The sequence below is a fragment of the Pezoporus wallicus genome, unplaced genomic scaffold, assembly GCF_028554395.1.
Source record: "Pezoporus wallicus isolate ANWC-B61680 ecotype Strahan unplaced genomic scaffold, APGP_CSIRO_Pwel_v1 contig_2871, whole genome shotgun sequence".
NCBI classification, from domain to species: domain Eukaryota; kingdom Metazoa; phylum Chordata; class Aves; order Psittaciformes; family Psittacidae; genus Pezoporus; species Pezoporus wallicus.
This window is the reverse complement of record NW_026640775.1, coordinates 3,435,018-3,506,568: the sequence shown is the minus strand read 5'-3', so window position 1 is coordinate 3,506,568 and position 71,551 is coordinate 3,435,018. Positions and strand designations below refer to the sequence as shown.

The window sequence follows — 71,551 nt, the reverse complement described above, 5'->3', positions numbered from 1 at the left end:
TGTCTCTGCTTCCTCCCAACTTCCTCTCCTCCCTGACAGAGCATGAGACTGAAAAGTCCGTGATCAGGATAAACATTACTTAGCAACAACTAAAAACATTGGTGTTATCAGCATTGTTCTCAGACTAAAGCCAAATCACAGCACTGTAGCAGCTACTAGGAAGGAGAAAAATAATCTGAACCCAGGAGACTGTATATAAAATTCTGAAGCATGCCCACTGCCATGTACCGTGTACCTTGATGGTTGTGGAATCATGATGGCTTTTACTAAGTTCTTGATCTTTAATTTTTATTTATTTTTACTGTTTATATCAATGAAAATAATTCACTGTCTTGATTCCTTGGGCTTTGTTTACTGCTGTGTAAAAGCAAACAACCCCCAGCTGACCCAAGAGAGCTTTTCTGGGTGGTAGACTGAGGCTTGACTACTGAATTTTTCAAGCAGAATCATCCTTGCAGGTTTACTGGGAAATTTGGGGTGTAAGTCTCTGACCTCTGGTGGTTAACCATGCAGCACCATGCTATTTGAACAAGTCAGTGAAAGCTACTAGCTCAGGTTGCTAGCTATAAAACAACAGTGCTGTAGCAAGAGTGTAAAACTGTCTAGGGAGAAACATAATACATGGTAGCCTGAAAACACAGGAACTCAACAAGGGATTTGTAGTGCAAATCTTAAAGTGGGAAAGTCTGGTGTAAACTGAATTCCTGTTGTAAACTTGACTAGGAAAAAGTTAATCTTAGGATGCTAAGTACTGATGAAGAACTGATAGCTTTCTCAGGACACTTGTGATTTTGAGAACATCCATGTCTAAAAGACGTTCTTCAAAAGAAAACACCCAGAAGATGGTCATTAGCACTACATGTTTTCTATACTTGCATGAGCTGAGATACAAGCTTTTAGAAGTAAGTCTTTTGTAAGTAAGAGTCACGAGTGAATAAAGTTTCTATATGGTTGCTTAGATAAAAAAGAATTTGGGAAAGTATACATTCCTGTACAAATCAGGGCTGTTCTCTAATACCCATAAGTAACTATAGGATTTAAAAATCCTTCTCCATAGACCTGCATATCAACTTGACAAGCAGATTGTTTGGATTTCAAACACTCAGAGTGGCAAAAATGTCCAAAAAGAGAAAAGCACTGGAATTTCAGATTTGGGTAATCCTGTTAGCCAACCTATTTTCCTAACTGAGTAAATTTTAGGTTGATTTAGGGCAAAAATAGCAAAGTCCCTTCTCACTACACGTGAAATAGTTGTAGAAGCTCACATCCATGCATCTCCCAATCTTCCTCAGAGGAGATGGAGTACGCAGGGTGCATGATGGCAGACACTGAGAGTTTACTGATGCAGGGAACACTGCTCCGCTCCTTTAATGTAAAGTGTTCATTTAATTAACTCGCTTATGGAACTGTACTTTGCAAATGGTTATTTTCAGTAATAAAGTGAAATGATCACAGGTAAAGCTGAAACTGAAGTTTGTCTTCTTATTTGAAACAGAAAGCACCTAAAATACACCTGCCAAGAGAGAAAGTTCAGAAGGAGCTGCCTCATTATGAGCTGGTATATAGAGGAATATATATAGAAAGGTATACAGAGGAATATATCACATTCTTTTTGTCTTAAGTCCCCTGGAACTGCTACTAGCTTCAGCTTTGGTTGGGTGCTCAGAGGGCTGGAGAGACCTGGGCTTGTTCAGCCTGGAGAAGAGAAGGCTCTGGGGAGATCTGAGATCTGAGAACAGCATTCTAGTACCTAAAGGGGACCTTACAGGAAAGCTGGAGAGGGTCTTTTTACAAGGGCATGTAGTGACAGGACAAGGGGAAATGGTTTCAAACTGAAAGAGGGTAGATTTAGATTAGATATTAGGAAGGAATTGTTGCCTGGTAGACTGGCACAGGTTGCCCAGAGATGTGGATGCCCCATCAATGGAAGTGTTCAAGGAGAGATTGGGTGGGTCTTTGAGCAGCCTGGTCTAGTGGAACGTGTCACTGCCCATGGCAGGGAGGTTGAACTAGATTGTCTTTAAGGTCCCTTCCAACCCAAACCATTCTATGATTCAATGCAGCTCTTAGTTTATACACGTAGGGTGCTCGGCTTTTGTACAATGCAGTGAACTTTTAAGAGGAGTGCAAGTGTTTAGAAGGAAGCTACAGCATCTTTCTGACACCCTTAATAGTACTGCAGGTTTCTGAACCAGTCTCGTATCTTCTCCTTGTGGCCAGGGCAATGGCTCGGTGTGAGGCATCCCCAGGGGATATTTTTGCTTCCCCAGCTGCCTCTTCTAATATGTGAAGAGATGGCTCGGTTTCTATGCTCACCACAACTGCTTCCTCCCAGGTAAATTATATATTAAAACCATGTTCATAGATTATTCCGCAGTGTGCCAAGTCTATGGTTAGCATGTGTTGCTGGGATATTTTGTTTGGTTTTGTATTAGAAAACCATATGGGATCTTAAGCAGCAGCGTGTCCTTCAGCCCTGCTCTCAGAGCACCCTTTTAACCTTCTTAACTCTGCCATGAACTTTTCCCTTTGGGCTGATGCTTCGCACTTAAAAGCTCAGCCTGAGGATATATTTTTCTATATGCGATTTTCAGAAAATTGGCCATCAGAAAGATGTTTTTTCTGAAGCAAAACGCACACAATGATGCCACCTGTCTGCTTGGGGGCTGCTGGTGGTGAAGGAGTTATGGGGCCATGCCGATGTGCCCATTAGCCCTGCCTAATTGTTAAAATTGTGAACTGATTGTTCAGGTTCAGGCAGTTTGTCAGGGAGGTGTAGGCAAAGACCTGTTGACTTCCTACAAATGTCATGGCCAGGCAGAGGAGGGAGATCCTACAGATGCCCACCCTTTTCTAAGGTGTGCTCAGTGCTAGCTGGACATCAGTGGGCTCATGCAGGTGTGCCTCCCCAGGGCAAAGATCCATAGAGGACTGGACGTTATTGACTCTGCCATTTATGGAGTTGTTTGTTTTTAATATGTGTGCTTGGGGAAGTCTGTAAAAGGACTGAGGTATCTTTGTTTCTCTTCTCTGAATAGACTGAACAGTCAGGCAGCAGCATTTTTTATCTGGCCTCTTTGCCATAAAGACAGTTATCAGTCATATGTATATGTGATGCTTGTACTGGTGTTTATGTGACGCCCCAAAAACATCTTTCTGAGGCCTTAAACAGATTTGTTGTAGCAGCAAAGTAGAATCATATAATAGTTTGGGCTAGAAGGGACCTCCAGAGGTCATCTAGTCCACCCCACCCCCCCCCCCCCGCCCCCGCACTGAGCAGGGACATATCTATCGATCTACTCTAATGTATTTGTGTTTCCATCTGGCTGTATCTTTGGGGTTTCCACTCTATGGTCATTTGAGAGGCCTGAGCAAGAGTCAGTCATCAAAGTTTGGAAGTATTTTACTTCTCTGTGTGGAAGAAAGGTTTGCATTAGCAAAAAATAAGTAAAATTCAGTTTGGTAAATGATACAAATTTTGAATTAGAAAAAAAAATCACTTTGTAAACTCATCTTGTACATTTCTTAGTGCTGTTGATATTAATTTGGAATAGTGAATCTGTAGCTCTTACCAACCCAGTGGGTCGGCAGTTTCACCTGTCATTATTCTATAAGAAGAGAAATACTGAAAGTGACCAATAAATATTTGCTTAAGATGGTGAACTGGATGTTACTGACAGCAGCAGCCGTAGACTTGCAGCCTGGATCTGGGGTTCCACCAGTTTCCCCCGCGGTGAACGACGGGTGTCCCGAAGCAGCCGTGAGAGGCAAGGAGCCCCTCCACTGGGAGTGGACTCTCCGAGCATCCCTGTGGGGATCCTTCGGGGTCCGGCAGCGTTATCCCTGTGTCGAGCCTCATCGCCGGTTTAGCAGCTCCATCCTCGGGAAAGCGGAGGAGGCGGGGGGGCGAGTTTCCTCGGGGATGAACACGGGGTGCAGTGCGGGGCCGGGCGGCGGCGCTCGGGGCCGCCGGTTTCTCCGGCGATGGGTGGGGAGAAGACGAGGAGGAGGAGAAGGAGGAAGAGGAGGAGGGGTCCCCGCGGCTTTATCTCCCACCCGGCTCCGCCCGCCGCCGGCTGCCTCCCGTCGCCGCTCCGTGCCGTACCGCTCCGCACAGCCGGACGCAGCGCCGGGCAGGGCAGCGCCCATGGGCTGCGGCAACTCCACGGCCGGCGGCGCGGGCGGGCGAGGTAGGGCGGCGGCGGTATGGTGCGGTGTGGGCAGTGCGGGGCCGGCTGGGCTGGGCTGGGTGAGCGGCGGCGTGAGGAACCCCCGGCACCCCTACACCCACGATCCCTGGTGGGGCTGCATCCCCCTCCGCCGGTCTGGGGAATGCCCGTCCGAGCCGCGGGGGTCGTTGCCCGCGACTCTTTCTTTTCTTCCCCGAGCATCTTTCTTTCCCGAGGCTGATGCACTTGCCCAAGGGATAGAGGGTGATGTGGCCCGCCGGGCGGTACTGAGGCTTCCTGGCACTAAGGTGCCCGGGTTGTCTTTAGGATCACTGTTATGATCCCTGCCTCCAACAATAGCTGTCCTGGACACAGCCAGCCCAGGCCAGGAACTGGACATAAGGATCCTGCCGGGGATGTACGTTCCATCCTCTTTGCTTCCGTATAAGGCCACGAATGCCACTTCTGAAACGAATTTGTTCCACTTCTTCTCCTCTGCTTACTGGAGAAGTTGGAGGATATTCCATGGTTGAGGCTTCCTGCATGCTGATGTGTACCGCTGGCTGGTGTGTCCATCTGGCTCCTTTATTTGTTCATTGTTATTTTCCAAAGAGATAAGACCTGAGAAGATGGTGCTGTTGTGCTCTCCTCCTCCCTAGCCCTTGCAAAAATGGAAAATATGTGGAAATAGATAAGTGGACCTTCACCATGTGCTTGTAAATATGAGCATTTCTCAATCATTTTTCATCCTAACTGCACTTGGCAAACACTGCCACCTGTTTCAGTACCTGTATTTAGTCTTTCAGATGCACTTCTTAGCTTCAGTACCTCTTAGAAATTGCCAGCAAAATAGTGGCTGGACCAGTTAGAGTTACTAGATGGAGACATGGTCTCCATCTCTTACTGTTTTGACTTACTTTATCCAGAGCTTCAGCGGTGCCTTGGCTGGTGCTAGTCCTGCTTTGAAGAACTGGGCATATCTTTGAGTGTGAATAATCATGTGTGTGAATAATCAGAGGCCTCTCTCATCCATAAAGAATGCACTGTATGAATTTGCTTGTACTTCCAGCACTCTTATTAGAGTTGTCCTATTTGCACACTGTAATTCTCGCCTGTTGGTTGATTCCTGTCTTGCTGTGACTGGAAGTTGTTTCAGTATATGACCAATGTTTATGGCCAGCTCCAAACTGCTGTGATGCTGCTTGTTCTCATCCTATTTCTATTTGCTGGGTAAAAGCACCAGAGCTAGCATCAGAGAACTTCAGAGGAAAATTCTGAGTTCATTATTGATCCCTTTGTGGTAGCTTCTTGGTTAATGTATGTCTGGCCACCCTGTGGAACTTGTAACAGGCCACAAATGTGTAAATGTCAGGTAGACTTAACTCTGACAGCAGTTATTATTTAGTGAATTATTTTGAACTAAAGGTGTTTGTTTAAATGTGTCAATGGTTGCATTAAAAACAGTTATCTTCAACAGGTTTTGCCTTGCAGGTTCCTAAAATGTTTTCACTGAAGGTATGACCCCTTTGGTAGTTCAGCTTTCATGTACTGTTTCTCATAAAATATTTCAGTGTGCGTTTTGTGGCAACCTTTTGCATACTCTTTAGAAATAGCCCATGGATCTCCAATGGCTTAGTGCAGGTGAAAAACAACTTCATGAAAAACATGTAATTAGTATTATTGTACTGATAGACCTTTCCAAAGCAAATACAGCTTTGAAAGGTCCGGTTTTCTTCTCACTTTCACTGCTGTCAGACAGGAATAACTCTATGCAGTCTGTCATCTTAAAATAACAAACAACTGGTAATAAAAGTAAGAAGTCAGATATCTACTATTTATTTTTTCCATTTAGCATTCCTTAAAAAGTGTGTCTGATAAAAATAAAGTTGTTTTATGCAGGGGAAGAAGAGGTACCATTTTTAATCAGAATCCTAGAGCTTTTAAGGAAAGTGCAACTCACTATTTACCAAAATACATGAATACTGTGTAAATACAAATTAAGTGTGTGGTTTGCACAGTGTGACTAGATCTTTAGCGCTAAAGTTATGACTATTCTACAGTCAGTAATGTCAAAGCTAAAGGTACATAAGATATAATTAACCTGTAACGCTCTGTCATATTATATGACTAAGGGTAATATTGTACCATACTTCACAGAAGACATTAAACGTGTTACTCTAGTCCCCATTTTCTTACTCTGGTGAAATTTCTATTGTAGCCTAACTTGCTTTTTGCTAAGCAGATGTATATGTAATGATAGTTCAACTAATGATATTATCTTCTGTTGCATGGCTAGAATGACATCAGAGGAGCTAACAGCCCTATGGTCTGCAAGATCTAAACTAATAGGCATAATCTAGAATAACATTTCTGTCTGTGGCGTGGTACTCCAGAACACCAATATAAATCATAGTGTTTCAATCTTCCTTCCAGAACATCCGACACTGGCAAAAGCCTCCTCAGTTGAGAAATGGCAACTTCTGTTATCCAAGTAAACTTGCTGCCCCATCCGTTGAAGCGTTCAAAGCTAGGTTGGATGGGGCTTGGAGCAACCTGATCTAGTGTGAGGAGTCCTTGCCCATGGCAGGGGGATTGGAACTACATGCTCTCAAGCTCCTTCCCAACCCAAACCATTCCATGGTTCCATGTATATGCATCCTTCTTAAATCACCTATTTTATGTGTTAGATGTAGATTATACTTTAAAAATTTCCCATTACTGATAGAGAGTTTCATCAAGAAATTGCTATTTTCCTATTTTTTTTTAGCCTTGCTTTACATATCCCTCTTTAATTTTATTTCCTGGTGTTTTAGAATCTCCAAAATAGCTCTTCTTTTTTTTGTCTTTTAAAAATATGCCCTTAAAAATTAATATACTTTTTTTTTTTCTGAGTTAAGGTATTGCCCTCCATTCGAGTGCTGCTTTGCTATCAATTTTTAACTGCCTTGTCCTTTCTATATGAATTGTAGTAGCAATGACAGCACCTTAAGTTATGGTACTCAGTGAAGGCTAGCAGTGTAGTTGAATATACAGAGGAGCTGTTAGTCTGTGGAAAGCTTCAAATACAGCCAAATTATGATAAAGGAGAACTTTCACACAAAGCTTAAACAGCTTCATTAAGTTTGGTGGAATGGCCAGGAAATCATCCTGCCATTCTATTTAAAATCCAACCAATTTTTAATATTAATGGTTGGTCAGGTCAAATATATGTACAGAACTGTCACCTCATGAGTTGAAGAAGTAATCAATTTGAAGTAAATCAATAGTAAATCAATATCATTCTGTCCTTCATTGATGGTAGTACTTGGTTCCGTATTGTTTTTTTCGGAGCAAATCAGAAAGGAGCCCACAATAGAAAACTGACTCTTTATCATAACTGTTGCATGCACGTATGTGTAATTTTGAGCGGTTTATTTGCTTTTTGTAATTTGAAGTGTTTGCAAGAAAATATTGTAGGAAATTGTCCATAAAAATGAATGGGAAAGTATTTCCTAGTCTGCTGTAAGGTCAGATACTGGCATTTTTTGTATCCATGTTATTATGCATGTAGATGATTGCCTCTCATCCTTTTATGTTTTTCTGAAGTTTTTGTCTTCCATGTTGACTTACGTTGTGTTTCTCAACACAGAGGAATATCATCTGTGGTCAACAATTTCTTTCAACCATCTTTTGTATTTGTCCTGCATTTACTGAAATCCTGCAGGGTCACCAGTAACAAGCTGCTGTTGTTTTGAAAATGAAAATCCCCCTCTCACCGAGTGGAAGATGCTTTGGGATACGTTCTCATCCTTCTTCATTTGTAACTGTTTAAATGTTATGGGGATTTTTGAGGGATCACAGCTCCACTCCTTTAGACAGAATGTTTTTCTGTATTTACTTGAGCTCAGAGCAATGTATGGCTAAATGGGCCTTGTTTATTCTGCAGGCTGTACTATTCCTTCTCCTCCTGCAGCTCTAAAATGCTCATGTTCCTACTACATAGATGGTGTGAGCAGAGAGGTTATTGAGGACAATTCACCACTGCCCATTTTTTGTGGATGTGGCTTCTTGGCTACCCTTCAGTCTGTTGCTGAGGTTAGACAGGTTTTGGAAAAACAAATTGTGAGCCTATCAAGACAAGGTTTGTAGGGTCAAGTGTGGCTTTTTTTTTTAGGCCAAGCTGATATAGTGGGAAAAAATGGACAAGCTTTCAAATACGTGAGGCTTTTCACAAGTCATCTATCTAAAACATCATGGCTATGAAAGCACTAAGCCTTGCTGCTGTGGAACAGCTATGTACTGCTTGTGAGTCAGTAGTAAATAAGATTCTTTGGCTGAACTTCTGGCAGGACGAACTTGGGTGGCTGTAAAATAATGTGTTGATCACTAAACATGGAAGAGTTAGAGAAATATGTCAGTGAAGTAACGGGTGAGAGTGAATGTCTTGGACTTTAAAAACAAACATGTCTGTACAAACTGAGATGTTGCTGACTTTCTTGTGAAATAAAATCTATGTATAAGGAGTGTTCAGGCTCCCTAATATTAAGAAAACCTTATGAGCTTTTACACAGAGGTACTTATGGGCCACCTAACTGAAGTGGTGTTCATTTGCAAGCTCGGAACTCTTCCAGGAAGAGAACTGCTTTGTGAACTGAAAATACTTTCAGGTACATATTCAGGTACTGTTGTGGTACCAAGTGAATTTGGACCAAACTGTTGTTTCACTTTTGCTAGTGAAAATCAGAAATAACGTCACTGAAATCAATGGAATCCCACTGCTGGAAGTGAGGACAACCTGGTTCTTTTTGCTTATAAAAACAATAAATAACAAACTATTTGTTTATTCTATATTTTTAACTGTTATTAATAGTAAAAATTATCTCTTAAAAGGTGAATTTGTTTTCCTCATACTTAGTTCTCAATTTTTTTTTGTTTGAGGAGCATTTCAAAATGCTGCAGTGATTTTTCAGCAGTGGTACCCTCTTTATTATTCAAAGGAAACAAGTGCTGCCAGGTCTGAATGCTAGTGGCACATCTCTGTTCTCAAATGCAAGTTCATAGCTCTACACAAAGCCCAAGTTGATGGGTCTGAGCAACGGCTGCTGTCCGCAGAGTGCAAATGTATATGTACCATAATGCATTGGATGCAGGTATGGTATTGCACATGGGCACAGCATTGATTAGAGCTTGAGCATCACCACTGGGAAATATAGCAGTACTGTAGGCGCACAGTTCTCGCTCAGCTGAAGTTTCATTTTGTGTGTTAACACTCCTTACTTTTGGTATACTTCCTGCAGGAAAAGTATTAGTTTTGCAAATGAGGATCCAAAGTGCTGAGACCTCAGCTCAGACTTGGAAAAGGCTTGGTAAAGGCCTCACAAAGGACCATGAATCTTTTTGAAGAAACTGAGCTTGTTTGCAGTGAGCTTAGGTTGAGAAAAATGAGAAAGTTGTTGTTCTGTTATTCAGCACAGGAATAGTTTCTTCTGGGGAAAAAGTAAGAAATTCTGCTAGCTACAGCCATCGATCTAGGCTTATCTGAGGTGTTGCTGATGCCTAGGCTCTGTCTAGATGCTCAGGGTGAAGCCCTGGAGGTATATAGCTGAGCTGACTCTGGATGAATTAGCCCTGCTAGCAGAAAACATCTCCCTACACCATCCGAGATTGAGCTTGCATGCAGTACTGCAATGCCAACCTTCCACCTGCACAAAATTAATTTGGAGGGTTTATATGTAGTACTATGTAGATGTGCCTGTAAAGCAAAAATGTCTTTGAAAGCTGCCCGACAGAATAAAGTTTTAAAGCACGAACCTGAGCTTGTTGTGCATAGAGGTACTCCCTCCAGCTTAATTGAGGGTTTCTGCTCATACCTATAGCTGTACTGAGATTTTGCTGACTCTTGAAGCAATACTAACAAAAGAAATGTCTTCTACAAGTCTACTCTGCACTGTTGCTGGGAAAAGGAGGGATGGTCAAGTCATAGGAATTGAGAGTGATACTATGTTCAAGAGTTAGCTGTAAAAGGAGAAGTTTTCTGCCAACCAAGCCATCCATTCAGTGCTTGAAGGCCTTGCAGGGCTGTTTCTTCCTCTCTGCATTAAAATAATGATGCAGAAGGCATATTCTTGCACATCAGAGAGAGACAAAAGATACTTGATATTTATGGATATTTCTCAACAGCAAAAATAAAGTTTTTCAGGAAATGAAGTTCCATAGCTGAAAAAGCCCAACATTCTTCCAAACCCCTAAAATCTTTTGGAATGACAACTGTAGTTTCTTCAGAGTGAGCTTGGATAACTTCTTCCACCTAAGTACTGAGAAGGTGAGGCAAAGGAGAAGTGAATGGTTCTCTAATGTCTACCTTGTGTAATTAATATCAGGGGTAATTTGCTGGTTACTCAGCTGAATGATATGCTAGCAATAGTAATATGGCTCTACTAACTTGGGAGGAACAGGAAAGAGTTTGTATTTGAGTGAATGTTCCTCTCCCAGCAAGAAGCATCTGAGTCACCAAAACCCCAAAATCAGTCGCAGATCAGGCAGCCCAGTGGTAGCTGTTGTCTTTTTGCTTTTTGGTCAGATTGCAAGGTGAATTAAGGGTTAGTTGATCCCTTTAGAGGTCTGGGGCTTTGGATGGATAGTGTCCCAGTGTTTATATTAGTTCTGCCTAGTTGTTTTATGAAACTTTGTTTATCTGGCAGGAAGAATGGAGCAGCAGTTTACGCAGGTAGTGCCGAGTCTACAGCCGAATCAACCAGCAAAATAAGCAGGCATTCAGGAATAACTGCTTGGTTAGTTGTGGTGCCTTTGTAGCAGACAAAACCATCAGAAGACTGAGCAATGTGAAGTATATAAAATTCAGAAATACGAATTTTATGTTATGTTGCTCTCATCCTGAGTGACTGAGCACTGGTCCACAGCAGCATCCTTTTCACCCACTGAGAATCTGGCTCAGACCTAAGCGTGATACACTTAAGGGATGATATACATAGTCATTAAGAATAAACTAGACAATCATGAGAAACCTGTTTTCTGACAACAGAAAATTCCTGTTGTTATTTCTGCATCGTTTAGGACAGAAAGGCAGAAAAATGCTTACTGCACTATTGGTTGGTTTAGAGGGTTTTTGTCTATTGTCTTGTAAACATGCACTTTTTTCTTTTCATTCTAGGTGCCACGGGGACCACTAAAGATGTGTAAGTACTTACTCTACTTTTTCAAATATGTAACCCTGGACTTAGCTTCAGTCCTACAAGCCTTATACTAGATTTAGTCATACATGATTCATCTGGCTCCTAACATATAATCAGCACCACCAGATGTTTATTGTCTTTAGTGACAGCTTCCATCTCCACAAAACAACTTCATGTCTTGTTTATTTTTCTACAGATTCCTTCCCTTATTATTTCTCCAGCAGAAATGTCTTTTTCTGCTTCTGTTGAGAGAATTGTCTCCCAGAGGGGGTTGTGTTGCTTCAGACTACTCTTCCCTGTCACATACCAGTATACCTTTTACCAAAGGCTGTGTCATCTTATGAAGAGACCACGTAAATTTCCAATGCCTGTGAGAGATTTAAAGAGTCATTGAGGCAAATTTCCCCTCTTTGCAGGAGACCCATTAACTCATCCAGACTTCCTTTTCAAAGCACTCATCTTCTCTAGATATTCTCTGCACTGAAGATAGTAACTATTGGCTCCTCTTTCTCTCCCTTATCTTTGACACTGGGTAGCAGAGGGCAGCCCTACCCATCCTGTTTTTGTCTAAATGTGGAAGATCTTAACCTCTGCTGTCCTGCTGCCTCTTGCCAGCTTTTGGTTTTCAGAAGAGCAGCAGCAAAAGATCAGCCTTTCTCAGCCCATTTTTTCATTTGCTGATGCAGAAATATACAGGACCAGCTTTATTCAGCCATAAATTTGTTTTCCTATCAAAGGAAACATTAAAGAGGTCCTCTTGAGGTCTTGCTTCTTCTATTTCGTGTAATTGGTATTTGCCACCAGAGTTTAAGACTGGGGGATCTGGGAGAGATTTTCATGTTATGTAATAGGAACATTCTTCTGTTTACTTCATTTAGTAAACTGCTCTAATTAGACAGAGGAATCCTGGTGTAGAAATGAGGGCTGTCAAGTCAGATAAACAAGTGGGGAGGAGAGCTCAACAACAAGCTTGCACTGGCTATTACAGAGCACAGCTGAGAACTAACGACAGGTCTCACTTGGCAGATAAACGCTGTTGTCACAGATACTCTTGAGGTCTGCGTTACCGGTGTAGTCTGTTTTCTGGGTTTGTGGTGTCAGTCAATAAATAAATGACAGAAGGCAAGCTTACAGGGAACCTCGCCTTCATACAGCCTGCAGCATCCATGCCCTCAGTGCTTCTGTGTATACAAACCCACTGTTTTTAATTTATATTAGGGCTTTCTTTTGTTGCTCAATTTAGACAATCTAAGTGACTGGCTTAGAACAACGTGTCTGTCTTTGATCTTCAGTAGTTACTGCAAGAACTGTTAAACTCTGAATTTAGTAGGCGTGTTTCTGAGCTTAAAGGCATGAGCATGTGTAGGACTACTTATGTGTATGTAAGCAATTGTAGAGCCAGGGTTTAGGAGTTGAGAACTTCCTACTTATTAGTGTTAGATCATCTGTCATGTTTCGAAAAAGTATTGGGATAACTTAGAAGAAACTAATTACTAAAGCAGACTTACACAAAGTGAAAGGGTCAATCCTGGAACCCTTACTCATTCAGATAGGTATAATGGAGCCAGTCAAACAACCTGTGTGAGTAATAGCATGGTTGAGCCTTCTTGTCAGACATTAGAAGCATAGATCTGTTAATGAGGAATGGCACTGATGACCTGAAAAGTCCTAAATCAATCATCCTAGTATTTAACAGCAGATTTTTATCACAGAGGTAAAATAACAGAAAAAACTGTTTTTGTTTCATGGAAATGAGCATAGCAAACTTATAATAACTAACAGTATGGATCCATACAAGCTTTTATTTCACACCACTTCACTTTTACCAGCTAAAGGTTAAAAAATTCTCTTCAGAAAACCGCCATCAGATTTCAGTCATATCAGTTCTGGTCCAGGAAAGCATTTAGGTGTGTCCTTACGTACAGCATACTGTTTGATACAGAATCTGGTTATTCTAGCTGGAGATTTCTCATTTCTTGACTGTGACTCATTGCTAAGGCACCATTGTCTCCTGGAGTGAGCAGTTCTGTAGAGTGAGGGAGTGCTGGATCCTGCTCTGAGGCCTCCCAGGTGACTGCAGGGAAGCTGCTTTGCCCTCTGGGCCTTGAGTGTTTTCAGGCATCAGTTAGATAGGGATGGTGATATGATCTTCCTACGCAAAGTGCTCTGAGACGGAGGGCCATGTGGTCATAAGGCTCTATGGTCTGGAAAAGTGATGTCGCCCTTTGTACTCCAATACTCAAATCAGTGGTGAATCTATTGGCCACCTTCTGCCCCACTAATATAGAGAAGTACATCACTACTAACTGGAAAAACTTATATATAAGAGGACTAAAGCGTATGCTAGAAAAGAAATGCAATGTCTGTGATATTCAGAATGTGGCTAAGTTCAGAGGAAGACTAGTAACAGTAGGAAGGAAAGGACAAAGCAGTTCAAGCCTCTTTCAAAATATTGTGAAGAAATCCATCAAATACAAATGACAAGCCCTTGTTCCTAAGAAATGCTGAGAAATTGAGGCAAAGTAGTCTGTCACTTGTGCAAAGGTTAGTGAATCATTTCTGATGGGACTACTGAGCACAGCTAGAAAGAGTCTCTATAATGCTTGGCACGAACAGGGTCATAAAAGTCGAGGTAAGAAAAATGTGGATGGAATGAATTAATGTGAATGCCTATCATTTGATATTTAAAATATTATGTGAAAAATGGCAGCTTCTTTTACCATACTTCTTTTACCAAATGGACATAGGACTGATGGATGTAAGAACTGACAGCTGAACCAAATACATTTTTCAGACTTAAGAGGATGACAGGAAGCCTGTAGGGATGGACAAATCCTTACCAAAGAAACATTTATTCTACCTGAAAACAGAATACTGCTACGTGGATTTGCTGTTAAATCTGGCTACAGGACTCCACCTATGCTACCTGCTGAAAATGGGCTCTCAGTTCCTCTGCAGTAGATGTCAGCAACATCTGAGGGAAGATGCAGCAACATAGCAGCAGATTAGTACAAAACACATCGAAGTGCTAAGTACCTTTTGCTGTTTATTCTTGGTGCAGAAAAGCTTATCCTAGCTTCTTCTTCCTGGAGGACTGTGTAAATGGAGGTATTCAAAGATATTTTTTATGCTAGATTCTTCCTTTATCCCTGACATGAGAAGAAGGTAAAGACATGTTGGAAGATGTGGCAATGGGAGTACTGCCGAAACCAAAGGAACTTCTTTCCATTCTTGTTTCCATGCAGTTGAGTGTTGCTGTTGTAGCTCTGCTCCCTGGAGTCACCCGTGTTCACCCAGCACCTGTACACTTCAACATGTGAAATTAGTAGCACCTTCCAAAATGGGGCCTTAAGCTGCTGTGTGTAAAGGGAGGAGGTGTGTGAATATGCAAAGTGCATAAATATATCCCATGCTGCATAGAAAGGAGTCCCCAGAAAGGGGTGGGATGTGTGTAGCAGCCACCACCTGCTTCGATGTTCCTCCTGTCTCTGCTTACCTCCTCTTTTCTAGCCGGAGTACAACAGATTGCACGCAATCATCACCCAGCCCAAAAGCTGTGGCCTGTACAATCCCAGGTTATATATGCTGTTGCACATTTAAGGGAAAAGGCAGTGCAAAACTGGACTTTGATTTGTAGCGATTCAGTGGAAAAGAAGAAAGCAGAATGTTTAAAAAAACCCTCTAGTCTGCTTAATCATAGACTTAGATAACTTGTTTTGGTGAGAGAATAACAGTAATAGTCCAGTGATGCCCCATTACAAAACATTTCTAGAACAGGAGAAAATAGCCCTGTTGCTTAGTAGAGTCTTTTTTTAATAAAACATTGACATTAATTTCTTGCTGGACAATATTGATTATTATTCTTACAACTCCTTTTTAGAAGCTTTGCTCTGTGTATGCAGTTGCCAGTGCTTTTAAAGGATTCTTTTATCTGAATAATGGTTAATCTGGGTTATAGAAAATGTTTCCAGTTGTATGAGAAAATCAATCCTGTGAGACATTCAGTTGGTTCAGCAGAAATGATTGTTTGTGATCTTTTGGCACCTAAAATCCTATTCTTAAAGTGTGGTCATTTTTTTTCTGCTAAAAATGCAGGCTTTTTTCTACCCACTGATACACACAGGTTTTCCACTTTCTTCAGCTGGAATTGGCCCACATTAGGACAGAGCAGCTTCACAGTCCTCAAGGAAAACTGCTTCTGCATTTTTCTGGCTGCACGCATGAGGATTGAAAGGAGGCTTAGGCTACGTGGGGTCAGAAGAGGTGGGAAATGACTTCTGAAATGGCACCAGCTCCTCCAGGGAGGACCAGAAAATAAGGAGTTTATACTCAGTCTCTCTTGAGTGGCAACACTTAGGCAAAGGCAGCAGACCAGGAGGCTTGCCCCACTCAGTGCTATGCCCTGCTTGAATACCATTTAGCAGAACTGCAGCATACTCAAGTTTACCCTAATCCTCCACTTTCACAAGGACCTGCGTACCCCTGTTCACTGTGGTGACACAGAAAGGATAGTTGGTAATGCTCTGTTGCTTAGAAAGTTGGCAAGTGTAAGAAAGATAATTTCTAGCATGTAGCAGTATTTTAAGGCATTTGCTACCCTCCCAGGAGAGTGCTGACTGCTGCTTAAAGGGTGTTTTCTTGCATTTGAGGCTGCATCTTGCTATGAGGTCTCTGCACTTCAGGCCAAAATCCCATTGACTTTGGGCATCAGTAATAACATACAGCCTTTATGATTAAACATGAGGCACATCTACCTTTTAGAATAAATTAATTATGGTAAGAAATGTCATATATTATTGTTTAAGATCATAGTTCAGAAATGCCTTTCAAGGCTACAGTATGGATTTAGCCCTAATACTGTGTGAAGTCTATTCCTGGGTTTTATTGCCTGGGGAGCAGATCAGAAATTCATGAATCAGCTCATGATGGGGAACATCTTTGCATTGCCCCCATAGTTCAAGCAGTTGGTTCTTCAGTGGGAACATTCAGGTGAGGATGAACAGCCTGTGCATTAACATTTCCACAGCAGAGCTCTCCTCTGTCATGGTGCCTCCTTTGCTGTTTGCAGCCATCCCCGGGCACCTGTCTCTCATGGCTCCCTGTGCAGTTGCAGTGTGGGACCCTTGCTCGGGCAGTTGTAGGGAAGGAATAAAGGATGTCTGTGGATTTAACAGCAATGAAGTTATCTTGCCTCTGTTAATATGGCTAGGTTCGTAGGTTGCAGACCAAGCTAAAGTTCAGTTGCTGCCTCAATCCATACCCAGCCAAAGCGGAGCTCAAAGTCCAAATGTTTAATCAAAGGTGGGTGAGTGATTTATGTGAAGGCTGATGCTGGGAAACAGAGACTGCACCACAGGCACTATACGTTCTGGGAGTAAGAATAATTTTTCTGTCTTTTCCATACTACATTTGCCTTCACATTGACACTGATTATTTTACCCCCTACTCTGGTTCAGCCACACTGGACAGTAGCAGGGGGGAGTCAAACCTCAGTGATTGCCCATTTGTAAAGGATTAGTAACAGTTATTTGGTTTGCAAATGTCTCTGGCTTCAGGAATTGCAGTACCTCAGTCTATGGAAAGGTTCTGTAATATCTGCTGTGAAAGTTTATCTCTCTTCATTGTTAATCCCATGCCAGCACAGATGCCCAGTCCCTTCCAGTCCTCTTTTGGTGGAAGAGCAGCTCATACTCATGTGCAGAACCTTTGTGTTCCTGTCATGTGTGAGGCAGTGTGGGGACTCACTTAGGAAAAGCATCAATTCAGCTGTTTCAGCTCCCAAATCTACTTTCAGGCATCACTGGCAGGGGCCATGAAAAGTAAGCTGCATCTGGTTTCAGTCCTTTTCTTTCTTCTTCACATTAGATTGGAAAATTGTCACTTTTTTTTTGCGCCTGTTGGGAGTACTTTATTGAATGGTAGATGACCTGAACTGAACTGGGATCAGTGATAATAATCCCCTTGTTCCCTTTTTCCTGAATGTAGCCAGATGGTCATGAAGTACCTGAAAGAAAAAATCTCCTAATGTGCTTTGTATCTTTTGATATTACAGAGCAGAAGAATCTGTATCAGATGATGACAAAAGGAGGTAGGTGCTGTATCGAGGCTGGCTTTATTTACAATTGGCTGCAATGAGTTCTTTCTCCTTCTTTCCCTCCTCCTAATTCTCACCAACACCAGCAAAGCAGAGAAAAAGAAGAGAGAGGAGGTGATCTCACACAGAGCCCAGTATTGATGAGTGCCACCACTCTGTTAGTGAGTTGGGGAGAGTGGAACTTTCCAGCAAGAAGAGCACGTTATCTCACAGTTGTAGGTGATGTGCTCAGTAAGGCCAGGGATCCCTGCCTTCACGCCAGCCCTGCCACAAAGAATGGCATTAGCACTTGTGGGAGATCTCCACTGGGCTGGAAATTGAAGGAAGTATGGAAGTATATCATCAGACAAAACAGAAACAAACAAACAAACAACTCTGAGCTGCAGGGGCTGGAGGAGGTGTAAATAATGTGGCACCTAACAGGGCAGAGCAGTGTAATGGAAGTCTCTGCAAGTAGCTTCAGGCATGGCAGAGGCTTTTAAGGACCCAGTTTTTCACCTCCCTGCTTTTCATACAGGCCTCGGAGCCAGAAAGCATGTTCTGTAAGGCCCTGAAGGGCCTTAAACATGGGGATGCAAGTCCTATTTATTAATGAGGAGAGGTCAAAGCTGCTTAACTGGTGTGCTTTGTTTGAAGTGACGTGCTTCAGTGGTTGCGGTGTCAAAACATTGCTATCAGATTGGCTCTCATCAGTTGGACGTATTCGGCGCCCAGAAGAAGCTGGGCAGGTGGGGTTTATTGTCACAAGATAGTTTTAATGGGATTTAATGAAAAATTTAAGAAATTGAGTGAAAAATATCTCCTTTCACAGACTTTGGTCCTCCCTTAAGAGTAACATCTAGCCTCAAGGTTGTTTAGCCTGGCACCGTATTAGCAAGCACATGGACCTTGGTGGCACTTTCCCCATCGTGATAGGAGAGGGTTCCTCTGTGGATACTCGTGCAGAGGTGCCCTCTCTGACCGTCCATGGTCTTTGTGATGCTGCTGTGGGATGTTGACATTGTACAGTTAAGCTCTGATGTCTCTATGTTTCCTTAAATCAGGAACTATGGTGGCGTGTATGTTGGCCTGCCATCGGATGCGGCTGCCATGGTTTCCAGTCAGACGAAAGCTGCATCGAAAGGTATTGGAAGGATGTATATTGCATTTCTCCTACTTTTTCAGTTTAATTTTAATCGAGTAGGATGCATTTTCTTTAAAAATCAATTATTATTTCAGACAGACTGGCTAGCCTTGGAGCCTCTTTAGGCAGTGGGGCTATTTATAACCATTAAAGTGATTGTGCCCGTTTATTTAAAATCTAACACACTTTTGCAGAAGGACCCTAGAACAGATGCTGACAATGTGGTACATTGTCTTCTGAACAGCTTCTCCATGCTCTGAGTGCTTTGTGAATTCAAAGAAAACAAAATCCTGTTAGGACTAAGAGGCTGTGCTAGATGCACTTGCAGAGCCATCATGCTATTTTTTGTTTTGAAGGTGTTTACTTGCATTGTGGTGAATTCCAGTAATAACAGTTAGTAAGTGCTTGCTTTCAGATTTATTTCTGTTTGTATAAGAAACCCAGTGGAAGCTGTTTCGTTTCCATGTAAAACAGTGCAAAAAATCATTAGGATTATAGGTACTTAATACACAACTCATAAACGTGTAAGTATGAAGTCGTGTAATATTGTTTAGATTTAATACAGCAAAATGATGTTGTCAGATGCATACAGCACAGAGATGAGTTACTGCGTGGTGCTTCCAAAAATTGCTGCAAAACAAAAAAATGAAGAGCAATAATAGTATACACCAAAATATATTTTGGTGCTTTTGGAGCAGTAGTACCTTTGTTGCATGGGTTTCTTTGAAATGGTGCTCTAAATTAGTGATATGTTACAATGTTTTAACCACCTTTATCTTTTGTATTTTAATTAAGATTAAAAGGAAATAAACACATCAAGATGCTGACAGCCAGAGGTACAGTATATCTTCATTAATGTTATATGCTTGGCATGCATTTGTTGAATAGAAATAAGGTGGCAGTGCTCACTGTGCTGCTCTTAGATGGTTTGGAATCATCCAGTTACATCTCCAGCTGCAGCGTAGCTCTTCTAAAGGCTGGACCAGGGGCCAGTTCTCAGTTGTACAGACATAAACTGGAAAGCAGGTAAAGTCGCCTTGTTGTTGAGAAGTAAGAAGCAAGGGTACTCTGTATTACTCTGTTTGGGAATGATTAAAAATCAAATGTCCTTGTATTCACCTTCAACCACGCCACAGCTAATCCTGCAGCAGCACTATGACCTCCCATGAAAGGTGAGTTGCATCAGCAGTGCATAGACCAGCATCTGTAGACACAAAGCTTTTCCCAAGAATGCATCTGTAGACACAAAGCTTTTCCCAAGAACGAGTAGCTTACAGTTAGAGAACATCTCCGTTTTGTGGAGGACCTCAAGGACCAGAGGGAGGCATCCACTAACTAACGTACTGGAGCTTTCCTCTTGCTATGGGAGAATCTGTGGGGTTTTGTTCTCCTGGCTTTCACTGGTCAGAATAAGGCAGTGAAAATTTATAGACTCTATTCCTGACTTAAGAGTGTCAACTAATTGACTAAAAAGTCCTTTAAAAGTTTGTGTCTGAAGAAAAATGAAACAAGTTTCCATTCAGAATTTGAACTAAATAAACACTGACAAATTTCAAAAGGGAACTGTTCTGATGCCCAGCCAGTGGGGAGAGGGAAATTATAAAACTGCCAGCAATTTCCATAGAAAGCAGAACGCTTTCCTAATTTGTTGGTGGCATGGACAGTGGGATTGAGTGTGCCCACAGCGAGTTTGCCGATGACACCAGGCTGTGTGGTTCAGTCGATATGCTGGAGGGAAGGAATGCCATCCAGAGGGACCTCGACACACTTGTGAGGTGGGCTGATGCCAACGTCATGAAGTTTAACCAGGCAAGTGCAAGGTCCTACACCTGGGTTGGAGCAATCCCAGGCACAGCTACAGGTTGGGCAGAGAAGAGATTCAGAGCAGCCCTGCAGAGAAGGACTTGGGGGTGCTGGTGGATGAGAAAATGAGCATGAGCCGGCTTCAGTGTGTGCTCGCAGCCCAGAAAGGCAACCATATCCTGGGCTGCATCAAAAGGAGCGTGACCAGCAGGTCTAAGGAGGTGATCCTGCCCCTCTACTCTGCTCTCGTGAGACCTCACCTGGAGTATTGTGTGCAGTTCTGGTGTCCTCAACATAAAAAGGACATGGAACTGTTGGAACAAGTCCAGAGAAGGGCCACAAGGATGATCAGGGGACTGTAGCTCCTCCCATAGGAAGACAGGCTGAGGAAGTTGGGCCTGTTCAGCCTGGAGAAGAGAAGGCTGCGTGGAGACCTCATAGCAGCCTTCCAGTATCTGAAGGGGGCTATAGGGATGCTGGAGAGGGACTCTTCATTAGGGACTGTAGTGACAGGACAAGGGGTAACAGGTTCAAACTTAAACAGGGGAAGTTTAGATTGGGTATAAGGAAGAAATTCTTTACTGTAAAGGTGGTGAGACACTGGAATGGGTTGCCCAGGGAAGTTGTGAATGCTCCATCCCTGATGGTGTTCAAGGCCAGGTTGGACAGAGCCTTGGGTGACATGGTTTAGTGTGAGGTGTCCCTGCCCATGGCAGGGGGGTTGGAACTAGATGATCTTAAGGTCCTTTCCAACCCTAACTATTCTATGATTCTAATTTAGGTGAATAGCCACAAACAGTTCTGGCCAGTCCCAGTGCTGGAAACAGGCCTACTAGAGCAGAGCACACATATATTGGTTATCTTTAATAATGTAAGTGGTTAAAGCTCTGTGGACTTTGCTAGGAGGACTCTTCTACAGGGAGACCGTCAGCTGGTTGTCAGCGCTAATTTCAGTAACCTGGCTAAGATATCTGAGCTAGGAACACCATCACCCTTTACCTGGGCAACAGTGAAGCACCTTCTTGAAGCTGCAGCTTTCCATCTGTGGTTGATGTACAGAGCCTAGGTTAATTAGGTCCTTGTCTAGGTGCTTTACCTAAATGCCTGAGGCTGGGTAGAATCACTCATTTGATATTTTTTGCTATTCAGCGTAGTTGAAAGTGCACTTTGCCTTCACTGGTGCAAGACCTTAGCTACTGGCTTAAGCTTAAAAAGACTTGCACAGATGTACACCTTTAGATCTGCAAAGGGTCCTCTGAGCTCCACAAGTTTACATGCATGTGTGTCTGCAAGTCATAGGCTACAAATATCTCAGCTTCTAACGACAACCTGGTTCTCTGTTTTGTGTAGTGTTACTGTATTGCTTTACCTACGTGGTTTTACCAGACTATCTAAATTTGTCCCTTTCTTTTGTTTTGAACAGTCTTCTACTAAGACAAGTTGCCAGTGCTTTAGGGAGAGCTGTCTTTGTGGTGAAGATTTTTATATTTACGTAGCCTTCTGGAGAGCAAGAGAGACCACAGCACCAAAAAAATCTAAACTCTTGCAAGTTCCAACTACGGGTAAAGCTTAAAGTACAGCGTTGAATCAGTTTCCTATGATGGTTGCATTATGGAAACATCCTGCTCTTCTCCAGTGAAAAATGAAATTAGTGAACTCATGGTGGATGTTTCTGCACAAGAGCTAACTTTGATCTGCAATTTCTCTGTGGCCATATTGCAGATTGCATCAGCTATCAGCTATGCTTCATATATTTTCTCCGACAATTTTTGATAGATTTTATATAGAAAACCATTACTACTGTCCACTTATAAGAACCTACCATAAGAGCTATTAAATTAATTGTTAATTTACTTCAGAGTAATATATTTGACAGGTTTGCATCTTTTTGGTAATATTGCAAATTTTAATATTTTTGCTGTGGAAACTTAAGAATAGGAGAAAATACTCATAGGACCATCAGGTTCTTTATAATTACTACTGTCACTTTTATACAGTGAGACAAATACTAGTGGTTAATTTTCACATCTTAAGAAGATATTCCTCAAGGAAATTTATTTAAATAAGAACAATGTACTTCATCATAATATATACATGTCTGATTTTTTTTTTCCACTTTGTCTGTTTTATAAAGCATTACATGGAAAAAAATACTAATGAACCAAGCTATTATGTTATGTCTTCTGTTCTGTGTAATATTTTAATGACATTTCCTCGCATATGGATGAAGTGATTGTATTTTTAGAGATAGCAGCACTAAACTCCAGTGCTGCATCCTCCTCAACTGTAGAGGAATTTTGATCACTATTAGAGTTTTGCATCCCTGACTCATCTCTAAGCATCTCAAGTATGACAAATTGTAACAGGGTGAGTGTTAGTATTACTTTAGCAAATTGTTGTATTTAATAACGTACGTAAGGTTTCAAAATTTGTCAAGTTTATAGCAACTGTTGGCTTCCCACAGAACACAAATCAGATTGTACGTTTCCATATGGCTGAACAAGTATTTAAATTATTAAAGCCTTTTCCATAATTCTTTAGTCAAACTTTTGTTAACAGGACATGCTATGCCATACACTTTAAACAAACGAATAAACAAAAAAAGCCAATCCACACTACATTAATTTATTACTGTAGATTAATAAACACTTTTAAATTTAAAGGAAAAAAAACAAAACAGAAAAACTGGACATGAAGAAGCGAAACATTGTGAACTCTGAAATTCCTGCCCATTTAACTGACATCTATTAAGACCAATGAGCAACCATTGACTATGGTTTCCAGTAACTTGCAGCTCTGGCTTTAAACTAAGTTGTAGTTTGTTTGGTGTGAGGCCTGTAAAAAGAAGTATTTAAAAATATTTCTTGCTTGTCCTCTTTTAAGTATTTGCAACATTTACTGATAATCTCTAGAAATATACTGCTTGGGTTATCAGCTCTTTCAGGCTTCCAGCTCCTGAAGACAAATATGCATCTCTTTCTTGACCCCTTCAAAAGTGAACCAAGATGAAATCAGATTGAAGATTAAGGGGTGTTGTTAAAATGTCTCAGTGTGAATTAATTCCTGTTGATTACATCTGTTGAGTCTTGTTCTTGCAAGGCAAGCTGATGAGAACTCAAATAGTGCTGAGTAATAAACATGGAGGTTTGCTTCCCACCTGCTTACCATAGCATAACAGTATAGCTTCCACATCACATGTTCTACGTCTGGTCTAAATGGTTTGCACAGCGCAAGTTTATTTAGTACAAAGCAATTAGGTCCATGCCTGACCTGATCACGATTGCCTTTCCCAAAGCAGAAAAGCCACCTAGGATACATCATAGTTCAGCTAGCCAACAGCAAAACAAAGAGCCAACAACAAGATGCCGGTAATCTTCCCAGTTATTTGTCCCCTTGTATCCTTCAGTTGCTGAGAAGAATAATCGAAAAGGTGGACAGGCCTAAATTTGAACATCACTTGTTCTGCTGCTGACATCTGAACCCTCATGTGTGGGCTGAGGAAAGAAAGAAAAAAGCTCATAGCAGTTGGTTGTGGGACAGTTGCAAAGGGTACTTTTTCTTGATTTACATCGCTGCTTCATTTTTCCTGTGCAGAGCTGCAGAGAAGTGTGGAGCACTTTGCAGAATTGGCCTCTTAATGACTCATCCTCTGAATGTGTGGGAGGTATGGTGGTTTCTTAATATTTTTTTTCCTCTGCATCTTTTCGTCTCATAAGCTTACTGATCAACTGACAAATGTTTCAGTATCATGGACTGGAGTCTCTGCAATAGATAATACATTCATTTATGCCACGTGGGCCTGTACCCATCAGACTGAAGAGCTAAGGCCATGCCTTTGTCTTGGATTAGCAGACTCTTGTCTGTTGTATTCCCAAGGACCTACAGATCTAGAAACAGCATGACAGGATGCTATATTCTGTCTTGGCCAAATTGTGCTTAAGGAACTGATTTTCTGCTCATCAGAATTCCTTTATGCTGAGCAGGATTTCTTAAGCCTTTGTTAATAAAAGCACATGGCATTTCATGGAGAAGTAAGTATATCTGCTCTTTCAGAGCTTGCAATCTATGGATGTTTCTGTTAGGAGGAGGAACACAAAAGAAACTCTATATACCAGCTGCCAGCTGTGCGTTTGATGGCATCCTTGGAGAATATTTAGGCACTCAAATGATGGTTCAGTGTGAGAATTGAGAATAGAACACAGGGAAACATCGAATGGCAGAATTTTTTTTTAAGGAATATAGTTTGGTTTTTCAAAATATCTTAAATTACCATTTGTAAAGGAGAAACTTTTAAATATTTGGGCTGTAATACCAGTTCTTTTGCAGCTGTCACTCTTTCTCCAGCCAGAGCTGGTGAGCCAGTGGAAATAGTTTAGCAAAGACAGTGGCTTCAGGATTTATAATCTCAGACTCTCCAATTTGAGATCCCTTGACAACCCTGAAATATTATGCTTCAATTCGTGTAACTTGGACAACTGAATCTTGAAGAATTCTGGAGTATCAAAGCATAGGATTGAAACTACAGTTTGTGATTAGCTGAAAAACAAATGAATTATCTTGTTGGACTGCAAATTTTCGTCTAGTAGTACAAACTATTTCACCTTGAAGACAACTGATCTTTTGCTTACACTGATGAGACGGTGCATTTATTTTGTTTTCTTCTTAATGTAGAACCTGGAGCTTAAGGACTCAACTTCTCAGTATCTGGGTAGTCCAGACAAAGATACTGCTCATCTTGTTTGTGTCATCCACATCACAGTGTAGCTCAGAGGAAGTGACATAGCTTTAAACATCTGTCACTCAAGGGTTAAATCTGTCAGTAAGAGGGTTGAAGAAGAACTGGTAAAGCCCAGTTTAAGCCCAGTGATGACTTTATTCACTAAAAGTGAAATCCTCTTATAGCAAAGAGTCTACACAAGACTGAAGCGGCAGAAAAAAACTAAAGGTGAAGTTTGTCTCTAATGAACGCAAAGGCAAAGTACTAATTTACTTGATTTCATCCTGCATGTCTAACAGACGAGTCTGCTCTGTTGGACTATAGTTGAAACGGCATCACTAGCATATTGTTCCTTGTCACCCACACAAGTCTAGTGATTCTCAATAATCATGCTTCCCAAGCAGTCAGTGAGTCACTGCTGATCTGTTTTCTGCAAAGTAGACCTCTGTTTGGTTCCCATGGTGATCAGAAGTGACAGTTATTACAGACTGCTACTACAGTTCCTCAGTTGCGTCTACCCACTAAAAGAAGCTCTTATCTGGTTATAGCTGCTGGTTATAGTTCCTTGGAGTTTTGCAGTTCACCGTCATCACTTCCTATTGACGGCAATTTGAACACTCCAGGTGAATTGGCTTTGTGAAGAACGTGCTGGAAGAGGGTAATTTGTGGCGTATTTTTGTTTTGCGATGTATTTAGAAAAAGACCAAGAAAATAATGGCTCTGTAAACATTCCATAGAGCAATAGTCTGCCATTATTGCAGGAAATCTTTTGAGGCTGGGCTAAATAATTCAACCCTTGTTTTAACAGCAAATGTGCACAGAACTTGCATTTAATTTTGCGTGATCTGGCAATTTTTACTGTAACCCTAGGGTTTTCAAACATAGGAGTATTTCCCAGACAGCAAAAACTTGCTTGTAGGTGCTTAGAACATCTGTCACCGATATTGTGGAACTTCTGCTTACTGGGCACTTACCTGGTCATTATTGAAATACCTATAGCTGAAGACAGAACCCTACTTGTGAAACAGATCATTCCATAAAGTGCAGTTAAACTCTCATTAGCTTAACTGTATTGAGGAAAGAATTAGAAAGATATCATGGAATGGAGGGATGGAGCCTGGATGAAAGGAACTTCATGTGCCAGAAAGGAGGAAGTACGTAGGAGAATGAAGATCAAAATGTCATGCATTGAAGACAGATACAGAAGGAGGTTAGGAACAGAAAATGACATAAAAAAGGAAATACTTTCATTAAATATCTGCTCCATTTCCCTGTGATTCTAATCTCTTGAAAGCAGAGCAAAACGTAGATCACAGCCAAATTGTTCTAAGACTGAAGAGAAATGGGGATAGGCTTATCGGTTCATTTCAACCCTCAGATATCTGAGATTGCAAACCTTTTAGGAATTAGTTTATCTCATTTTCATTTACTTAATGTCCAGTGTAATGAGCTCATGGAACCTTATATGTCTTCTTTGGGTGTTATCAGGGTATATGAATATGCTGCCTTCTCTTTCAACTGTGTGTTGGTGTTCCCTTTGTTTATGTCTCTCTATGCAGACTGAAATGTCTCATGACTTTAGAAGTTTGCATTGTGCTTGAAAAACAATTTAGTAGACTGAGAAAATATACAAGATATCTAAATAATTAACAGGCATAGTACAAGGAAAGATACTGGAACATGTGAAAAGGAAGCAAGAGCTTAATCTGAAAAACAGGGTAGAGTTAGAAATAGAGCTTTGGTTTAGTTATGCCATGTGCTTTATATTTCTCATATAACTAGTGAATCCTGGTGCAAGTGCTCAGTATGGATCACAAGACCCTTATCAATATTCTGGGAATTAGCAGTCCACTCACAAAGTTTTGTTTTTGGTCTTTGATTCTTGTGCTATAGAAGATGGCAGTAATGTGAAATAATAAATTCCACCCTTAGCCTTCCTTGACCACTTTTACTTTTTATGTTGGCCAAACCTTAGTGTTGTCTGTGGGATGGCTTCAGCTCCATAAAACCTGAGCTTATTGGCTTCATACTGTGAGGCTGTGATTCAGAGCGACATGTTAATTTGAGGCAGGTCATGTTCAATAAGTGTTTTGTGGGGGATACCAGACTGTAGGAAAATGTAAGCCTGTTTCTTGGTATTAGGAGGTGTTCAGACAGTGGAGAGAGTCCACACTGAGTCACTACCAAACTCCACTGGACAGAATGCAAACATAACACCATGTGCATAAATAAATAAAAGCAGGGAGGTAATGCACACCTTTCAGCTTGCATCTAATACCATATTTATGGTTATATATTGCTGGACACTGACTGTAACTTTGAGCTGTGAATATTTTCCTACATCTAGGTTTGCATTCCCCAGATGACACTGTTGTAAGGAAAAAATCTTGGAAGGATTCCCACTACCTGGTTTGTCCATAGCAGCCTTACATACTTTTGGGAAAACAGCCAACAGATTTTCTTTCAAATTAAAATATTTAATTAGATCTTAATGTTTAAATAGTATCAACTTGAGCAAACTCCAAGTATCTGGTTATTATAACAATATACTTCATCTTTGAAATATCACAAGGATGCCTACTTCTTTTTCCTCTTCCAAATTGTGGATTACTTTAATAAATAAATGATTAAATTCTTTTACCGTTCTATCAAAGGCACTGCTTTGGATCATCAGATAAAAACAAAACCATTTTTGGCAGGGTATTAATTTGTAATAAGAAAACTGTGCCAGCCAGGGGAGATGGAGCTTCTATAAATTCCAAATTCTTTCTAATAGAATAAATAATAGTTGAAGAATTTACATAGCACTGTTAAAGAGTCTTTGTTCAAGACATCATTGCTTGTATAAGCATTGCTTTTTGAGAAACCCAAGATTTCCAGTGCAAAGAACTCTGAAAATCACTACTTGGAAAATAATTTTTGATTTCTGATAATAACTTGCCAAGAGCAGCATTATATTTTTCCTTTTGAATTTCAAGAGGAAGCCAAATTCTCATCTGAACCGGTGAGGTAAACAATCAATCTCTTCTTGCCTGCAAACAACTGTGGACAATTCCCATTCAGAGGTACAAGAAAAAAGATAGATGGTATTGGCTAGCTCTATCATAGGGACATATATATTCGTGCACTTGAAAATAATCCCAGTCTTTAACAAATTAGGCTAGATTAGACTAGGCTTCATGTTTCCTTCTTTCAGGTATTTTCATTAAAACATTGTATTATTTCTTCATTTTTTTCCTGTTGGCTGAAATAATCCCTGGCAAAAATATTTCTTCTATATTTGTTGTAAGAATGTGTAATTCATTATAACTTTCACAACTGCTTGCACTATTTCCTGTTTTTGTCTTGAATACACCCTGTGGCATCAAAGTCTGCCATAGACTAGATTTTTCCCAAAGGGCTAGGCTCTCACCTTTGCTCAGGTGAGCATTCCAAGTAGGTGCCATTGAGGAACATTTTATCCTGAACACTTCAGTACTGAGCTGTTTTTAAAGCTTCAGCTGAAAACATGGATAATGTTGCATTATTTTTCGCTAGGAGGAGCATTTACTGCACATATGACTGTATCATCTTGGGATTTGGATTGGCGTGGTTTCAAGAGCCTTTCATTCCTCAGTGAAAGGTCTTGAAACCTTGTCCATCTTCTGCCAGCTTTATATTGAGCACAATGTCATATGGTGTGGAGTATCCCTTTGGTCAGCTGCGGTCAGGTGTGCCCGCTGTGTCCCCTCCGAAGTTCTTGTGCACCCCCAGCCTGCTCACTGGTGGGGTGGTGTGAGGAGCAGAAAAGGCCTTGATCTGTGTATGCACTGCCCAGCAGTAACTAAAACATCCCTATGCTGTCAACACTGTTTCCAGCACAAATCCCAGACATAACCCCACTCTAGCTACTGTGAAGAAAATTAACTCTATCTCAGCCAAACCCAGCACACTCTTTCAGATATGTCTGTGGACAAGCAGCCTTGTGCTACAAAGTTGGATGGCACGAAGTGGTGGCAAAGTGTTTGCATCGTGTTCCGGTTTGAGCAATGATGTGCAAAACAAGAGCAAACATTACTCCCCATTAGTTTGAGAGATGACTGCACCATTGCACTGTCTCTTTGGAGAAGTGTGAAATAATGACACAAGGAGCAAGATAATAAGGAATCAGGTCGTGTGATGCAATATCTTAGATGTCTGTATTAGCCATTTCAAATTATAGCAGTATCCCTTGTACTGTCACTGTGGTTGCCACAAAGTAGTTGCAGTCTTGCAGTAATTTCACCTGCATGCCTCTGCAGGTAGTAAAAGAAATTACTCCCAGTTGACAGTGGCTGACCATTTGACCCACAGGATTTCTTGCCTAGGCCATGGGGTCTGACTGGTGTGCACAGAGGACAGCTCATCATCATCTGAAAAGTCCCATTTGCAAGCTGCTGGTTTTGCCATGTGGCTCTTCATGGTGTCTGTAAATAGTCAAAGTGGTTTGAAGAACCAGTTGGTTGACTGGTGGGGCAGAAGGACACCTCCATGATACACTCCTGCTGTTGATCCCACTGTCTTTTAGGTGGTCTGGGTGAGATACGTAGCTTCACACCCACTGAAGGACCATGTATTATCAGTGATCCTCCCCAGGCCAGCTGTACCATGCCACACTCACGCAGTGACAGCACACCAATACAAACAACACTGCTGTGCTGGAGGGGCTCGGCTAGCTGAAGTCTTAAATATTGCTGGGGTTTGTTTTTCTGCTTCCCTCGCTCTCTTAGCAGCAAAGCCCAAGTGACTGCATGGAGTTTCCTTTTATGTTCCTCCTGAACAAGCCTGATGTTCAGATCTGTCCTGGTGACAATCAAATTAATCACTGTCCCATCAGCAGCTGCACGTTGGGCTCTCCTGGCAGCCTCACAGGGGCGGGCTGTAGCCTGGGATGTCAGAATAAATCCTTGTCCAAAGTAGGTCAGCAAACCGTGCCTGGCCTCAAGAAACAGCTTTGATCAGAGACAGCAAATTTCTCGCTATCGCTGGCAATCATTTCCTTCAAATGTCTTTCGTGGGAAAGAATCCTGCAGACCCAGATGGCCAACGCCGGTTTTCTGAAGCCTGAACCCTCTGGCAGAACTTAACAGAAAAGATGATCTGAAGAGAGAGAATCCCAAAGGATTGTTAAAAAACCCTAAGAATGTGTAAGGAATCCTTCATAAGGAGGCTTGATACACCTCTGATGCTGTTACTTCTATAGCAGTCGATTTCTCCTTACAAGCCGCAAATGTTGCAAGTTTTGATTTCACAGTATCTATACATATGATTTTAGCAGTTAAAAAATTACCTTTTTAGAAAACACTTATTTCAGTTTGGAAAACAGTTACTCTACGTCTATTATCCCCATTTCCAGGAGATTGCCTGAATTAATAAATCAATCACTTCAAATCACCCTAGGGTTTAGTTGTAACAGATGCACTGAAGTGCTGGTGTTAAAATGAGGAGCTATCTCATTTTACAAGGTATTTTGCAATGAGAGTGCTAACAGTACACTTGTTACTTTACCACTGCCTATGATGAAGTTATATTTTATAGACATAACTTAAAAATCAAATTATTTTAAATAACTTTGCTTTTTATGGAGCTTTTAGGTCAAGTCTGGAGGATAATAGAGTCTATATAAATGTTGTCTCTGGGCTACTTCATAAAAATATGTCTCTGAGGATTTTTCTATAATGAAATCCATGCTGTTGTCCCATTTCAAGATGATTCATTGTAGTTCTATTCTAGCCTCTCTACAGATGCTCCTATTATTCTGCAATGAAAAAAGACAATCCACCATTTCTATGTGCTCTGTAAGTCCTAAAAGCAAGATAGCTTAAAATAAATGTTTGCATCCTGATGTGTTTTTGTGACCTCCAGTGCACTTTGGGGACTACTAAACTATAAATAAAATGAAAAGGTTCACTCTCTCATTCCCAAAACTCTAAACTAATTGAACATTTAAAAAAAGAGAGAATGCTCAAATTAAGCTTCTGGACACATTTGTATTACAACACATTTTTTGGCAATGTGATCAAATATTTTTTTCACATGACACGTGCTAAAACTGACCAAATTAAGCTCTCATGAGACCTCACTTGTACTGTGTGCAGTTCTGGTGTCCTCAACATAAAAAGGACATGGAACTGTTGGAACAAGTCCAGAGGAGGGCCATGAGGATGATCAGGGGACTGGAACACCTCCCGTATGAAGACAGGCTGAGAAAGTTGGGGCTGTTCAGCCTGGAGAAGAGAAGGCTGCGTGGAAACCTCATAGCAGCCTTCCAGCATCTAAAGTGGGGCTATAGGGATGCTGGAGAGGGACTCTTCATTAGGGACTGTAGTGATAGGACAAGGAGTAACAGGTTCAAACTTAAACAGGGGAAGTTTAGATTGGATATAAGGAAGAAGTTCTTTACTGTGAGGGTGGTGAGACACTGGAATGGGTTTCCCACGGAAGTTGTGAATGCTCCATCCCTGGCGGTGTTCAAGGCCAGGTTGGACAGAGCCTTGGGTGACATGGCTTAGTGTGAGGTGTCCCTGCCCATGGCAGGGGGGTTGGAACTAGATGATCTGAAGGTCCTTTCCAATCCTAACGATTCTATGATTCTATGATTGTATGAAATAAGTATGAGAAAATATATTTTCCCTTGAAATTTTGTGACTATTCATTTATTCATTTTGTTACTGTTTTACTGTTGCTTTGGGCTAATTTGATGCCTGGGAATATGCTTTTGTTTGCTGCCTGTGCAAGTTCAACAATAAAAATGCATTCTTTTCTCTCTTTCTCTTATTTTTGAACTACTGAAATCTGGCTCTTGGTTACCCAAAGATGTTCTTTTTACTGAGGGCAGCATCTACTAAGGAATGTAAGTTGCTAAAATTTAGAACAAAAATGTCTGCTTGATGAATCTCAAGTTATTTTGTTTTGCCTTTACTGCAATTTACTGGGAACTCGGGAGTTTTCATCATGCTGCTGAATGGGTTAAAATAAACTGAAAACAAACAAGGAGGCTGGTACCTTTAGTGCTTCATGAAAACTGGTGTAGGTACATCAAGGGATGAGAGGCATCTGATAAGAAAGCCCAGCACCTGCCTTTGGATGGACAGTCTTTCTTTGGGACCATGATGTGAAAATATGGAGTTTTCCTAATATTCCAGATGACAAGCCTGTAAAAACAGTTAATCACCCATTTATTGTTTCTGTGTCTTTTAATTTTGTTTATGTTGTTATTATTACTTAGAGCTAGCTACCTGTGGAAGGAAGAAAGCTGAAATTACACAACTGCTATTTTTTCAGCAGGTTCTGTGTTGCCTGGCTGCTTTTGATTTTTGTTTATCTGAATTCAGAGTTAAAAATAGACACGAAGGGATGGGAATCAGAAACTCCAGCTTTCCTTATGCCACATGCTTATTAGTCTTGGCTGAATCACTTAGGTGGAATCCTTCAAAAACAGTTTTTTAGACTGGAATGCTCAAGAAAAGAGCTTTTGTTCTAATGATATCGGTAGTCCATCTCCAGGGAAAGCCAAGAGGAGTCTGCAGTGGCAAAGCATGTTTCTGAGGCTCTTGAGGCTACCATTGAGGCTGGCTGATACAATGAGGAGCCCACACGTTGCCAGCAGGCAGTCTAGCAAGGGGCTGGATCTCCCTCTCTGCCCTCTTCCTCCTTCCTGCCGCCTCCCAAAAGTTTCTCTGCCCTAGAAACACAGCCCCAATGTCTTTTACACCAGCTGGAGAATGAGGATTTTCACCTCTTATGTGTGTGATAAAGGAAGGTGAAGTAAGGGTGTCGGAGATGAGCAGAAAAGCAAGAGCGTGTTAGTGATGTTGATGAATTGCTGGTTATTGAAATGCTGCTCCCTGCACTTCTTCAGTGGAAGTTACTCTTTTCTAGATGGAGAAACAATCAGTAGCATTACTCCATTACAAATGCTGAAAACCATCACTCATGTTAGCAAACCAGCTTTTTGTTGTGTCTTTTTTTATTCTCTTTAAAAGCCTCAGAACCTGTTATTGTTCCCAGTAATAACTTGGAAATGAGATTTTTTATATATATATATTTAAGTAGCAAATCCAAATAATTCCTGATGTCGTTCCCTGTTCAAACGCAGCAGTAGGGATCCTCTTGTGAATTCTCCTGTCACATTTACAGCTCTGTTGGGAGCAGCAGGCACAACCTGCAGTTCTGGGGGTGCAGAAGTGCTGAGTTATGGTCAATGCTTTTTTTGGCTTGGGGTGAGTGTTGTCTGTGTTTCTTTTCATTTGACACCATTAATTTTAATGGTGCTCAATCTCTGGGTTGAAAGGCCCTCAGTGTACTTGTACAGCAAGCCCTGGCAGCAACACACTTGCATGTTTTTTTTCTGGGCTTTTAGCAGAAAGACAAACATTACAAGGACTCAGAGAGAGTTTTTCACATATGGAGATCTGATTGAATGAATAGCTATATTTTATCTTGCTTCAGAGTGTCACTTTCCTTCATATTAGACGTACTTCCCAGTGATATCTGTGTCTGAGCACATGAGTTCTTTCTGATTGTAAGGGCAAATGTTAAACTTCATGCTGCTCCCAGCAAATGTTAAACTTGATGCTGGACAGCTCAGACAGCTCAGGAGAGGTCCAGCCTGAGAAGAAAACTCCAGTGTCGCTGCTGCAAGGGAACCACCAGCTCTTGTTTATCTTGGGGACCTGAAGAGGCTTGACGAGGTGGTGTTGGGGCTGGCCTTTTTCTGGCACCAGGGGCAGTCCTCTCTCCAGTGCCTTATCTCCCCGACTGCATGCAGCTTCAGCCTCGGGCAGGAGAAGCCCTTGCACTGAGTTTGCAAATATATCCCAGCATGTTCCCACACTGTGTTACAGGATACATTGGACTCCAGCAGGGGACCACGAGCTGCTGGACACCAGCGGAGCGGTAAGAGCCAAGACATTTTCATGAAGTCACCATGGTGACCAGAGCTGGTGATGCCATCACTGCCTGGAAAGATTTCGTTTCCTGAGGCACTTTAAAGGGGAGGATCTTGTGGCATACCCCAAAGACTGAAGAGTTTGGGTCAGCAGGTAGCACAGCATGAAGATGGGAGAGAACAAAGCCTGCTCTCTGCTCTCCTGAGGAGTTCCAGTAAGAAAGCTGTTGTGGTGTGGGTGAAAAGCACCACGTGAGGAGCCACTGAGGACATGGAGGTAGAAAAGTGTCAAACAAACACCAGAGAGCATCATGCATCAACTTTGAAGGCATGTGACTAAGTTCATGGTCTGAGGGAAAATGAGGGGCATGCTGTAGTAATCTGAGCTAGTAAAAGGGGAGCAGAGACCTGCAGCACAGTGTCAGGTGCACATGCAAAGGAAGGGACATGGGACAGAACTTGCAGGTATACAGAGCAGGGGATTTCAGGGATGACAGCTTGGCTGAGGATGCAGTGGCAGCATGGCTTTCTGGCCAGGGAAAGGGGAACCACACACAGGGAAGTGGGGGTTTTGTGCTGCAAACCTCATCCCTGCACAGGTATGGCTGTAGGCAGGTGTCAGAGGCAGTGAAAGCAGAGGTAAGGGTAAGAGCAAGAGTCACAGGACTCTTTCTGTGAAGACATGGGCATCTTATCTTTTCCTGGACTTGTCTTGTGTGGTACCTCGTCCAGGGAATGGCTGGGAAATATGGGAAATACTCAGGTCTGCAGGGGTAGCTCCTGAAACCAACAATTAGGGAAAACCGAAGAGCTTTGCTGGGCTGTGTAGAAATTGGGGAAGACCTGAAGTACTTGAAAGAGAAATACCTTTTTCAGCAAGCAATGTAATCAGATAACTGCAAATAATGGTGGGCACCTGTAAAGTTGACTTTCTGCCTGGTGAAAACTGCTTTTGAGTTCTCCTGCTGTGGTTGGAAGGTGATTGTACCTGTATGTGTGTTTGCACGAATGCTCTGTGCCCGGCTGCCTCTTAAACACAGGCCCTGCATTACCTACTATTGTGACCCAAAACGCAAACTGAAGCAAAATCAAACGGCTGAAGCGAAGCAGCCCCAGCTGCAGAGGCACCGTCTGCACACACGCGTGTTCCCCACCAGAGGGCAGCGTTGCTCCAGCAATGAGCGGCCCGGGCTCTGGACGTGCTTCCCTCAGGGCTGCTCGGGTCCTGGCTCTGCTGAAGCCCAAGTGCCTGAGGCGAGGCGCTGGGGCCTGACCACGCGAGGTGCAGCTCACCTACCGGTGTGATGGAGCCCCGCCGGGGTCCGGGCCGCCGATGCTGGGGCGCGTGTGTGTGATGTACTGTGCTCATCGTCTGCTGTCTCCAGTTAAGGCTCCTGATGAAGGTAGCGAAAGGGAGCCCTGTTGCGAAGGCTGGCCAGCAAAAGTACTGCAGACCATGTGGTTAGCCAGGGCTGAGCCTGAACTGGACCTGATCTAAGCCAGCTGCTGATCCCCATGCTGTGAACTGGCAAAGTTACTTTCCCCCAGGGGCCAGTGAAGTATGCTCCATGTACAGTCAGTGTTTCCTCCACAGCCCTTGTTTCCCTCTCCTCTGGGGACTGAACTGTTGAGCAAAGTCATTTTTTGCTGCAGACGGCAAAGCAAGAACAGTGTCCCAGGGCAGGACCAGTCCCTTTGAAGCAGCCCAGCTACTATCAGAGAGTGCTCAGCCTGAAGGGCTGTGTAGGGCTCTGTAGCTGCTTTTCTGCTGCATGGCCCGCAGGTGAAACATGCGCCAAAGCCCAGTTATCCACCAGTCAGAAACAGCAACGGAAAAGATCTGAGGGGGACCCTGAGGGCATTAGTAGTTCTTAATGGTCCTGCTTGACTTCACCTGGATCCTCTACCCACACCATAGGCTTGGGAGCCTACCTCAGGCCAGCCCAGGGTTGCAGGGTCCCAGTCCGTTTCTGCACTAGGTTCTTGATGGGCCTGTCTCCAGTTTTACCCTTTGGCTAGCCCCTTTGGTGCTGCGTTGCAGCCCTGCTTTGGCCCTGTCTAGGTACCCTGGTTCTGGCTCATCCCTTGTGGTGCCATCTATGGACACACTTTCCCGCCCTGCATCCCACTGTCAGCCCCTTGGGGCTGAGGGACCCACCTGCACGGGGTCACCCTTGATGTCCAGCTTGCTCTTGTTCCTGTGCATCCCTGGATGGCTCCCTGGCAGGGTGGTGCTCCTGGCCAGTCTGAATCCTAGTGGTGTCTGCAGGTACGTCTCCCTGCTGGCTTGCTGGGGCTTCTCTGAGGACATTTCCCTGGTGTTTTTTTCAGCTCTGATATCTGTGCACCATTTGTACCTGCAAAAGATACCCGCTGCCTTTTGCTGGTGGGAATTGGATAGAAATAACGTTGTCCTTGTCCTGTGTATGAACCTGAGCACTTCTTAGGAACTGGTCCTATTCCCAAGTGTCACTTTCAGTTTGGGGCTTCTCTGCAGACCTGGTACAACCCAGAACCAGGTCAGGCTGTGGTGTTCTGGATGGGAGCAAGTGATTTCCTTGCTGTGCCTTGCCTTGGAGTAGCAATTCCATTGGAAATGTCCTGATTTGGCAGAACCAATGGGTACATCAATCAGGCCAGCAGCAAGGTAGCAGAGCACTGGGAAAAAACGGTGTGCTCCTGGACATGGTGTTTCAGTGGCAGAGCTGGTTTTGGATGCTGGAAGACGGAGAAGTTACAAATGAACGTAAGCTGTCACGTGCGTGGTGCTGCAGGCACCTCCCCATCGCTGGCTAGCACATGTTACTCAAGGTTTGTTCTTCATTTTAGTTAGCTTTGAAATGGCATCATCAAGAAAGAAAACAACAGCCTTGGCTCTCTCTGACCCACTCAACTCTCCTTGGTAGCCTGAGAAGCGTTTTTCCTTCTGACACTTTCCATCACTTCTGACACTGAGTCTCTTAAAGAAGCTGGGTTATTTCAGTGTGATTTTCCATATATTTTTAGTGGTATTAGGAAAACTAAATAAGCCAGCAGGAGGATTCCATGCTCTGAAACAGAAAAAGAATGAACCTAAATATTTGGGGTGATGCTTTGGCAGTAATACAAAAAGAATTCCAGAAAATTATTCCTTCTGCATCAGCAGAGACTAAGTGAAGGCATGTCATTTGTCTTGGTCTGTTCTAAAGCTGTTGTGGGGAATGGATGACCAGGCTTACAGAGCTTTGCTGCGTGGGTTTCAGTGCAGGGAGAGCTGTGTCACTGTAAAGCCTCCCTGAGCACTTTAGATGCTTCTCAGGATCCTGCACTGCCAGTCACAGGCTTGATTCCAGTTGCTCTTAGGAGTGATTGATGCACACCAACTGCTACGCATCCCAGGGCACTTTAAAGAATTGCTATTACTCACTCACGTCACTCCAGCAGTCATCCTTCTGTGCAGAGCTTGACCTAAAGTGCATTCTCAATGCATCAAGAAATCCAGAGGTGCAACACCAGCATCCCTGCTAGAAGAAAAAGCCATGGGCTCATTTTTCCTGCTGGCCTGAGGCAGAGAGTAACAGACGTTAGCTGTGCTGCCCAGTGATGCCTTGGAGGATGTGTATATGCCTTTGGCCTTATCTGTGCAGGATGGATAACCTTAGGCAACGTTACCCAGCAGGTGAATAAAAAATCCCTTTTTCTGAAGAATGGGTGAAGGGTGCTAACCCATATCACAGGCCAAGATTGGGAGAAAAATTAAATTTTCCCATTGTTTAAAATGTGGACCTTGTGAAACTTGTTTCACACACAGCCAGTTCCATTGTGATGGCTGGGATGATGCCTGAGTTACCTGAATACATATTGGGTGAACCAGTGCTGCATTTGCCATTCACACAAGTGTTTGGCTTCCCTGGAGGCAGAGTATATCAGAGGATGCCCAGTCTCCTCTGAACTAGTGCTTCCATGGTTTTTTGTATTATAACAAGATCCAAAAATTGCTTGCAGTTTTTCTCACATCTGGGATATTAGCAATGGCTGTCTCCCATGTAGATGTCTACATTATAATGAAAGAAGGACTCCTACTACAGCTTCAGAGGAACAACAGGGAAGAAGGATTAAGAAGGTTTTCCCCTCTGCTAGTCTGTGATATATGATCACCAAAGACTCAGTTCTATGACTTAAAAGGCTTTTTGGTTTTTGTTTTTTTATTTCCAGTAAAGAAACATGGAAATTAAAAGTGGTTCTACAACAGTCCTGAAGGAAACAGCAAAGACTTCATGCCTAGTGACTAAGCCAGTTCTACATAAACTACTCCACTCTTTAAAATCTCATTGAGATAACAGATCTAGTGTCACAAGGGCGCTAATTCTTCTGCTGACAGGCTGTGCAGTGGAGCCGTAGCTCAGTTTAACTACTGGAATTAGGAATACCTCCTGAGATGCCTTGGTCATATCCCAGGCTACGACCCTACATCTTCCTGCCATTTGGCTGATGCACTGTCCTGCTCCTGCCAGTGCTGTGACTGTAGGATTGGAGAATTTGTGCTCTTGAAATAGCTGAGACCTTTTGCAAAGCCCATTAAAAGTGATGCATCTTTTTGTTATGGGTTTCACTAGGTTTGGCTCAAGCACTCAAAAACACTGCTGCTGCTCAACATGAATCCTGGAAGTAATCTCGAGTAAGGAAGCCAGGCTAATATTCTACAGGCTAATCATAAGTGCTTGAAGAAGATGAAGTGTGAGATGGCAAGTGAGTAAAAAAAGGAACAATTGATATGTTAAAAAGCTTTATCCTTTTGCTAATTGCAAAATGCAAAATAAAATTACAAAAATTACAAAATGCAAAGTCATCAGAAGCTGTATGCAATTTCCTGAGAGCAGCTCACCCTTGTCTCTCTCAGAGATGGGATGCCAAAGCAGCAGTGTGACTTTGCATGAGCCACTGCTGTGTTGGTGCTGATCTGCCACATACTGTGAGCACACTGGACTGGAGCTAAAATGCCAAAACTCTGGTGAAGAGAGACCACCCTGAATTTCAATAACAGCACTGAGTAAACCCTTGGCTTTGGGAAAACTCCTTGGCTGCTGTCTAGTGTTGTGCTGCTCTTTCAGTAAAGAAAAGTGCTCCCTCTGTCCTGCAGTCACCAAGTGTGTGTGGTATTTTATGAAGAGGTCTTTAGAAATCTGCAGTGTGCTGAATGTGAGAGATTCAGTATCATGAAAGAGTGTGTAGGATAAAACCTTGGGAAATAGATTCATTAGCGTGCCAGGGAGTGATGTAATATTGCTGATATTACATTAAGCCTTTTCTGAAACGTTGTGCTTTTATGTTTCTTGGTTTCTTTTGATTACTTGATTGGTTTTATGGGTTTTGGGTTGTTTTTTTTTTTTTTTTTGGTGTGTATCTGTGTTTGCAGAGGTGCAATCCTGATCCTGCTTACTGCATTTGCTGCCTGTTTTTCAAGATGGATTGGTCTTCTCCATGACTTTTTGCAACTTACTGCAGCATTTTCCAATCTACAGACCAGAATCAGCTCTCGTGAGATGAACTGCTACTGTGCAGAGGCAGCAAAGTGGTGCTGAGTCTGACATTGCTTCTCTGTCTGCAGAGCCGATTATTTTGGAGGCTGCTGTGCTAATGAGCCAGAGGAACATAGAACAAACCTTCCTTCTCCTCCAGAGGTGGGAGGGTATCACTACTGAGATCTCTTAGGAAGCAGATCTCTCAGTATTTAACCTTTACAGGGCAAAATGTTCTGCAAGGTCAAAAAGGTAAAATCAGTGTCACGGTTCCTCCCCTTGTTCTTGCAGACACCTGTAAGAAATTGAACAGGGGGAAGCAGCTTTATAATAGATGGAAGGAAGAGAGAGAAGTAGACGATAACAAAGCATGAAACAGTGACACCCGTGTGGTCTGACTGGCTGCAACTTTAGGGCAATGTGTCCTCATTAGAAGTTACTTCTTTCCTCCTCCTGGACTGTTGTTCAAACCCTGCTGACTTTGGTATGCAGCCTGTGTACAAAAGAGAACTTGCTTGTGAGAACCATTCCAGTTAATGGGACCAAGCTGTTTTGTGCAAGAAAGGGCTGCAGAAGTGCTCTCCATGCACATTAAATTAGAGTGGACATGAAATAGCTGAGCAAATGCTCCAAACGGCTGAAACTGCAGCAAAAATTTGTTCCTCAGGAGCCTGATCCAAAGCCCATGGAAGACAGAGCAGTGGTTTCAGTGACTTCTGAGACCTTTGGATCACACTCCAGGTTCTGTGTGAAAGCTGGTGTACTTGTAATTCTATTTCCTTGTGGGTTTGCCCTACCCACGTTTCTATCCAAACCCAACTGTAAGGTTTCTGCTAAGGAAAACCAGAGCAGTTGGAGTGAGAGAACCTTTGCTGTGAATAAATTGCCAGTAGAAGCGTGCTAATGGAAGCTGGGAATTGTATCTTAATAGAGACCAATTACTGGGCCTAATTTGGTGTCACAAAGGGAACATCGCAACTCATTGTGCTGTGACACAAGTTAAATGTTAATGAGTCCCCCGAGGAGTTTGCATTTAGCTTCCAATTAATGTAACCACACACATGCTTTGCCCATATGCATATACCTGAGCCATATTCAAGGTTTATGAATCTTGCTACCTTTACTTGTCTATCATGACAAGATACTGGTGCTCTGAAATGTCACCACTGGTATTTTACTGTTTGAGGCCTAAACAGTACAAGAGGAAGAGTACCATCATACCTCTGAAAATGTCTTTTTTATTATGAACTACCCTCACAATAATGGAGATGCAGAAAGGCAGAAATGTTTAAAAAGGTCAAGTGTGAGCTATCAACTTACCTGAGGGGTGCAATGCCAAGTAATCTGGGCCAGGTCTACACAGATTAATCCCAGATCAGTTGATGACAAGTGTGGCACAGAGGTTTCCATTCCACAAGTAGAGTGCCGTGGGCCCATCTGGCATTCCTGGATACCTCTATGTTCCATGCTATAGATCTACCCAGCCTGTGCAAGCAAAGGCACCTGCTCCATCTTGTGGGTCCCTGAGGCTGGCAGATATACCCTGAGTCAGAGTGCAAGTCTGTGTTCTGCCCTGTCCAGGTGCACACCTCACTCAGGAGTGCTTACAGTCAGTGCTGCCATCAGCTTGAATCTAGGGTAGCTGAACACTGCTGCTGTGTCAGATGAGATTTTGTGACACTCTTTCTCATAACCAGTCCAGAGGGAACTTGGGATTCTTTGCAAGTGGTTGCTATGTCTAGAGCACATTCGTATATCCCATTGCTGGCAAGGGCTGAGAGGCAAAATAGCTCACAAATCCCGTGACCCATTGGTTGCTGCATGGCTTTTATTTCAAAGCCTTTAATTCCCATCCACATCTTCCCTTTGTTGTTTGTTTTGAAATGGATCCTCTCAAGCTTCCAGACTGAAAGGCTCCCCGAGAAGCTTTGACATAGAGGGGACTGAGCTTATAACAGCTGGTCCACACAGCTGTGGTGATGTGTCCACGATGACTTTGTCTTTCCTGAAGCTGGGCATTGGGCAAGCAGATACATGTCAGTACATTCAAATTGTTCAATCTGCAGACCAGTCTTTTTGGAAAGAAAGTGCAAGCAGGAGTAGTTATTGTGATGCCGGTCATCAGCAACCACAAGAGTTATGAAAGCAAAGCTGACAAATGGGGAGAGAATGCAGAGGAGAGCAATAAAAATAATAAAAGCTTCCATAATTAAAACCAGGAGATTTGAGGTAAAGAGAGCTGGGAGTTTCCCCTATTGTTTAGAAGCCAGAAGCAAGGCATACGTGTCTGTAACTTTATAACTTTCCCTTATATATATAAAATGTAAAGACTGGTTCAATATAATGCTAATTTTACAATGCTTGATTGGTCTTTGTATCTTGGGGTTGTTAAGAGAAAAGCACACATGCCCTGGCTTTAGACATGAAGGGAGCAATGAAGATCCGTCTGGCCTCTTCAAATACCCGGAGCAAAGGGGTCCCAAGACAGGGAGAGTTGAAGCTTCCCTGCAGGAGCTCAGAGCTTCACCACTTTTGGGAAACAATGGAGATGGTGAGCTTTGCTCTCCATGAGGGATCAATTGCTACCAATGCCTCTACGCACCCAGGGTTCTTCTCTATTGCCTGGTGTAGACTCTGTGATGTCAGCTGTATTTCTAAGCTTCTAAGGAGTTTTCTTACTCCATTGGATTAATCTCCTAGGCCTGAGCCACCTGGAAGTCAGCTGGACCTGTTTGAACAGCCTGCCACCCTTTCAGAGGCATCTTTCATGTAGGTAGTGTTTCCTCTTGCTATGTTTTTAATACATATCTCCAGGATCACAGACAAAGCCAACAAGCTTGGAGATTTTTGAAAAACGTGTCCCGCAGGAGGTTGAATTTATGAATTGCCTTCATTTAGCTTTACATTTTGGTGATAAGTGGTGAGCGCAGAGCCCTGGCTGGAGCAGGAAAAAGGCAGCTTCTACATGTCTCTTTGTGTGTGCCTGTTTCTGTGTTTGCATAAGTCAAAATACCCCAAACCCAATACTGCACACAGGGACAGACTCCTGGGTTGGGTGGTGATGTCACCTTCATCTGAGCTACTGATCTGTAAGGTTTGGTCTGGCTTTAGCATGGCCAGCATGCTTGTTCTGCAGGGGTGTGAAGTAAAGGACTGCAGAGAGGGCTCCTTCTAGCTCCAATCCTTATGTGGTGAGCTTTCTGGAAAGTAGATAAAACAAACAATCCCATGTGCTTACGGTGTTGCTGATAATAGCGGTTGGTATTTGGTTTCACTGATAAGCTCTGTGGAAATCTGTGTGTGCTGGAATTACAGGGTTGTGGTGACAGCAATCACTCATCTCCATGTGTCTTGAAGCATCTCTGTGTTGAAAAAAACATCCTTACAGCCCTAGTCGATAGGCCATCTAATGTCTAGGTGTCTCTCCTATCAGAAGACGGAGCTGTTTGTTTATAAATGCTTTCCAACAAAAGGAAGAGAATCTCTGGGCTGCCTCATTCATATCAGTCTTCTCAGATGACAATAAAGTGCAGAGCAAATCCTGTGAAAGAGGTGAAGCTTGGACTAAGGCTGTATGCAAAAAGATGAATTTAACATCTAGTTAGCATCTAAATAATAACACCTAAATAGTTATCAATAAAAATTAGTTGTTATGATTATTATTATTAAACAAAATTATTAATACCTTCTCAAAGAGGACTAAGATGTGTTGTGGCTTCTCTGGGGAATGCCACTCTCTGTTGTGGAAAGGTATCTCTTGCAGAAAGAAGAAAGGAAACCACCTCCTGTCTCATGTACCCTGCTTGGCAGAGGTAGGCAGTATGTAGAGTAATAGCCTCATAGAAGCTTCAGCTGCCAGAGTCACTTTTTATTCCAGGGAAGAATGACCTTTGTATAATGATGCCCCCATGACTAAATCTTCAGATGTGTCACCAAATACCACGTGTTTGCACCTTCCCTGCAGAAAACACAGCTGCTGCTTGTGGAAAAGCGATATGTAGTGGTAAGGAATGCTAAATCTGATGTAATAAGGGGAAATTCTTCTCTGACTGCCAGCAGCATGTAAATGGCCCTCTCTGAGGAACGGAAGGAAACACACCAAAATCTGGGAATACTTCTGATGATTGCCAAAATACGTTCTTCTCCAAAACTTCCCTCCCCTTTGTGAATGTTTCCTCTTTCCTCATGGGTGTGAACCAGACTGCACTGTAACAGATGGAAAGGTCATTACTGATGTCAGGAAATCTTGTGCTGTATTCCTGTGGTCAGGAATCTTCTTCTATATCAAGTGACCTGTAGAAGCTGCTTCCCAGCCAATCTCTGTGGAACTGCCAGAAAAGCAGAGATTTATGAAGCTATGAAATCCCCTTTCCCATGGGAATACTCTTGAATACATCCCTCAGGCCTGTTGAAGGCCTGGATGTACACCAACAGCTTGAGGACACTGAGGCTGTGGGTGTGTTCATCAGCTGCTGGGCACCCGGACTCCTGAGCTTTTGCGGTGTTGGCTGTGACACTTGAATGGCAGTCAAGAACTCAGGAAACTGGCAATATAACTTTTATAAGGCACTACGGAGAATCAGCAACTGGATCATTGTCTGTTGCTTTTGGACACTCTTGGAAACCTATAAAGACATGGAATTTTGCCTTTGATCTCAAAGAATTAAATAAGTTTAGAAAACTTTAGAAAAGTTGCTTTAGTCAGACAGTACAATCCTGTAAGATAAAAGAATTGGCTGGATAATGGGTGAAATCACAGTGGTGAAATCATGTTTGAATCTCTCTGTCTTGTTGAAATGTGCAGTGCATCCTTAGGGATAAACCAGAAGTGAGTAGAGAAAAGGGAACTGCACCGAGTAAATGCTACAGTATGGCATTTTGTATGGTGTACATTGTCAAAGGTTTCTATGCAATGTACAGATTTGGGCTATTCAAAAGTGATGTTGCAGTGGTATGGTTTCTCGACTTACATTGATGGCATGCTTATCTTTAATGTGTTTCAGTGACGCTGTAATTTTAATGCTAATAGATTGTTCTGTGGTTTGATTTATTCTATGGAACCTGAACAGTGTTTTCTAAGTGATTTTGGCATCCATTCATAGATTGATACTATCATGGAATGGTTAGAGTTGGGAATGACTTTAACATCACCCCCTAGTTCCAACTGTTGTGCCATGGGCAGGGATGCCTCACACTGGACCAGGTTGCCCAAAACCCCGTCCAACCTGGCCTGGAAAACTGCCACAGATGGAGCATTTACAACTTCTTTTGGCAACCTGTTCCAGTGACTCAGCACCCCAAAAGGGAGCTCTGCGTTGGCCGGGAATCGAACCCGGGTCAACTGCTTGGAAGGCAGCTATGCTAACCACTATACCACCAACGCCTGGCACTTCTTTCCCAATCCTGTTGGATGAGAGAAGCTCTTCCAGTTGGATGAGAGAATCGGTAGAGGGCTGAGAAACAAAACACAACAGAGAAAATGCCAGCCAGGGAGCACAGTGGGGATAATGTTAAACCCAATGTATTACAGCTACAAGGTTAACACTATTAGTAGGGATAATGGATCCCCGGTGCTGCTCATTTTGAATGTCTGTCTCCTCTGTGCAACAAAGGGCTTGGATCACAGTCACAAAGCATAGGCAAGACCTCCTAAAAATAGAAGGGGCTTGAAACAGAATATCCTGAACTGACCCATTCACGTCTATGTAGAAGAATAACATAATACACACGTAGTTGGTGGAACCATTTGCGTACTGTATGAAGGGCTTTTTTCAGCATTTCCAGAAGCGAATTGTTTGATGCTAACCTGAAGAGCTGGCAAGGGATTGAGCACTTCGGCTCTGGTTCAGGAAAGTACAACATTCAGCATTCAACAAGATTTAATGCTATACTTGACGTTAAGCATGTGCTTAAGTGTCCTGCTGGTCTGCAGCCCACTTGTTTAGCACCTTGTAACCAACTTTGGAATGGTGGAGTGGGCCGAGAAGTGCTAGCTAACGTTATCAGAACCAGTATCTGGTGCACCGTCCTTAAGCCCCATCCCCTTCTTTATCAAAAACAAATCTGGAAATGTTTCAAACTGGTTTCAGAAGAGTCTCTGTAGGACTGACCCCTGTATCTTGTAGGTTTCTGGCAAAACTCTTGTTGCCTTCACTGGGGCAGGGTTTGGTCTTCAGAGTCTCTGCAGAAAGGAACACCTGTCCTGTGAAAAGGGAGATGCTGTGGTGGCTGTAACTCTCTGTCAGCAGCTCAGCAAAGGTACCTTTGTTCTAGTGGTAGATCATCAGCTGCTCTGTGTGCTCTGGGATGATGGGCTCTTACACAGCTGGTTCTTGTGGGCTGTGAGAAGCAGCCGGGCACAGGGCACTGCTCACATGTTGCAATCAGGCACTTGCAGCAAGGTGCAGCTGTGGGCGGTGTCTTCATCAGTCTCTGCCTTCCCCATGCAGTGCCACATCGCCCAGGCACAGGCAGACGTGACAGGGCTTGGCCTTGGGCTTGCTATGGCAGGTCTCCCATTAGTAATCTAAAGAGCACTGAAAACTTTTCCTGGGACAGGCAGTGGTGTGGTGGGTCCGGGGATCTTGGGATTCCAAAGGAAAACTTCACCATTCCTCTTCTGGCTACACAAGCATGAGCTGCAGTGGCATTTTTGTTCTTGTTCTGTTGAGAGTGTTGCGTGAGTTTGCTTCCTTTGGTGAAACACCTCTGCTGTCTTCTCTGTGGTATGTAATGCCTGGCAAGAGTGCATGATGGAGATGAGTCTTGGAGCACCTTCTATCTTCACAGCCGGGAGGCTGCTAAAGGGAAAGCCTTTATTCATCTGTGAATGCTTTTGTCGGCTATAGCCAACTACAACTTGTTTTCTTGGACACGTACATGTGGAAATATTCTGAATATGCTTTCACATAACACGTAGGTAATCCTAAACTAGTGCTAATAACCCAACTAGGAACCAGCTCCTGCTTGCAGAGGTCTCAGAATGCTATTTGCTGTTCTCTGTTTTTATGTAATTTTGCAATTTGCCAAGGATGTCAATTTGGGAGCTAGTGTGTTCTTGCCTCAAAAAGCCCAGACTTTGTTTTTTATGGTCCAGCAGGCAGAGTACGGATTTGAGAGAGAAGTTTAGTGTCAGCCCATTTGTCCTTTGACTTCAGACAGCTCCCTTGTTTCTTGGTCTCTGTGTTTATACTGGAGATGGTTAGTTAGTGAAGTTTTTTGGTACCATATTATTGATGATCAAGGTTGGCTTAAATGTCAAGGTTCGAAGATTACAGATTGGTTCAAGGATGGAGGTAAGTGTCAAAAGTCTTGGTCAAAATCAAGGGCAAATGTTGGAGCCAGTGTTCATCAACTTAGGTCAAAGATCAAAATCCACTGATCAGGGTTGAAAGACACAAATTCTTGTCAAAATTATTTTATCTCTGATCAGTAATCAGGGATTCGGTCAGGGGTCAAAGAGCAGAGTGTCATGGACAAAGATCATGGTTTTGGGTCAAAAGATCAAAGATTGTGGATCAATGTTATAGGTCATGGATCAAAGATCATATATTGGTCAAAAGCTGGGGATCAGGAGTCAAGGGTAAAATGTTGTGGATGGGCCAACAGTCATTGATTGGTGTCTGAAGTCATGGATCTATGTCAAAGGTCAAATGTCAGAGATTTGGGTTAATTGATAGCTGGGGCTCAAAAGTAAAAAGTTTCAAGTCAGGTGAAAGGTCAGGGGGCTGGGAGGGGTCACAGGCGGGGTGTCAGGAGTCAAAGGTCATGTGTTGGGATGAAAGGTCACATGTGGCCAGTGCAAGGTCAAAGATCTTAGGATGGGGTCAAGAGTCAAAGGTCATGCATCAGAATCAGGATTCAGATCAGAGTTAGTGGGTCAGGGATTGGGGCCTGGGGTCAGGTGTCAGGCTCAGAGGTCATAGGTGGGAATCAGTGGTTGGGTTGGGATTTGAATGCCAGCAGTTAGGTCAAAGGTTAAAGTTTGGTCTCAAAGGTCAGAGCTCAGGATCAAAGGCTGAGGTCAAGAATCAAGTGTCAGCAGTCATGGATCCAGTCAAGGTCACAGATGTCAGTGGGGGCTTATGCTCCTGCTTTGGGAGGGGTTTAAACACAACTCAGTAGAAACACTCACATCAGCATCACTGAGATATGGCAAATGCCCAAAGTATTTGAACATGGCCAGGGGCTCCCATTGGACAACCTTGGCTTTGGGACACACTTCTCTGGCACATCTCTAGCATCTCTCCTTTGGGATGGCAATACCATGGGGCAGAGATATCTTCAGTCACACAGGCAGCATGGCGGATCTGCTTACTCCTCTGTCCCTCCATGCACATGACCTTATACTTGACGACCACACGAGAGTTAGGAACTCTGTTGTGCCTTCAACAAATGCGGGTCCCTTGACTGCGCCTTTCTTACTCTCTTGATCTTCTGAAGAGAGGGTTCCAGCTGTCTCCTGGTCCTTTACCATCACCATTACAAGTTGATGATGGGAACGCTTTGGTGGTCACTGTCATAGGAGGCCAAATTCACTGCCTGTTTGTAAAACGTTGCAGTAGCCAGATTTAGAAATACAGTGTTACATCATCCTCATTTGCTCTGTTCCCCAGCGATGAATCAAAAGACTCAGTCCTTCTCTTTGCTGAGCCACAGCTCCAGACAAAAGACATGGAAATTTCCATCCATCGGCACTTGGAAACCCTGGAAAGGGCCATTTTTGAAAGGGGTTAATGAAATCTCCAACAGAGTCCAGCAGAACCTTTGGAACCTTTGCCAAAGCCGTGCAGGACGCTGAAACCAGAGCTGTCCCGGGAAGAATCTCCTTGCACCAAATAAAACACACCTCTTTCAAATAAAACACACCTCTGGGTGAGCTTGTGTTTCAGCATTTTTAATAAGAGCAGATATTAGACCCTCGCTGAGGAAATGGGGATTTAGCGCTTCGGAGCAGGCTGCCAAGAGAAGGAGGGCAGGTATTAACAGAATCCTCTTCAGGACAGAAACGGGGAAAACTTCCTCGGGGTGAGAAGTCTGGCAAACCTGGAAAAAGGCACATCAGTCAGTAGCTTGGGTGGTGGGACCAGCAACCTGAGCCTAGCACATTCCCATGGGACTTGGCTGGAATGAAAAATGAGACAAAGAGGTTTAGCTGGGCCTGAGCGATGATTTATTTTTTCCTGACTTACTCATCCAGTTCCTCAAATGATTCTTGTCACAATCACCAAAGGTGAGGAGAAAGGAGAGCCAGGGAAGCAGGGGCCGTACATTAGGATCTTTACATAGAGAAAAACCTGGAAGCCTTACATCAGCCATCTTTTATTTGTCCTCCTGAGATCTTTTGGGGACTTCAAGTGGACTACTTGAACTGGCCTCATTCCCAAACAAAAATGGACTCCCTGAAAGGATCTCAGATGAACTTGGATGCATTCATTTTCCTTCTTCTCCTCCAGCCATTGTCTCTTTCATTTCAGTAAAGTACTGAAATGATCTTACAGGTAGACCTTCATTTTGTAATGTCTTTGGAGTTCCCCCAGCTGTGAAATTGAAACTAGAACTCATCTGGTTTCAGCAGATCATGAGAGACTAAAGAGCTCCTGGGTCCAAACATGCTTCAGATTGTGTCTGCCTGGGATGGGTGGAAAGAAAAGGATTGTGTGCGGGAAGATGTGGAAGGTCTGATGCTGTGGTTCTGCGTCCCCAAATCAGGGTGATTGATGCCGTTCTGAACAAGGGGGAGACTGGAAAAGGGGAAAGTCATCCCAGTCTGGGTTGCAGAGAGCTGCTGGAATATGCCTGGAGGTTAGATGGGAGCAGTGAATGTGGATGGAATCCTCCAGTTCATTGTTCATCCTAAGAGACCTGCTTGAAGACCTGCAAGTGGTCACCAATTTTGCCTCCTCCTCAAGGCTATGGGTCTGAAAATCCTCTCTATGAAGGCTGGGCCTCTGCATCTAAGTAAGCTGCACTTCAACTTTAGGGACAAAAGGATGGCTCTTCCATGAAGAATTGACATGGGCCAGGAAACCTCTCACAGCATTTAGGAGAAGTCTTTGGGATTCTTGAGACTGTGCCCAAAACCTTGTGGTTTTGCAAAGCCATTGTAGGAGCCAGATACCATCAGAACATGGAAGTTGACCCAGCTTTGATATGCAGAGAGCCTGTAAAAAGGTGAAAGCATTCCCAGCCCTGTCATTTTCTTAGCAATGGATTTTAAGTATTTTCCAGTTCCTTCTACAGCATTTCTTTTAACAAAATTGGAAATACGTCAAATCTCCCTTTCAAATGCATTTTTTATGAACATGTGAAAGGAAAAAAGAACACGAAAACTAGTTCATTTGCTCTATATTTTTCATAGTAATGAGCATGATATTAAAGTATGATAGCAACAAAGAGCACAGTGATCCTTAGCCTTGTAATTCAGAGAGAGACAATAGAAATATTAATGAGGCTCAGACATCTGTCAAATTAATCTGGAGTTTAATGTTCAGGAAACAAAGGCAGGATTTAGTTTTTCTAACTCTGATTTCCCATTTCTGTCAAAACCCAAGTGGCTGTGACTTGCTGCAAAGAGGTTAATTTCTGTTTTTCAAGAGCTTATATAACCATAAGAATGAGGAACGTAGAAAAGCTGATATAGCGGCTCTGTAGAGAAAACTCTTGCTGCTCTTGCTGCTTTGGCATGGGGAATCCAGATCACTTCAAACAACATTAGTCGTACAGCACACATGAGGGGTGTGGATTCCACCGGCATGCACTAGTGTGTAGAAAATCCCACGTACATTCAGATTCAAGGGATATCGCCTCTTCCTTTCCCAGAACAAGGGATTCACTCCTGCCATCATATTAGGGCTGTCATTGTGTCCTCATGCCAGAGCTCACATGGTTGTGAGCTAAAAACAACAGCCTGGGACTCACTGCAGAGTGCAGAGTTAACGGCAAAACCTGACCGCTGAGGTTTTGCATACCCAGGTATTTTCTTTTCTGCCTCACTCGTTTTCCAAAGTTTCCTTCTCATCACCAAATTGATGTAACTCTTTATCCGACATGAGGGATCGTAAAGTCAGGAAGGCTGCAAAGTTTAGGATGAACATCTCCAGGGCCAGGAGACGCGGCTGCAATGGACATTAGCAGCACCCAGAATAGCCTGGATCTGCTGGGCTGAAGTGATGCTCATCTGATCCCCGCAGCATCCTTCTTACAGCCTCCTGGTGGAACAGGCTGCCATGCAGTAAATGCATGCACAAGTCCCATCTCATCTGAGAATTTAGGAAACCATCAGCTTAGCGCTGGTCACCTGGTAGAGGAGGTAGATAGCTGTCCTCCACTGCTCATCAGCTCATTTCAGTGGCCTTCTGTGGGGGTTCCAATTTGGTTGTGCAAGTGAATGAGTAATCAACAGTTCTGTCTAGCGGTCTCAGCACAGAAGTTGGCAGCCCAGACCTCTTGGGCTCCAGTCCCTCAGCTGACACCGAGTGCATTTCTGTTTGAGCAAGTCACTCAGTTTCTTTGTGTTAACCTTTCCCCTTCTGTGCAGCACTGTGCACACACTGACTGCTCTATTAGTCAGCTCAGATGGATGTTGGGAGGATTAGACTCACTTAGAGAAAAAACGGCTGAGAGGGAAAAACGCCTTGCTACTGCTGAACTTCATTAAAACTTTATTATTTTATGAATTCTGTGCAAGAAGGACTGTAAGTATTCAGAAATAGATACATTCTTCATTCTTCTTTTGAATTTCTACAGGGAACAGTCCAATATCTGCCTTCTTTCACCATGGTTTACTGAAGAGAGACACCTCCTTTACAACTTTCCCAGCAATAAAAACAGTTAAAACATGATCCCCTCAAGTATTGCTTGCCACCTGCACATGGTGTCCAGGCCAGCCTCATTCTCCCACATGGAGTTTTCAACACAAGCTCCTTATTCAGTTGCCGACACTATCATGTTTATTTTCAAGATAGCTCATCTCTTCCTGTGGAAGAGGTTGTAGCCATTAAGCATGTTCCTGCAGAGAAACAACTGGACTGTCTATTTCTATATCCTTGTCACATGGAGGAAACTATAAAACATTGGTAGTTTACTATTAGATTAATTCCCAACACCGCTAGGCAGAAAAACAGCAAAAGAGAGTGGTCCTATGGCATCGTAAATCCAAAGTGAAAGGAAAAACAGGACCAAAGTGAATTTAACTATAAGATGGGATGCCTAACCAAGTTCATTCTTACCTCGCCATTTGAAAGCATCCAAACAGTAAGGACTAGGAAATAGCCAGCAAGATTCACACAATCATAGAATGGACTGATTTAGAAAAGACCTTCAGGATGATCCTGTTCCAATCACCCTGAAATGGGCAGGGGCACTTTGAGCAGAGGTTGCTCAAAGCCCCATCCAACCGGGCCTCGAATACTCCCAGAGACAGGGCAGCCGCAACTTCTCTAGGCAACTTGTGCCAGTGTCTCACCACTCTCATAGTGAAGAATTTTTTTCCTAATATCTAATCTAAATCTACCTTCTGTCAGTTTGAAGCCATTCCCCCTTGTCCTGTCCCTACATGCCCTTGCAAGAAGTCCCTCTCCAGGTTTCCTGTACCCCCTTATATACTGGAAGGCTGCTCTCAGGTCTCACTGGAGCCTTCTCTTCTCCAGGCTGAACAAGCCCAAATCCTTTAGCCTGCCTTCATAGCAGAGGTGCTCCAGCCCTCTGAGTTGAGGAAGTTACGAGCCCGAATACATGGAGCCATCAGCCAAAGATCAGAATACTTGGACATATGCAGTTATGCTGTATGGGGAACTTCTTGTTACCTAAAACATTTAGACAGATTCAAGGGACTTCATCGTTTGGTCTCTTGACAATCTGAGCATCAAAGGGAAGACAGAGCCTTCCAAATACATCTTTTTGTCCTCCTTTGTCTATAATTTGAAAAATAAAGAGGGATCACAGTCCTTACGGAACTTTCAATGAGATTTGTGCCCTTGATATGTGAAAGCATATCCAGAACACAGAATATTTCCACATGTACGTGTCTAAGAAAACAAGTTGTAGTTGGCTATAGCCGACAAAATCATTCGTAGATGAATAAAGCCTCCCTCCTTTAGCAGCCTCCCGGCTGTGAAGATAGAAGGTGCTCCAAGACTCATCTCCATCATGCACTCTTGCCAGGCATTACATACCACAGAGAAGACAGCAGAGGTGTTTTACCAAAGGAAGCAAACTCACGCAACACTCTCAACAGAACAAGAACAAAAATGCCACTGCAGCTCATGCTTGTGTAGCCAGAAGAGGAATGGTGAAGTTTTCCTTTGGAATCCCAAGATCCCCGGACCCACCACACCACTGCCTGTCCCAGGAAAAGTTTTCAGTGCTCTTTAGATTACTAATGGGAGACCTGCCATAGCAAGCCCAAGGCCAAGCCCTGTCACGTCTGCCTGTGCCTGGGCGATGTGGCACTGCATGGGGAAGGCAGAGACTGATGAAGACACCGCCCACAGCTGCACCTTGCTGCAAGTGCCTGATTGCAACATGTGAGCAGTGCCCTGTGCCCGGCTGCTTCTCACAGCCCACAAGAACCAGCTGTGTAAGAGCCCATCATCCCAGAGCACACAGAGCAGCTGATGATCTACCACTAGAACAAAGGTACCTTTGCTGAGCTGCTGACAGAGAGTTACAGCCACCACAGCATCTCCCTTTTCACAGGACAGGTGTTCCTTTCTGCAGAGACTCTGAAGACCAAACCCTGCCCCAGTGAAGGCAACAAGAGTTTTGCCAGAAACCTACAAGATACAGGGGTCAGTCCTACAGAGACTCTTCTGAAACCAGTTTGAAACATTTCCAGATTTGTTTTTGATAAAGAAGGGGATGGGGCTTAAGGACGGTGCACCAGATACTGGTTCTGATAACGTTAGCTAGCACTTCTCGGCCCACTCCACCATTCCAAAGTTGGTTACAAGGTGCTAAACAAGTGGGCTGCAGACCAGCAGGACACTTAAGCACATGCTTAACGTCAAGTATAGCATTAAATCTTGTTGAATGCTGAATGTTGTGCTTTCCTGAACCAGAGCCGAAGTGCTCAATCCCTTGCCAGCTCTTCAGGTTAGCATCAAACAATTCGCTCCTGGAAATGCTGAAAAAAGCCCTTCATACAGTACGCAAATGGTTCCACCAACTACGTGTGTATTATGTTATTCTTCTACATAGACGTGAATGGGTCAGTTCAGGATATTCTGTTTCAAGCCCCTTCTATTTTTAGGAGGTCTTGCCTATGCTTTGTGACTGTGATCCAAGCCCTTTGTTGCACAGAGGAGACAGACATTCAAAATGAGCAGCACCGGGGATCCATTATCCCTACTAATAGTGTTAACCTTGTAGCTGTAATACATTGGGTTTAACATTATCCCCACTGTGCTCCCTGGCTGGCATTTTCTCTGTTGTGTTTTGTTTCTCAGCCCTCTACCGATTCTCTCATCCAACTGGAAGAGCTTCTCTCATCCAACAGGATTGGGAAAGAAGTGCCAGGCGTTGGTGGTATAGTGGTTAGCATAGCTGCCTTCCAAGCAGTTGACCCGGGTTCGATTCCCGGCCAACGCAGAGCTCCCTTTTGGGGTGCTGAGTCACTGGAACAGGTTGCCAAAAGAAGTTGTAAATGCTCCATCCGTGGCAGTTTTCCAGGCCAGGTTGGACAGGGTTTTGAGCAACCTGGTCCAGTGTGAGGCATCCCTGCCCATGGCATTACAGTTGGAACTAGATGACCTTAACATCTTTTCCAACTCTTAACTATTCCATGATAGTATGAATCTATGAATGGATGCCAAAATGACTTACAAAACACTGTTCAGGTTCCATATAGTGGACCATCAGAATGGTCTATTAGCATTAAAATTACAGCGTCACTGAAACACATTAAAGATAAACATTGATGTGAGTGGAGAAAGCATACCACTGCAACATTACTTTTGGCCTTTACATCACATAGAAACCTTTGACAATGTACACCATACAAAATGCCATACTGTAGCATTTACTCGGTGCAGTTCTCTTTTCTCTACTCACTTCTGTTTTATCCCTAAGGGTGCATGGCACATTCCAACAAGACAAAGCAATTCAAACCTCTATCCCCAGGCTAAAAGAAGAACCACCAATAGCTGTCTGTCTACTGCAGTCAAGCAAAACAGGAGACTATTTCCTCAATGTTCCATGTTGGCACCACTGTGATTACACCCATTCTCCAGCCAATTCTTTTTTCTTATAGAATTGCACTCTATGACTAAAGCAACTTTTCTAAACTTCTTTAATTCTTTGAGATCAAAGCCAAAATTCCATGTTCTTATAGGTTTCCAAGAGTGTCCAAAACCAACGGACAATGATCCAGTTGCTGATCCTCCTTAGTGCCTTATAAATGTTATATTGCCAGTTTCCTGAGTTCTTGACTGCCATTCAAGTGTCACAGCCAACACCGCAAAAGCTCAGGAGTCCAGGTGCCCAGCAGCTGATGAACACACCCACAGCCTCAGTGTCCTCAAGCTGCTGGTGTACATCCAGACCTCCAGTGTCTACACCAGGCAATAGAGAAGAACCCTGGGTGCGTAGAGGCATTGGTAGCAATTGATCCCTCATGGAGAGCAAAGCTCACCATCTCCATTGTTTCCCAAAAGTGGTGAAGCTCTGAGCTCCTGCAGGGAAGCTTCAACTCTCCCTGTCTTGGGACCCCTTTGCTCCGGGTATCTGAAGAGGCCAGACGGATCTTCATTGCTCCCTTCATGTCTAAAGCCAGGGCATGTGTGCTTTTCTCTTAACAACCCCAAGATACAAAGTCCAACCAAGCATTGTAAAATTAGCATTATATTGAACCAGTCTTTACATTTTATATATATAAGGGAAAGTTATAAAGTTACAGACACGTATGCCTTGCTTCTGGCTTCTAAACAATAGGGGAAACTCCCAGCTCTCTTTACCTCAAATCTCCTGGTTTTAATTATGGAAGCTTTTATTATTTTTATTGCTCTCCTCTGCATTCTCTCCCCATTTGTCAGCTTTGCTTTCATAACTCTTGTGGTTGCTGATGACCAGCATCACAATAACTACTCCTGCTTGCACTTTCTTTCCAAAAAGACTGGTCTGCAGATTGAACAATTTGAATGTACTGACATGTATCTGCTTGCCCAATGCCCAGCTTCAGGAAAGACAAAGTCATCGTGGACACATCACCACAGCTGTGTGGACCAGCTGTTATAAGCTCAGTCCCCTCTATGTCAAAGCTTCTCGGGGAGCCTTTCAGTCTGGAAGCTTGAGAGGATCCATTTCAAAACAAACAACAAAGGGAAGATGTGGATGGGAATTAAAGGCTTTGAAATAAAAGCCATGCAGCAACCAATGGGTCACGGGATTTGTGAGCTATTTTGCCTCTCAGCCCTTGCCAGCAATGGGATATACGAATGTGCTCTAGACATAGCAACCACTTGCAAAGAATCCCAAGTTCCCTCTGGACTGGTTATGAGAAAGAGTGTCACAAAATCTCATCTGACACAGCAGCAGTGTTCAGCTACCCTAGATTCAAGCTGATGGCAGCACTGACTGTAAGCACTCCTGAGTGAGGTGTGCACCTGGACAGGGCAGAACACAGACTTGCACTCTGACTCAGGGTATATCTGCCAGCCTCAGGGACCCACAAGATGGAGCAGATGCCTTTGCTTGCACAGGCTGGGTAGATCTATAGCATGGAACATAGAGGTATCCAGGAATGCCAGATGGGCCCACGGCACTCTACTTGTGGAATGGAAACCTCTGTGCCACACTGGTCATCACAAGTGATCTGGGATTAGCTTGTGTAGACCCGGCTCAGAGGACTCAGCATTGCACTTGTCAGCTCTGTTGACATATCACACCAGACCACTTAGAACAGTTCTGCCTTTCTGCATCCAAAGCATCCCAGAGCATACTACATCTCAGGATGCCTCCATCATCATGAGGGTAGTTCATAATAAACAAGACTCCAAGTGCTCCTTGTGTACCAGGACCCTGAACAAAGCAGAAGGAAAACAGAGCCACAGCGCTCTTAGACTTCACTGTGGGTACCACATAGACAGAAAAGAGCTGAACACAGGTTTGCGATCTTTGACTTGAGGACATATCTGTCAAATTAATCTGTAGTTTAAAGTCTGGGAAACAAAGGCAAGATTTAGTATTTGTAACTCTGATTCCCCGTTTCTGTCAAGACCTGAGTGCCCGTGACTTGCTGCAAAGAGGTTAATTTCTATTTTTCAAGAGCTTATATAACCATAAGAATGAGGAACGTAGAAAAGCTGATATAGCGGCTCTGTAGAGAAAACTCTCGCTGCTCTTGCTGCTTTGGCATGGAGAATCCAGATCACTTCAAACAACATTAATCGTACAGCACACATGAGGGGTGTGCATTCCACCGGCATGCACTAGTGTGTAGAAAAATCTCATTCATTCAGATTCAAGGGATATCGCCTCTTCCTTTCCCAGAACAAGGGATTCACTCCTGCCATCATATTAGGGCTGTCATTGTGTCCTCATGCCAGAGCTCACATGGTTGTGAGCTAAAAACAGCAGCCTGGGACTCACTGCAGAGTGCAGAGTTAACGGCAAAACCTGACCGTTGAGGTTTTGCATACCCAGGTATTTTCTTTTCTGCCTCACTCGTTTTCCAAAGTTTCCTTCTCATCACCAAATTGATGTAACTCTTTATCCGACATGAGGGATCGTAAAGTCAGGAAGGCTGCAAAGTTTAGGATGAACATCTCCAGGGCCAGGAGACGCGGCTGCAATGGACATTAGCAGCACCCAGAATAGCCTGGATCTGCTGGGCTGAAGTGATGCTCATCTGATCCCCGCAGCATCCTTCTTACAGCCTCCTGGTGGAACAGGCTGCCATGCAGTAAATGCATGCACAAGTCCCATCTCATCTGAGAATTTAGGAAACCATCAGCTTAGCGCTGGTCACCTGGTAGAGGAGGTAGATAGCTGTCCTCCACTGCTCATCAGCTCATTTCAGTGGCCTTCTGTGGGGGTTCCAATTTGGTTGTGCAAGTGAATGAGTAATCAACAGTTCTGTCTAGCGGTCTCAGCACAGAAGTTGGCAGCCCAGACCTCTTGGGCTCCAGTCCCTCAGCTGACACTGAGTGCATTTCTGTTTGAGCAAGTCACTCAGTTTCTTTGTGTTAACCTTTCCCCTTCTGTGCAGCACTGTGCACACACTGACTGCTCTATTAGTCAGCTCAGATGGATGTTGGGAGGATTAGACTCACTTAGAGAAGAAACGGCTGAGAGGGAAAAACGCCTTGCTACTGCTGAACTTCATTAAAACTTTATTATTTTATGAATTCTGTGCAAGAAGGACTGTAAGTATTCAGAAATAGATACATTCTTCATTCTTCATTCTTCTTTTGAATTTCTACAGGGAACAGTCCAATATCTGCCTTCTTTCACCATGGTTTACTGAAGAGAGACACCTCCTTTACAACTTTCCCAGCAATAAAAACAGTTAAAACATGATCCCCTCAAGTATTGCTTGCCACCTACACATGGCGTCCATGCCAGCCTCATTCTCCCACATGGAATTTTTCAACACAAGCTCCTTATTCAGTTGCCGACACTATCATGTTTATTTTCAAGATAGCTCATCTCTTCCTGTGGAAGAGGTTGTAGCCATTAAGCATGTTCCTGCAGAGAAACAACTGGACTGTCTATTTCTATGTCCTTGTCACATGGAGGAAACTATAAAACATTGGTAGTATGCTATTAGATTAATTCCCAACACCGCTAGGCAGAAAAACAGCAAAAGAGAGTGGTCCTATGGCATCGTAAATCCAAAGTGAAAGGAAAAACAGGACCAAAGTGAATTTAACTATAAGATGGGATGCCTAACCAAGACCTTCAGGATGATCCTGTTCCAATCACCCTGAAATGGGCAGGGGCACTTTGAGCAGATGTTGCTCAAAGCCCCATCCAACCGGGCCTCCAATACTCCCAGAGACAGGGCAGCTGCAACTTCTCTAGGCAACCTGTGCCAGTGTCTCACCACTCTCATAGTGAAGATTTTTTTTCCTAATATCTAATCTAAATCTACCCTCTGTCAGTTTGAAGCCATTCCCCCTTGTCCTGTCCCTACATGCCCTTGCAAGAAGTCCCTCTCCGGGTTTCTTGTACCCCCTTATATACTGGAAGGCTACTCTCAGGTCTCACTGGAGCCTTCTCTTCTCCAGGCTGAACAAGCCCAAATCCTTTAGCCTGCCTTCATAGCAGAGGTGCTCCAGCCCTCTGAGTTGAGGAAGTTACGAGCCCGAATACATGGAGTCATCAGCCAAAGATCAGAATAATTGGACATATGCAGTTATGCTGTATGGGGAACTTCTTGTTACCTAAAACATTTAGACAGATTCAAGGGACTTCATCGTTTGGTCTCTTGACAATCTGAGCATCAAAGGGAAGACAGAGCCTTCCAAATACATCTTTTTGTCCTCCTTTGTCTATAATTTGAAAAATAAAGAGGGATCACAGTCCTTACGGAACTTTCAATTAGATTTGTGCCCTTGATATGTGAAAGCATATCCAGAACACAGAATATTTCCACATGTACGTGTCTAAGAAAACAAGTTGTAGTTGGCTATAGCCGACAAAATCATTCGTAGATGAATAAAGGCTTTCCCTTTAGCAGCCTCCCGGCTGTGAAGATAGAAGGTGCTCCAAGACTCATCTCCATCATGCACTCTTGCCAGGCATTACATACCACAGAGAAGACAGCAGAGGTGTTTCACCAAAGGAAGCAAACTCACGCAACACTCTCAACAGAACAAGAACAAAAATGCCACTGCAGCTCATGCTTGTGTAGCCAGAAGAGGAATGGTGAAGTTTTCCTTTGGAATCCCAAGATCCCCGGACCCACCACACCACTGCCTGTCCCAGGAAAAGTTTTCAGTGCTCTTTAGATTACTAATGGGAGACCTGCCATAGCAAGCCCAAGGCCAAGCCCTGTCACGTCTGCCTGTGCCTGGGCGATGTGGCACTGCATGGGGAAGGCAGAGACTGATGAAGACACCGCCCACAGCTGCACCTTGCTGCAAGTGCCTGATTGCAACATGTGAGCAGTGCCCTGTGCCCGGCTGCTTCTCACAGCCCACAAGAACCAGCTGTGTAAGAGCCCATCATCCCAGAGCACACAGAGCAGCTGATGATCTACCACTAGAACAAAGGTACCTTTGCTGAGCTGCTGACAGAGAGTTACAGCCACCACAGCATCTCCCTTTTCACAGGACAGGTGTTCCTTTCTGCAGAGACTCTGAAGACCAAACCCTGCCCCAGTGAAGGCAACAAGAGTTTTGCCAGAAACCTACAAGATACAGGGGTCAGTCCTACAGAGACTCTTCTGAAACCAGTTTGAAACATTTCCAGATTTGTTTTTGATAAAGAAGGGGATGGGGCTTAAGGACGGTGCACCAGATACTGGTTCTGATAACGTTAGCTAGCACTTCTCGGCCCACTCCACCATTCCAAAGTTGGTTACAAGGTGCTAAACAAGTGGGCTGCAGACCAGCAGGACACTTAAGCACATGCTTAACGTCAAGTATAGCATTAAATCTTGTTGAATGCTGAATGTTGTACTTTCCTGAACCAGAGCCGAAGTGCTCAATCCCTTGCCAGCTCTTCAGGTTAGCATCAAACAATTCGCTCCTGGAAATGCTGAAAAAAGCCCTTCATACAGTACGCAAATGGTTCCACCAACTACGTGTGTATTATGTTATTCTTCTACATAGACGTGAATGGGTCAGTTCAGGATATTCTGTTTCAAGCCCCTTCTATTTTTAGGAGGTCTTGCCTATGCTTTGTGACTGTGATCCAAGCCCTTTGTTGCACAGAGGAGACAGACATTCAAAATGAGCAGCACCGGGGATCCATTATCCCTACTAATAGTGTTAACCTTGTAGCTGTAATACATTGGGTTTAACATTATCCCCACTGTGCTCCCTGGCTGGCATTTTCTCTGTTGTGTTTTGTTTCTCAGCCCTCTACCGATTCTCTCATCCAACTGGAAGAGCTTCTCTCATCCAACAGGATTGGGAAAGAAGTGCCAGGCGTTGGTGGTATAGTGGTTAGCATAGCTGCCTTCCAAGCAGTTGACCCGGGTTCGATTCCCGGCCAACGCAGAGCTCCCTTTTGGGGTGCTGAGTCACTGGAACAGGTTGCCAAAAGAAGTTGTAAATGCTCCATCCGTGGCAGTTTTCCAGGCCAGGTTGGACGGGGTTTTGAGCAACCTGGTCCAGTGTGAGGCATCCCTGCCCATGGCACAACAGTTGGAACTAGGGGGTGATGTTAAAGTCATTCCCAACTCTAACCATTCCATGATAGTATCAATCTATGAATGGATGCCAAAATGACTTACAAAACACTGTTCAGGTTCCATAGAATAAATCAAACCACAGAACAATCTATTAGCATTAAAATTACAGCGTCACTGAAACACATTAAAGATAAGCATGCCATCAGTGTAAGTCGAGAAACCATACCACTGCAACATCACTTTTGAATGGCCCAAATCTGTACATTGCATAGAAACCTTTGACGATGTACACCATACAACATGCCATACTGTAGCATTTACTCGGTGCAGTTCCCTTTTCTCTACTCACTTCTGGTTTATCCCTGAGGATGCACTGCACATTTCAACAAGACAAAGCTATTCAAACCTCTATTCCCAAGCTAAAAGAAGAACCACCAATAGCTGTCTGTCTACTGCAGTCAACCAAAACAGGAGAGTATTTCCTTAATCCTCCAAGCTGGCACCACTGTGATTTCACCCATTATCCAGCCAATTCTTTTATTTTACAGAATCGTACTCTCTGAATAAAGCAACTTTTCTAAACTTTTCTAAATTTATTTAATTCTTTGTGATCAAAGCCAAAATTCCATGTCTTTATAGGTTTCCAAGAGTGTCCAAAACCAACGGACAATGATCCAGTTGCTGATTCTCTGTAGTGCCTTATAAAAGTTATATTGCCAGGTTCCTGTATTCTTGACTGCCGTTCAAGTGTCACAGCCAACACCGCAAAAGCTCAGGAGTCCGGGTGCCCAGGAGCTGATGAACACACCCACAGCCTCAGTGTCCTCAAGCTGCTGGTATACATCCAGGCCTACAACAGGCTTGAGGGATCTCTCCAGGACTATTTCCGTCCATACGATCAAGTTTTTTTCTGCCTTAATGGACACTATTTGTCTGTACATTGGACATCTCATGATGTTTCAATGGAGCTAGGCAAAACAACTTTGAAAAGCTGGATGCACCAGCTTGGCAGATAAGAGGAAGAATCATGTGAGGCCCCAGATTCCATGCGAAATGGTATTTCATAGTTTCCTAAAACTCTTCTTTTTAAGGAATTCCTCAGACATTGGCTGGGAAGCAGCTTTTACTGGTCACGGGATAGAGAGCAAGATCTACTGACATCAGTAACAACCTTTCCATCTGTTACACAGCAGTCTGGATCACACCCATGATGAAAGAGGAAACATTCACAAAGGGGAGGGATATTTTGGAGAAGAACGTATTTTGGCAATCAGCAGAGGTATTCCCAGATTTTGGTGTGTTTCCTTCCGTTCCTCAGAGAGGGCCATTTACATGCTGCTGGCAGTCAGAGAAGAATTTCCCCTTGTTACATGAGATTTAGCATTCCTTACCACTACATATCCCTTTTCCTTAAGGTAAAGATGTGTTTTCTGCAGGGAAGTTGCAAATACGCAGTATTTGGTGACACATTTTGAAATGCTTTGTGTACTAGATATATCTGAAGATTTGGGCATGGGAGCATCATCATAAAAGGGTCATCCTTCCCTGGAATGAAGAGTGACGGCGGAAATTGAAGCCTCTATCAGGCTATTACTCTAAATACTGTCTATCTCTGCCAAGCAGGATACATGAGACAGGAGGGGATCAAGTAACAAAGGGAAGATGTGGATGGGAATTAAAGGCTTTGAAATAAAAGCCATGCAGCAACCAATGGGTCACAGGATTTGTGAGCTATTTTGCCTCTCAGCCCTTGAAAGCAATGCAACATATGAATACACTCTAAGAATACCTTGCACACGAGGAGGCTGAACAATGCAGAAAGAAGACAGAGCCACAGTGCTCTTCCACTTCAGTGTGAGTACCACATAGCCTGAACAGAGCAGATCACAGAGTTGCATTCCTTGGCATGAGGACTTATCTGCCACCTGCAGGGACCCACAAGATGGAATAGATGCCTTTGCTTGCACAGGCTGGATAAATCTATACCATGCAACATATAGTTATCCAGGAACGCCAACTTAGGCCCTGTCCTGGGTTCAGCAGTACCAGTCATTTTTCTCCTTCTTAGCAGCTGGTGCAGTGCTGTGTTTTTGACTTTCAGCCTGGGAACAGTGCTGATAACCCCAATGTTTTTAGTTGTTGCTCAGTAATGTTTAGTCTGATCAATGACTTTCTGAGTCTCATGCTCTGCCAGGGAGGAGGAGAAGCCAGGAGGAATCAGAGGCAGGACACCTGACCCAAACTAGCCAAAGAGGTATTCCATACCACAGCAAGTCATGCCCACTATATAAACTAGGGGCAGTTACCTGGAAGGCAGAGATCACTGCTCTGGTTGGGCTGGGTATCAGTTGGCAGGTGGTGAGCTTCCCTTATTGTTTCCCTTATTGTTTCCCTTATCATTATTATTATTGGTGGTAACAGCAGTGGTTTGTGTGATACCTTAGTTACTGAACTGCTCTTATCTCTACCTGTGGGAGTTACATAATTTTGATTCTCCTCCCCATTTCTCCAGGAACGGGGGGAAGAAAGGAGGGGAGTGAGAGAGCGAATATGCGGTTCTGAGTTACTGATTGGACTTAAACCACGACAGGTTCACAACGCTGTACTTGTGGAATGGAAGTCTCTTGCCACACTGGTCATCACAGCTGATCGGGGATTAACCTGTGTAGACCTCATCCAGAAGAACTGGCATTACACTCCTCAGCCTGGCAATAGTTCACACCAGACCACTTTGAACAGTTCTGTTGTTTTGCATATGAAGCATCTCAGGAGCATAGAGAATCTCAGATTCACCATGTAGGTATCTCATGATAAACAAGACATTTGCAGGGATATGATAGGACTCTTCTTCCTGTACTGTACAGGTCTCAGTAAAATACCAGTGGTGACATTTCAGAGCACCAGTATCTTGTCATGATAGACAAGTAAAGGTAGCAAGATTCATAAACCTTGAATATGGCTCAGGTATATGCATATGGGCAAAGCATGTGTGTGGTTACATTAATTGGAAGCTAAATGCAAACTCCTCGGGGGACTCATTAACATTTAACTTGTGTCACAGCACAATGAGTTGCGATGTTCCCTTTGTGACACCAAATTAGGCCCAGTAATTGGTCTCTATTAAGATACAATTCCCAGCTTCCATTAGCACGCTTCTACTGGCAATTTATTCACAGCAAAGGTTCTCTCACTCCAACTGCTCTGGTTTTCCTTAGCAGAAACCTTACAGTTGGGTTTGGATAGAAACGTGGGTAGGGCAAACCCACAAGGAAATAGAATTACAAGTACACCAGCTTTCACACAGAACCTGGAGTGTGATCCAAAGGTCTCAGAAGTCACTGAAACCACTGCTCTGTCTTCCATGGGCTTTGGATCAGGCTCCTGAGGAACAAATTTTTGCTGCAGTTTCAGCCGTTTGGAGCATTTGCTCAGCTATTTCATGTCCACTCTAATTTAATGTGCATGGAGAGCACTTCTGCAGCCCTTTCTTGCACAAAACAGCTTGGTCCCATTAACTGGAATGGTTCTCACAAGCAAGTTCTCTTTTGTACACAGGCTGCATACCAAAGTCAGCAGGGTTTGAACAACAGTCCAGGAGGAGGAAAGAAGTAACTTCTAATGAGGACACATTGCCCTAAAGTTGCAGCCAGTCAGACCACACGGGTGTCACTGTTTCATGCTTTGTTATCGTCTACTTCTCTCTCTTCCTTCCATCTATTATAAAGCTGCTTCCCCCTGTTCAATTTCTTACAGGTGTCTGCAAGAACAAGGGGAGGAACCGTGACACTGATTTTACCTTTTTGACCTTGCAGAACATTTTGCCCTGTAAAGGTTAAATACTGAGAGATCTGCTTCCTAAGAGATCTCAGTAGTGATACCCTCCCACCTCTGGAGGAGAAGGAAGGTTTGTTCTATGTTCCTCTGGCTCATTAGCACAGCAGCCTCCAAAATAATCGGCTCTGCAGACAGAGAAGCAATGTCAGACTCAGCACCACTTTGCTGCCTCTGCACAGTAGCAGTTCATCTCACGAGAGCTGATTCTGGTCTGTAGATTGGAAAATGCTGCAGTAAGTTGCAAAAAGTCATGGAGAAGACCAATCCATCTTGAAAAACAGGCAGCAAATGCAGTAAGCAGGATCAGGATTGCACCTCTGCAAACACAGATACACACCAAAAAAAAAAAAACAACCCAAAACCCATAAAACCAATCAAGTAATCAAAAGAAACCAAGAAACATAAAAGCACAACGTTTCAGAAAAAGGCTTAATGTAATATCAGCAATATTACATCACTCCCTGGCACGCTAATGAATCTATTTCCCAAGGTTTTATCCTACACACTCTTTCATGATACTGAATCTCTCACATTCAGCACACTGCAGATTTCTAAAGACCTCTTCATAAAATACCACACACTTGGTGACTGCAGGACAGAGGGAGCACTTTTCTTTACTGAAAGAGCAGCACAACACTAGACAGCAGCCAAGGAGTTTTCCCAAAGCCAAGGGTTTACTCAGTGCTGTTATTGAAATTCAGGGTGGTCTCTCTTCACCAGAGTTTTGGCATTTTAGCTCCAGTCCAGTGTGCTCACAGTATGTGGCAGATCAGCACCAACACAGCAGTGGCTCATGCAAAGTCACACTGCTGCTTTGGCATCCCATCTCCCAGAGAGACAAGGGTGAGCTGCTCTCAGGAAATTGCATACAGCTTCTGATGACTTTGCTTTATTTTAAGTGCATTTAGCACTAGTTGCAAAGTACTATAGAAGACTCCTTGTCAGTGTCCCCTGAGAAGAGCACACCAAAACAGCCGCTAAAGCCACCCCAGCTGGGGCTGGAAAGTGCCTGTTTCCAGCAGCAGCAACACCAGACCTCTCAGAAGTGAAGGCAACATCAGATTCTGTCACCTCAAGAATGGGGCCAGCAATCTTTACTCAGCAGCCAGGAGCACAGCAAGGTGAAAAGGAACAGAGAGATGGAAAGTCAGAGGCACTGGAAGGACCAAGGGCAAGATGTGCTGCTGTGGAAGATCACTTGTATCCTGGGCAAGCAGCACTGCTCTGCAGTCTCTTCTGTCTCTGCCTCAGCATCAGGCTCAGCTCTCCAGGCATCTGGAATTAGGAAATGTGGCCATAGGGCAACTTATACTCTTGCAGCTACCTTGACTGTGCACCAAGCTGAGCTCTGCTTTGCTGCAAGCTGAAAGTCTGTCTCTCAGAGATGAAATTTGGCACTCATTCCTTCATTTTATTTTAAAGCCCACATACACGTATAAAATGAGGTATCTGTTTCACCAAAATCAAACCAAGCATGGGGCAGTTTGGATATTATTGGGTAAAGTTTTCAGAAATAACAACTGTTACTTTTTTTACTCACTTCATCTTGTACTTCAAGCACTTATGATTAGCCTATAGAATATTAGCCTGGCTTCCTTACTCAAGGTTGCTTCCAGGTTTCATGTTGAGCAACAGCAATGTTGCCGAGGGCTTAAGCCAAAGGCAGTGAAACCCATAACAAAAAGCTGCATCACTTTTAATGGGCTTTGCAAAAGGTCTCAGCTATTTCAAGAGCATAAGTGCTCCAATCCCACAGTCACAGCACTGGCAGCAGCAGGACAGCACATCAGCCAAATGGCAGGAAGATGTAGCCTGGGATGTGACCAGTGCGTCTCAGCAGGAATCCCTAATTCTAGTAGTTAAATTGAGCTACAGCTCCAGTGAACAGCCTGTCAGCAGGAGGACTCCTAAGAGCAACTGGAATCAAGCCTGTGACTGGCAGCGCAGTATCCTGAGAAGCATCTAAAGTGCTCAGGGAGGCTTTACAGTGACACAGCTCTCCCTGCACTGAAACCCACGCAGCAAAGCTCTGTAAGCCTGGTCATCCATTCCCCACAACAGCTTTAGAACAGACCAAGACAAATGACATGCCTTCACTTAGTCTCTGCTGATGCAGAAGGAATAATTTTCTGGAATTCTTTTTGTATTACTGCCAAAGCATCACCCCAAATATTTAGGTTTATTCTTTTTCTGTTTCAGAGCATGGAATCCTCCTGCTGGCTTATTTAGTTTTCCTAATACCACTAAAAATATATGGAAAATCACACTGAAATAACCCAGCTTCTTTAAGAGACTCAGTGTCAGAAGTGATGGAAAGTGTCAGAAGGAAAAACGCTTCTCAGGCTACCAAGGAGAGTTGAGTGGGTCAGAGAGAGCCAAGGCTGTTGTTTTCTTTCTTGATGATGCCATTTCAAAGCTAACTAAAATGAAGAACAAACCTTGAGTAACATGTGCTAGCCAGCGATGGGGAGGTGCCTGCAGCACCACGCACGTGACAGCTTACGTTCATTTGTAACTTCTCCGTCTTCCAGCATCCAAAACCAGCTCTGCCACTGAAACACCATGTCCAGGAGCACACCGTTTTTTCCCAGTGCTCTGCTACCTTGCTGCTGGCCTGATTGATGTACCCATTGGTTCTGCCAAATCAGGACATTTCCAATGGAATTGCTACTCCAAGGCAAGGCACAGCAAGGAAATCACTCGCTCCCATCCAGAACACCACAGCCTGACCTGGTTCTGGGTTGTACCAGGTCTGCAGAGAAGCCCCAAACTGAAAGTGACACTTGGGAATAGGACCAGTTCCTAAGAAGTGCTCAGGTTCATACACAGGACAAGGACAACGTTATTTCTATCCAATTCCCACCAGCAAAAGGCAGCGGGTATCTTTTGCAGGTACAAATGGTGCACAGATATCAGAGCTGAAAAAAACACCAGGGAAATGTCCTCAGAGAAGCCCCAGCAAGCCAGCAGGGAGACGTACCTGCAGACACCACTAGGATTCAGACTGGCCAGGAGCACCACCCTGCCAGGGAGCCATCCAGGGATGCACAGGAACAAGAGCAAGCTGGACATCAAGGGTGACCCCGTGCAGGTGGGTCCCTCAGCCCCAAGGGGCTGACAGTGGGATGCAGGGCTGGAAAGTGTGTCCATAGATGGCACCACAAGGGATGAGCCAGAACCAGGGTACCTAGACAGGGCCAAAGCAGGGCTGCAACGCAGCACCAAAGGGGCTAGCCAAAGGGTAAAACTGGAGACAGGCCCATCAAGAACCTAGTGCAGAAACGGACTGGGACCCTGCAACCCTGGGCTGGCCTGAGGTAGGCTCCCAAGCCTATGGTGTGGGTAGAGGATCCAGGTGAAGTCAAGCAGGACCATTAAGAACTACTAATGCCCTCAGGGTCCCCCTCAGATCTTTTCCGTTGCTGTTTCTGACTGGTGGATAACTGGGCTTTGGCGCATGTTTCACCTGCGGGCCATGCAGCAGAAAAGCAGCTACAGAGCCCTACACAGCCCTTCAGGCTGAGCACTCTCTGATAGTAGCTGGGCTGCTTCAAAGGGACTGGTCCTGCCCTGGGACACTGTTCTTGCTTTGCCGTCTGCAGCAAAAAATGACTTTGCTCAACAGTTCAGTCCCCAGAGGAGAGGGAAACAAGGGCTGTGGAGGAAACACTGACTGTACATGGAGCATACTTCACTGGCCCCTGGGGGAAAGTAACTTTGCCAGTTCACAGCATGGGGATCAGCAGCTGGCTTAGATCAGGTCCAGTTCAGGCTCAGCCCTGGCTAACCACATGGTCTGCAGTACTTTTGCTGGCCAGCCTTCGCAACAGGGCTCCCTTTCGCTACCTTCATCAGGAGCCTTAACTGGAGACAGCAGACGATGAGCACAGTACATCACACACACGCGCCCCAGCATCGGCGGCCCGGACCCCGGCGGGGCTCCATCACACCGGTAGGTGAGCTGCACCTCGCGTGGTCAGGCCCCAGCGCCTCGCCTCAGGCACTTGGGCTTCAGCAGAGCCAGGACCCGAGCAGCCCTGAGGGAAGCACGTCCAGAGCCCGGGCCGCTCATTGCTGGAGCAACGCTGCCCTCTGGTGGGGAACACGCGTGTGTGCAGACGGTGCCTCTGCAGCTGGGGCTGCTTCGCTTCAGCCGTTTGATTTTGCTTCAGTTTGCGTTTTGGGTCACAATAGTAGGTAATGCAGGGCCTGTGTTTAAGAGGCAGCCGGGCACAAAGCATTCATGCAAACATACATACAGGTACATTCACCTTCCAACCGCTGCAACCACTTCAACATTGGGAAGTGGTGAATGAGCGCCTTATTTTACTTTGCTTGTGTGCACAGTTTTTGCTTTACCTATAAAACTCTCTTTATCTTAACCTACAGGTTTTCTCCATTTGTCCCCTACATCCCACCAGGGGGGAGTGAGCAAGTGTCTGTGTGGTGCTTAGCTGATGGCTGGGGCTAAAGTATGACACCAGTGTCTATATTGCTTCCTGAGTCATATCTCAGTCCCATGTCCTAGAGAAGATCACCTAGAAGTGTCCTTAAAGAGTCCTAAGTGACCTGTGGTGTGACACTGAAGTGAGCTGTAACTATAATGTTGTTGGAATAGCTGGTGTCCTCAAGGCATATCTGCATAGTTATTTATAAAATAATTTAAGGAAAATATTAGGACAAGGGGTAATGGGTTTAAACTTAAGCAGGGGAGATTCAGGTTAGATATAACGAAGAAGTTCTTTTCTGTGAGGGTGCTGAGGTGCTGGCACAGGTTGCCCAGAGAAGCTGTGGCTGCCCCATCCCTGGCAGTGTTCAAAGCCAGGTTGGACGGGGCTTTGACCAGTCTTGATCTAGTGAAAGGTGTCCCTGCCCGTAGCAGGGGTTGGAACTGGATGAGCTTCAAGGTCCCTTCCAACCCAAACCATTCCATGATTCTGTAATTCACTGGTTCTACGTACAAACAGTGAAGAGGGGTGTACCAGTCTGAACAACGATCTCCCCATGGTGTTCTCGTTCAGGTACCTGCTCTTGTCCTGAAGAATGGGAAGAGTATGTTGTGTTCTGGAGACTGAGAGGGTCAGGGTCAGGGTCAGCATCAGGTGTCATGGGACAGAGGTCATGGATCAAGGTCAAAATTCAGGTCTCAGGGTCAGGATCAAAGGTCATGGCTTGTGAATCAAATGTCAGGGTTCCAAAGGTCAGTGGTCACAATTTAGGAGCAGGAGTCACAATTTGCAGGTGTCGTGGTTTAAACCCAGTCAGGTAATTCGTTCGCTCACTTCCCCCCCTTTCTTGCCCTCCCCCTGCTCTCGGAGGGATGGAGAGGAGAATCAAAAGAATGCAACTCCCACGGGTTGAGATAAGAACAGTTTAGTAACTAAGGTATAACACAAATCACTACTGCTACCACCAATGATAACAATGATAAAGGAAATAACAAGGGAAGAGAATACAACACCTCACCACCAGCTGACCGATAACTCAGCCCCCAAGCCCGACCAAGCTCCGACCGATACCTCCTCCAACCCTGCAGTCTCCCAGCCCTTCCGGCTAACTCCCAGTTACATCCTGGGCATGACGTGCTGTGGTATGGAATACCTCTTTGGTCAGTTTGGGTCAGGTGTCCTGTCTCTGCTTCCTCCCGGCCTCCCCTCCTCCCTGGCAGAGCATGAGGCTCACAAAGTCCTTGGCCAAACCAAAACATCCTTGTTATCAGCTCTGTTCCTGAGCTGAAAGTCAAAACACTGCACTGCACCAGCTACCAAGAAGGAGAAAAAATGACTGCTACTGCTGAACCCAGGACAGCAGGTGATAAAGGTCACAGGTCAAGGGCAATGGGTCAGAGCTCAGTGGTGGCACATTGGTGTGAGGGTCATAAATCAAGGTCTAAGGTGAGGTGGCGGGGGTCAGGGGTCCATGCCAAAGGTGCCCGGTTGGGGTCAAAGGACAATGGTCACAGGTCAGGGTTCCCAGGTCATCATCAGAGGTCAGGAGCTGAGTGTTGGAAACATAGGTCATGGATCAAAGGTAAGAATCAGAGATTAGGGCCAGATCAAGGGTCAAGTGTGAAGGGTCAGGTGCCACATATTAGGGTTGGGGGGTTTATGGCTTTGGGAAGAGTTTATACACACATCCTGATGGGTTTCTGCCTGTCAAGCAGGGATTATTTCATGTAAAACAGCAAGACATGTTCTACCCTGACCATAACTGTTGTGTTATTGTAAGATCAGATTCTCAAGTGCTGAAAGCCAGCAAAGCTTTGATGATATCACCAAGAGGTGATTTACCCCAGGTGAGAACCTGGAGTAACAGTTGGGGATGTTGAGGTTGAGATGGAAGAGTCTATTTGATAATGATGAGACATCCATTTCATTAGCTATCAGTTCAATTAAAAATCCAAGGCAGTCTATCAGCAAGGAGCCCTGCAGGAAGAGATGGATGAATGAGAAAGTAACCAGAGGTGGAGAGTGAGAAAGGTTCCAGCTATCTCCTGGTCCTTTACCATCACCATTACAGGTTGATGATGGGAACGCTTTGGTGGTCACTGTCATAGGAGGCCAAATTCACTGCCTGTTTGTAAAACGTTGCAGTAGCTAGATTTAGAAATACAGTGTTACATCATCCTCATTTGCTCTGTTCCCCAGCGATGAATCAAAAGACTCAGTCCTTCTCTTTGCTGAGCCACAGCTCCAGACAAAAGACATGGAAATTTCCATCCATCGGCACTTGGAAACCCTGGAAAGGGCCATTTTTGAAAGGGGTTAATGAAATCTCCAACAGAGTCCAGCAGAACCTTTGGAACCTTTGCCAAAGCCGTGCAGGACGCTGAAACCAGAGCTGTCCCGGGAAGAGCATTTACTAAATCTCCTTGCATTAAATAAAACACACCTCTGGGTGAGCTTGTGTTTCAGCATTTTTAATAAGAGCAGATA

At 43.9% G+C, this 71,551-nt stretch overlaps 1 protein-coding gene and 3 non-coding genes across 4 annotated transcripts; 3 read left to right on the top strand and 1 right to left on the bottom strand.

Annotated features, from left to right (window-relative positions):
* The first annotated feature begins 3,920 nt into the window (after window positions 1-3,920).
* Window positions 3,921-22,049, top strand: CUNH12orf75 (chromosome unknown C12orf75 homolog). Its single transcript, XM_057420541.1, has 6 exons — window positions 3,921-4,190; window positions 11,320-11,344; window positions 17,394-17,429; window positions 18,479-18,558; window positions 19,354-19,394; window positions 21,785-22,049. Exons 1-5 carry the CDS (start codon window positions 3,923-3,925, stop codon window positions 19,356-19,358), a joined length of 414 nt encoding a protein of 137 aa, XP_057276524.1. The 5' UTR covers window positions 3,921-3,922; the 3' UTR covers window positions 19,359-19,394; window positions 21,785-22,049.
* Window positions 22,050-44,795: 22,746 nt separating this feature from the next.
* On the bottom strand, window positions 44,796-44,867 carry TRNAG-UCC (transfer RNA glycine (anticodon UCC)). Its single transcript has one exon. It is a non-coding gene; the product is annotated as a tRNA-Gly (tRNA).
* A 9,134-nt stretch (window positions 44,868-54,001) lies between these two features.
* Window positions 54,002-54,073, top strand: TRNAG-UCC (transfer RNA glycine (anticodon UCC)). Its single transcript has one exon. It is a non-coding gene; the product is annotated as a tRNA-Gly (tRNA).
* A 6,503-nt stretch (window positions 54,074-60,576) lies between these two features.
* TRNAG-UCC (transfer RNA glycine (anticodon UCC)) lies at window positions 60,577-60,648 on the top strand. Its single transcript has one exon. It is a non-coding gene; the product is annotated as a tRNA-Gly (tRNA).
* The last annotated feature ends 10,903 nt before the right edge of the window (window positions 60,649-71,551 follow it).

Bases quoted from the DNA above. Each gene is read 5' to 3' on its own strand.
- CUNH12orf75 (XM_057420541.1), top strand. From the start codon at position 3,923: ATGAACACGGGGTGCAGTGCGGGGCCGGGCGGCGGCGCTCGGGGCCGC. The intron at 4,191-11,319 runs GTAGGGCGGCGG...TTTTCATTCTAG, and splicing joins CGGCGGCGCGGGCGGGCGAG to GTGCCACGGGGACCACTAAA. The intron at 11,345-17,393 runs GTAAGTACTTAC...TTGATATTACAG, and splicing joins ACGGGGACCACTAAAGATGT to AGCAGAAGAATCTGTATCAG.